The sequence below is a fragment of the Quercus robur genome, chromosome 10 (genome assembly GCF_932294415.1).
Source record: "Quercus robur chromosome 10, dhQueRobu3.1, whole genome shotgun sequence".
Classification (NCBI taxonomy): domain Eukaryota; kingdom Viridiplantae; phylum Streptophyta; class Magnoliopsida; order Fagales; family Fagaceae; genus Quercus; species Quercus robur.
In genome coordinates, this window is record NC_065543.1 from 25,839,638 (window position 1) to 25,911,726 (window position 72,089).

Here is a 72,089-nt window from a genome sequence, read left to right on the forward strand (position 1 = left end):
AACTCCCTATGAGTTATGGAAGGGAAGAAAGCCAAATGTGAAGTATTTCAGAATCTTTGGAAGTACTTGCTTCATTCTTAAGGATAGAGAGAATGTGGGAAAATTTGATTCCTGAAGCGATGAAGGGATATTCTTGGGATACTACTCTACTAGCAAGGCTTATCGGGTATACAATAAGAGAACCAAGAAGGTAATGGAAACAGTCAATGTTGTTATCAATGAAGCTTCGGAGTCTGGTTCTAAGAAAATTAGTGAGAAGATCCCCAAGGAAATTCTTCCTCCCGAGCCTAAGGGTGTTTAAGAAATTGTTGATCAAGAGCCTACATCTCCAAGTACTCCGTATAAGGTTCAGCAGACTTACCTACCTCATCTGATTCTAAATCTCATGAAGAGAAAGGACCTTCCTCAAGGATCAAGTTGAGTCATCCTCTTGAAGTTATTGTGGGAAATATGAATGAACTTACACTAAGGAAGCGTACGGTTGATAAATGTGTTGCTAACTTTGTGTCCTATTCTTGCTATTTGTTGCAAGTTGAACCCACCAAGGTTGAGGAAGCTCTCCAGGATGAAAGCTAGGTTGAGGCAATGCATGATGAACTACTTCAGTTTCAAAGGAATGATGTCTGGACCCTAGTACATAGACTGGAAGGAGAGCACATCATTGGCACAAAGTGGATATTCCGCAATAAGACTAATGAGGAGGGAAATGTAATCTGGAACAAGGCTCGTCTTGTGGCTCAAGGATACTCCCAAATGGAAGGAGTAGACTATGATGAGACATTTGCTCCTGTAGCTCGTATGGAATCCATCAAGACTCTCCTAGCCCTAGCATGTCACTTGAAGTTCAAGCTTTACCAAATGGATGTACAGACTACATTCTTGAATGGGTTCCTTGAAGAAGATGTATGCATGGCTCAACCTAAAGGATTCATTGATCCACAATTTCCGGATCATGTGTTGTACCTCAAGAAGGCACTCTATGGATTAAAGCAAGCACCCAAAGCTTGGTATGATCGCCTTAAACAATACCTAGTCTCACACGGTTTCACAAGAGGAAAAGCTGATCAAATACTTTTCATCAAAAGGGAAGATGGCGAGTTGACAGTTGCTCAAGTATATGTTGATGATATCATCTTTAGGTCTACATAGGATGAACTTGCTCATAATTTCTCCAAACTCATCCAAGCCGAGGTCGAGATGAGCATGATTGGAGTGTTAAATCACTTTCTTGGGTTGCAGATTCGTCAGCAAGAGTCAGGTATATTCCTATCGCAATCTAAATATGCTAAAAATCTTGTGAAAATTTTTGGTTTGGAATCTACTAGTTCTATTAGAACCCCCATGAGTGCAAATGTTAAACTCATTATTGATTTGTTGGGAAAAAATGATCCTTCTCTCTATAGAAGCATGATAGGTATTCTTCTTTACCTTACTGCTAGTAGACCTGACATTAGTTATAGTGTGGGAATGTGTGCTAGATATTAGGCTAATCCCAAAGAGTCTCATATGATTGCTTTGAAAAGAATTATAAAGTATGTCAAAACCACTGCCGATTTCGGTGTGTGGCATAGCAAGGACACTAATGATGTCTTAGCTGGGTATTCTAATGTAGACTAGGCTGGAAATACTAATGATAGAAAGAGTACTTCGAGGGGTTGTTTTTATGTGGGTAATAATCTTGTCTCCTGGATGAGCAAAAAGTAGAATTCCATCTTATTATCCACAGTAGAGGTTGAATACATCATTGTCAGTAGCTACTACACCCAACTTTTGTGGATGCAAAAACTCCTCCTTGATTATGGTATTCGTCAAGAACATCTTACCATCTATTGTGACAATACCAGTGACAATAACATCTCTGTGAATCTTGTTCAACATTCTTGAACAAAACATATAGAGATTCGACACCACTTCATTCGAGAGCTTGTCCTCCAGCCCATTCCACTCTATCCACCTCCGCTTCTTCTTTTTCTTTCGTGGGTGGTGTGACGCTGAGGTGATCTTGGCATAGCTTCAGCGCGTGGATGCTCGCCTTGACACTCTCACTGATAAGATGAGTCAGTGACCACCCGTGTGGGTCATATTGCACGACATCATGCTCGCCTTGGTGGCTTCGTTGCTTCTCCCTTTCCATCTCCACAGGCTTCAGATGACGAGGATGATGACAATAGCTCCTATGATGATGATGATGATAAGGATGAGGATGCTAGCTCTTCCAATGATGAGGAGATGATTACTTATCAGTGATTTGCCCTTTGTCATTCGTGACAAAAAGCGGAATTAGTTTTGGGTATGAGAGTAGTCATGTACTTAGGGGGAGAGTAAGTACAGGACTTTTTGTTAGGGGGAGTGTTTATATCTTTTGACGGATGTAGTAAGGACTTATGTATCTTTTCTTTTCTTTCTTTTTAGATACATTATCTTTTTGTACATCAGTCCTGTGACCACTTAGTGATAGCAAACATTGTATTTATCCTTGATATATATATTTGATGATGTTGTTATCACATTTCACCCATCTCTACATGTGTTGTTTCTGTTCTCTCTTTATACACAAGTTTCTTATTTATTGTATGCAATCTTTTATTTATGTTTCACACTAAGATGCCTTGATGAGTTTTGTTTAAAATGTTTCAGAAATACAGGTTGTCAAAATCTATCATGCCGTGAACTCTATTCTTGCAAAGTTTTTCAAGAGTTTGTGTTAGGATTAGATTTTATTGTATTCAACAAGCGATTCTGAGTTGAGTGATTTATGACTTCTCTCATATTTCATTTGTTTGTTGTGGTTTTGTCATGGATTGCCAAAGGGGGAGATTGTTAGAATATATGTGGAACTTGTTATGAACATATGTCATTTAGAATTGGCTAATCCTTTGACAAAGCAAGGCTCGATGGTCCAAAGGCCTACCGTCTTGCCCGGCATCCCTGGTCAGATAGTAGAAGTTGGATTATCTTCAGGAGATAGGATAGCATTCACGGAGAACTCTTTAGGATAGAGTCAAATAATGCAAGCCAGATCAGGGTCTTAATCTTCCAATCCCTTGAAAGGTTCTGGCATAATAACTTTGGCTAGAGCCGGAAAAGTGGTTCTAATATGGGGAATAGACATCCTTGAAGTGTCACACTCCTCTTCTTGCCTCTAGAAGCTTGAAATAGTTCTTCATGAATGGGTTCATACCCCAAATTGAATTTTCCTTTGTTGTCTAAGAGTTCAACAAGAGTAGGGCTCCCATGCCTTATGGCTTCGAGGCCTTGGCCTAATTTGTAGCCAAACTTAAGCATCTCCTTTGCGGCCATTAGAACTACTGTAGGCCGGACTCAAGCTCTAAGGAATTGTGAATCATGGAAACTAGCTCCAAGCTATGGAAAGATGCTTTAGGAAGGCATTAGCATTGATGTAAGGGATAGATGTCACTTGGAATATAGTCATGGGCTCTTCAGCCATAATGGTGATCAACTGATTCTCAGAGATGAACTTGAGTCTCCTGTGGAGGGTAGACGTGACTGCAACTGCTGTATGCAACCAAGGTCTCCCTAAAAGCCTATTGTATGGAAAGTCAACCTTAATCACTTGTAAGTTAACCATGAAGGATGTTGGGCCGATCTCAATCATTATCTCGATCTCACCTTGCACTTCTCGACGTATGCTATCAAAGGCTATGATGATCATAGTGCTAGGCTTAATAAAAGACATATCCACCTTTAGGCATTGAAGAGTAGCCATTGGGCAGATATTCAAGGCTGATCCATTATTGATTAGCACCTTTGCGACAATCATGTCTTCACACTTAACTACGATGTGCAGGGCCAAGGTGTGATCTCTACCTTCTGGAGGCAATTCATCATCTAAAAATGAGACTTGGTTGGTGGCCAACAACAATGATACCATAACCTTAAAGGAGGAGTCCGTAATACTAGTAGGAACATGCGTTTCCTTCAACACCTTCAATAAAGCTTCATGACGGACCTCAGAAGATAGCAACAAGGCTGAGATTGAAATCTGAATTGGAGATTTGTTCAACTGCTGAATCACACTGTAATCAGCCTTTTGGATGGTTTTCAAGAATTCCTCTTCTTCTTCAGTGGTGACCCTATTCCTGACTGGTTCAACTGTGCTATTGCCAATCTCTTTCCTCCTCTTTTCTAGTTCTTTAGAAGTATAACATCGACCACTCCTGGTGAGTCTAACTAGGCCTGAAGAGATATTGGAGCAAACCTCTTCCTTTCCAGTTCAGGTGGAAATCAAAGTCACATCATACTTCCATGGAACACACCTTCTTAAGTTTGCAAATTTGGTGCTAGGGAGAACATTTTTGGACCGATGATGATTGGGCTGGGCAGAGCAGCTTCTAAAGCTTTTGGGCTAGGAGCCCTAGAGATTCCTTGGATTGGCTTTGGCAGAATTAGAGGATTGAAACCACGAATAGTAGGGATGATAGAGGTTCCTTTTTGGATAAATCCTAGAGATGGCTTTGCGACTGCAGGTAATGCCAAGACTAGAGGAGTAAAGCCTTCGATGGCCGGCATGGCTTATCCTTTCTTTGGAGATGGCATCTCTGAATCCACAGGTGATTTTGTAATCTCTTTGATAACGACTAAAGCTCAAGGAGCTGTAGGAATCCTACATAAGCGCTCTTGCAAGTATTCATCCTAATCTTTCCTTGATCCTATTGATATAGCATTGTGTCTAGTTCTTGCTTGGGTATTTGGAGGGCATAGGCTGGCTGCCATGCAATCGCTCCTTAGCATAGATTCTCTTTTGATCTAGATGATACCATGTTCAACTAGACTGTAACTTGTGCTCAGAGCACTTTACATTCAAATAGGGCATGTTGGTCCCCACTGTTATAGAATGAGCAGACTCCCAAGTCAAAACCTAGTGGTTCTATGTTCTCGACAACAATGTGACTTTTCTAGGCTAAGGCTCGTAGCATGGCTTTCTAAGGGAATGAAGGGGATGAGAAATCAGGGATTCTCTCCTGCTCTATTGAGATAGCATTCACGTTCCTTTCCTGGTGAGGAGGTAAGGGGTTAGTGATGACATTTGGCCTGGCCATGTCGTCGAACTGTACTAACTTGTTGTCAATGAGATCCTGGATTTGGTGTCTCAAATGTGCACACTCTTCTAGGGTATGTTCCTTGGCTCCAAAATGGTGTTCACATTTCATGGATGGGCCAAAACCGGGTAAAGGAGGACCATCTTTAGATTTCATGAAAATTGGAGTTACTAGCTTTTTCTCCAAGGGTGACGGAGTGAATTTCCGTGGTTCTGCCTTGGGATATTGTGGTGGATCAAGCCTTCCACCCCGATATCGGATTGAATGCTCGGTAAGGTGCCTGGGCTAGCTAAACCTGTTGTGGATAAGGTCGGGCATTTGGGGCTGCATAAGCAAAAGTAACACCCTAGGCCCTTTAGGCACTTTGTCAATCACATGAACATCGAATTTCTTCCCCTTGTATCTGGTTTCCTTTTTCACCTGTTATTCTATCAGAGTTTTAGGATCGACTATCTTCTTGCTCCTAATACCCTCGTCAATGCGCTCCCCAATAGGAATTAGGCTTGCGAAGTGAGTGACATGGGCATTGATCATCTTCTTGTAGTAAGGAGGCTTAAGGTTATCAATGAACCACTTGATCATCTCATCTTCCATCATAAGAGGAAGCACTTGGGCGGCTAGCTCTTCTTTTCTGTCCTTTCAAGAACTGTGCTATCGGACACTATCTCAGTATTGAACCGGTAGTATTCCAAGAATTCATTGGCCATCTCTCTCCAGCTGGAGGTCTTTTCTAATCTTACATACTAGGTGGCTACAGGGCCGATCAAGCTATCAAAGAAAATCTGGCAAAGCAAAGGATGATTATCTCCATAGGGTGCCATCTTCCTACAAAACATGCGTAGATGGGCGCAAGGATCTCCAGTGCCATCATACTTAACAAACTCGGGTGCCTTGAACTTAGGAGGCATAACGACCTAAGGGAAATTGGTCAGACTGTCTAGATCGACACTTCCTCGGGTGCTGGAGCCCTCTATGATAAGGATTTTCTCAGTTAGGGTCTCCACTTGAATTTTGACCTGACCATAACCAAGCTCTGAGATCTTATCCTTAGAAGGATCCACTTCTTGCTTATTCCCTTGTGGGGTGAATGGTGGTGTGGTTTGGTCCTGATTTGGCTCTGGCGATGGCCGATTCTCATTTTTCAAAATGGGGTGCAAAGCCTTCTAAAGTGGGACCAGATGATCCTTGGTTCCCTCCTACAACCAATTGTTGCATCATGCATCATTTCTACCATCTGCTTTTTCAAAAAAGCAATTTCATAAGTGTTTTCCATGATAGGGGAAGGACCACTAGTACACATCTCTTTAGCATGAGACCTAGTGATGATAGGATCATAGTGTGATGGTAACTTGAACCGTTTCCTTTGAGCAATTTTTGCTTTTTAGAAACCTTAAAAGGAAAAGAATGGGATGGGAGAGAAATAGGGTACATTTTAAAATTTGATAGTGTGGAAACACAAAACAAGCCAGAAGTTAGTTCATGTTCTTGCTCATTTAAAATGCACCTATCTTTTTCAAAATATTGGCTTGAACTCTTGATCTAGTATTTATCATGGTGAGTCTCTATATTGATGTAGAATTAATTCACAAGCTTGGAAAGTAACTAGAACTTCCATATCATGCTTGAAATTGTGGGATGGACCCTTCTCTTTTGATTACATGGAAAAGTAATGCTTTTACAAAATTTGACTTTTTACAATGCCCCAAGATCATGGGCTATAGACAATGGCTCCAACAGTGGGCCTTTTACAATACAAGGAAATTCAAATTTACAATGAAAAACTTCATTCTTGATAGTTTGGCTTCCTCAGAGAAAATCTTGAACTCTGGGCAATGTCCTCCCTGGTATGGAGTTTTGGTTACTTGGCACAAATTTTATCTGTACACATTTACATGACAGGGCCATTAATGTATGCATGCATGCCCTTGTAGGGTTGGAAACCCTTAGGTACTGGGTATGATTTAATGTGTGAGCAACAGGGTTGCTTTTCCCTAGGGGTAATCATAGATGCTGTGCAAATTGGATAGATAGAACCTAGAGTAGAGCATGACTCTTTTGATGCAAGCAAAAAGGGCAAACCTGCAAACATAAATTGGACACTTTCCCCTTGACTCATTTTGAAAACAATCTTATGAAGGATATCCTATCCTAGGCTGGGATGTTCACTCAGATTTGGGTCTACCTAGTTCTCACGGGTTTGACGTAGTTTAGGCCAATTATTTGAGACACAGCTTAACTGGTAAATTGGTCCTCTTCTTAGGGGGGACCTCGATCATCTAATCCTTCCCTTCATAGAAGTTGTGGGATTGAGCAAATCAAGGGGGCCTTTTCAACATAATCATGTCCACCTATGCACCCAGGAAAAGCCTACAATTCAGCATCCAGTAACAATCTAAGGTTAACGCATCCAGCATTAGCCTTCAATGCTGAGCCTAGGTTTGACTCAATATGAGGAGTGATGTCATGCATTTTGAAATGAATGGGTAAGACTTTCCAAGCACAACAAATATAAGCACTGATAAAGGTTTAGCAGAAATTAAGTCTTACTACCCTAGATTCGCACATATGAAGGAAAGCTTTAAAGCATGCTTTAGGAAAGTAGAAAAGCTTCACGCATACAAAAATACCTCAAAGCCGGTTTTTGGAAAACCATTTTGAAAACAATTTTGGAAAATATTTTTGAGTTTTGAAAATAGTTTACTAGCATATAGTAAAAGAAATTTTCAAAAAGAAAGCCCTGGAGGCTAATGCCAATATCAATGTTTTTGAAAGCCAATGTCCAAAGATTAGGATTTTATCAAAAGCTCTAAAGGCTAAACTATCTGAGTATCCCTAATGGAGTCGCCAATCTATCAACACTGACCTCACGGCTTTCATGTTGACCACCCATCGCGGCGATGCTCGCAAGCATATGTGGAGGAGGTGTGTTGTACCTCGGGTGTGTGACTGGAATGAGTCAATTTTAAGGAAATTACCAAGGGTAAGTGAAGTCACCACCAATCATTAGGCTTTTTAGAAGGTGTGATTGGTCACCTAACTCTATTTAATTTTATTACCGATCCTAAGTTAAGAAAAAGGTTGTTTTCCCTAATTTAATGTGGATGGGCAAAAAATCTTGATTCTTGAGTTTGGAAGTCTAGTTACGTGTGGGAAAGGTGTCAAGCACCCCACAATGCCTGTCCAAAGACAATCCTTTGTTTTGGTAAAATCATAATTTTCGAACATTAGTAGTTGAAAACAAGCTATTGGCATTAGTTTTCGGGACTTTAATTGTGTTGGGCTTTAAGGTTTGGTTTTGGAATGGGTGTGGTCCTGATCGATGCCTTCCAAGTATGTTTGAAGTCGCTACCAAATTTCCATGGCAAAAATTCGGCAGCATTTCGCCTTATTTTCGTGGCGAAAATCCGATAGTGCTTTGCCTAAAATGCATTATAGCATGCCAAACACTATTCTCACCAAGCTTTCAATGTGAGAATATGATAATGGAGATTCCCCATTTTCACAGAGAAAATCCAATAGAGTTTCACGTTTGGTGCGCTATGACGCATCGGCAGGGTTTCGCGATTGTGTATATGGCACGTATCGACATGCTTGCACCATGGTGAGTTGAAGCCATCCAAAGTGTTAGAACATGTTGATACATGTCGCATACATGAGGAAACGAATGTGACTTGGTGACATGGATTAAAAAAATCACATTGCAATAGTCATGCACACAATATAGCATGAATATGCACCTATGGCAATTGCCTTGAGTGCATACCCATACTACAAGGTCAAGAGCTCTTAAGACTAGAGATGATCACTCATGTAGCCACGAGAGTCCATTATACAAAGTGCACAACCACCCACACACACTCAAGTAGATATATATATATATATATAGATATAGATATAGATATAGATATTTATGACATCACATAGAGTGAGAAAATAAACCAAACATTGCCAATCCAAGGGTATGGCCTAGCAAGGTACAGGAAATGTAAAACAGACATTGTCATACCTAAGGAACGTAGCCCAAGCAAAGAGTAGGAAAAGAAAAGGGCATACATGGATGGGGACCCTAATACATGCTCTAGAGAAGAGGCTTAAAGAGAGGGAAAGAGAAGAGCACTCTAAAGGAGCTAGGCCCCCTAATCTACTGATTATTGCCTTTTGTGGGCTTGCATCCTTTTCTTTGCATCCTTGCCCTTTTTGCTTGTGCCTAGGAGGTTGCACCCTTGCTCCAAGTATCCTTGCTCCATGTGTGTACATGCAAAGTAAAAAGAAACAAGCCAACAGACAATCAAAGAAACAAACAAAAGAGATAGCATGCTAAAGACAAGCTAGGAAAAGATGCCAAATGGGGGCAACAAACATGTGAAGCACATGAAAGAGCAAACAAACATATTATCAAACAAAAGGGCGGCCTAGGATAAATGTAGGTTTGCATCAAATTTCCATAGCTTCATTGGATTGAAGTATGGATGAAACACAGACTTATGCATGAACATGTAGGCAAGCATACAAAAAAAGCATAGAAGCAAAGAAAGCTAAACGGGTGGCACAAAGCAAGCAAGACAAGCATATCAGCATCGTGCGGGATGGAGAAAGGTGTGAATCTGGCACACCAACACCACAGAGGTGTATCTCACAGGTCGTCACATCCAAACAAACCCTAGGAGGGATGGGTGTAACCACCTAAGCATAAACCCATGGAGGGCACAAAGCACATAGCAAAGCCTAGATCTAGAGAGGCTAACTGTTAGGATTAGTGCCCTAAAATCCTATTGTATGCTATGTATAACATTATGTTCTATGTAATAAACTTGTTTTATTATTATCTAAAATAATGGTAGCATGAATGGTGATTTATGTGATTTGGTCATAGAAGATATAAATCACAAGTTCTTTATAAACTCAAAGTCTTAGTTCGTAGTCAATGATGAAATTGGACATTTCATCTACGAAGACTATAACATGTCAATTAAGATTATTTGTCTTGATCATGGATGCGGAGACTTCTAGTTGATATGTTAATATGTTTTAAGTATATAAAACATATTGAACTGGACTGCTGTGAGATTTATTATTCTATCAACAACTATCAAATGAATAATAAATCTCACGACTTCTCATTTACATAAACTCTCAATCCTGATGGAATAGTGAACCTGATCATGAAATGTAGATTACTTTAATATATCAGGAGTGAGATCTAGACAAATGGTCAAAATCTTAGTATGTTGGGCAACCGCAAGTAATGTTGAAGGAACACATATTCTCAATATGAAATTCATAGTCTCTTTATAGAGATATAAATTGTTCCCTTGAAATAAGTTTAATGGGTTTGGTTATTCAGAGTGTTAGGCCTAACCACTTTAGTAAAGAGTTACTAAAATTTATATTTTATGAAATTAGCTTTCATTAAATATATATGAATAACTTAAAGGATTAAATCGGGTACTCATAGACCAAGAGGTAGTAATTTTCAAAGTGACAGTTACACTTTATGACTTTGTATTACTACGAAAATTTTCATAAAGGGGTTAAATGTTTAATACAGTCTTGGGATATAATTTATTAATAAGGCTTAGAGTGCAATTATATTTATATAATGGTATTAAATATAATTAATGGTAACTTTGGACTTGTCAAGAGTTGACAAATAAGTCTAAAGCCCATTAGAGTTAGAGCTTTATTTGTCCCTTTTGGTCCCATTTCAAGCCACACACTAAAGCCCAATTGGCTGGCCCAAAAGGATAACCCAATTAAATAATCAGTTATAACTAAAAAATGCAGAAGTATATGTATGATTGAAAAGGAGAAAAAATTTAGAGTTCTTCTTAAGGGAGACACTTAAGAAGAAAATTTATTCTCTTTAAAGATTACGTATAGAACTGATTAAAAGACCACACATCTTGGGCACATTATGGAATTGGAGTGAAGATTGAAAGGCTTCTCAAGTCCAATCTTCATTTGTTTTGAATTTAACTGCATCAAGGTATGCTTTCTTGTCCTTTGTTTGTAAAACTTAGACATTACATGCTATCTTACATGAATGAAGTAGATCCATTTATATTCCACAGTGTGTTTTTGTATGAGATACAAAATTGTATTCTCCATGTGTTTTTCCAACACTAACATGGAGATAAAGCATAGAAGCAAGCAAGCAAACATGGATATGCATAAAGGAAATGATCCAAACCCTTTAATATAGGCCTAGGTGTGTGAATTTAGGCCTAGACCACAAGATCTAGGTCTACACCCCACCGGAAGGGCCAAAAAGCAAGAAAGAGAGATAACATGAGACAAAAGGACTAAATTAGCACATAGCATAGCAACCAGCGTAGATTTGAGCACAAAAGCATGGCACGGAGCACATAAACACATAGATCTAGGCATAAGGATGTAGATCTAAGCACAAACATCTAAGCATAAAGATGTGAATCTAAGCACATGAACATAGATCTAAGCATAAACATAGAAATGAGCCTAAACAACACACGGATCTAAGCACAAACATGAAAAGTAGACATATCTTAGCCCAAGAAGGCTAGGCTGGCACAAACATGTAGATCTAAGCACATGAACATAGATCTAAGTATAAACATAGAAAGGATCCTAAACCACATGTGGATCTAAGCACAAACATGAAAAGTAGACATATCTTAGCCCAAGAAGGCTTGGCCAACAACATCAAAGTGATAAATCATCGTAAAAAGCAAGTAGACATGCTAGGAAAGCTATAAAACATGCGAGGAGACTAAAAGATGCTAGGAAAAGCAAATAAAGCATTTTATTTAAGAAAAAGGAGCAAGGAAAAGAAAGAAAGAAAAAGGGGTGTGGATTGTAGCTGAAAATCTACATCCACACCCCTAAACCTCAAATCCAAGGTATGGAACAAAGGAGGGGAAGATTGGGTGCAAGAACGCTACCTTGAAGCTTGTAGAGAAAAAGTGAGAATTTTTGGTGTTCTAAGGTGTTATGATGTGTTTCGATATGTTTGGGTGTGTTTGAAAAAGTGACCCTTCAGCTGTCGGCGCACCTTCAAGGGCCGCCAACCACCTTGCTGATGTCAGCAATTCTAGACTTTTCTTGGTTCGACTTTGGACACATATTTGAAGGCCTACCCGGACTCAGATTGAGCTAATCTTGGTGTCCCTGGGAAACTCTAGATGTCTAGTTTCCAAAACAATAAAGTAATTGAAAATCCAATGGTAGGATCAAAGTTATAATCTCAGGAAGTGTACTAACGTGCTTTTTATGATTTTCTGGATATCTCAACCGTTTTAACTCCGATTTCGACCCATGAATAGTCATTGGAAAGAGAATTTAATAAGTTTCATAATGGCTCTAGTCCCAACCAATTCTGATGGTCAGATCAAAATTAGGGTTTCTAGTGCCCCCGGGAGTCAACCTTAGGTCAAACTTTGTCAAAATTGACGAAAATCACCGTATAGCTCGAGTTTGATGTAGAAACATGATAAATGTTGTTTTGGGCTGATTTTGATCCAACTTTGACTTTTAGACAACCCAGGGTTGACTAGGGACATTTTGGTCAAGTTGACCAAAGGAAAGTAAAACTAACATTGCCAACGTCCCAAGGATATGTCCCATCAAGGTATAGGAAATGTAAAATAGAAATTTCCATACCCAGAGAATGCGGCCCAAGCAAGGTGAAGGAAAGATAAAGGGTACATGGAGAAGAAACCCTAATACAATGCTCTAGAGAAGAGACTAAGAGAGAAGGAGAAAGATGTAACCACTAGGGGAGGCTAGGCCTCCTAATCTACTAAACATTGCCCTTTTTGGGCTTGGGTCTTCTTGCTTGTATCCTTGCCTTTGTTGCTTGCACCTAGGAGTTCGTGCCCTCACTCCAAGTGTCCTTGCTCTATGCATGTATATGAAACAAACAAAGAAAGTAGCCAGCAGACAAGCAAAGAATGATAGCAATTGCAAGGCTAATGGAAAAAGGGTATACACAAAAAGAAGGTACTAATTATGAAGAAACTTTTTCAACAGTAACAATGCTTAAATCTATCAGAATTCTCTTATCCATTGCTGCTCATTATGATTATGAGATTTGGCAAATGGATGTCAAGACTACAAAACTGAGAAGGATTTTGGCTGCAAAGTTCTTCAGTTCATCCACACGATGAAGATCAAGAAGCTCATTGGTTACAAAACCCTTGGTCGTAGACGAGCTTTAATAAACAACCCTTCATCACTTGTTTCTTGGTCAGACTTGCATGGCTTCAATACTAAACTTGTACACTTGTTTCTTGAAGTACTAAACCCATATTAGATCTACTCAATTACAAGTAAAGTGCATTTTGTCAAAAGATTAGCCAATTTACATAACATATGTCTCTAACAATTCTCATATATGTCCTAACAATCTCCCCCTTTGGTAATCTGTGACAAAACCACAACAAACAAATGAATCATGAGAGAAGTCTTAAATTACTAAACTCATAAGAACTTGTTGGAATACAAAAGAAAAATATAACCCTAACACAGACTCTTGAAAAACTTTGCAAGAAAAGAGTCTATGGCATGATAGATTTTCACAACCTATCTTTCTGAAACACTTTAAAGAAAACTCATCAAGGCATCTTAGTATGAAACAAAAATAAAGATTGTATGTTAGGACATATGTGGAACTTGTTATGAGCATATGTCATTTAGAATTGGTTAATCTTTTGACAAAATGCACTTTACTTGTAATTGGGTAGATCTAGAATGTGTTTAATACTTCAAGGAACAAGAGTTCAAGTTCAAGTATTGAAGCCGTGCAACTTTGTCCAAGAATCAAGTGAAGAAGTGTCGCTCATTAAAGCTCGATAGAGATCTCGACAGATGTATCTATCGAGATTTAATATTCGAAGCTCAACAGATAGCTCGACAGCTGTATCTATTAAGAATTACGAAATTCAAATTTCCATATCTGTTTTTCACACATATCCAAGTTACTTGTGTAAGGTTTCTTTTCTTACAACCTTAGACATATATAAGGATTATTTTAAGGGTCATTTCACTCGATGCAAAGGTTGTAGCAATTGTTGTTGCAATCACATTGTGACCGAAGACAAAAATTGCCCTAGTTCATCTTTCTCTTAAAGAAGCTGTTGCATCTACGACCAAGGGTTTTATATACTTCTAGCCCTTGTGAAGTAGTTTTGCCACTGTTTTCGACAGACTCTTGGTGATTGAGAAGAAGAAATCTCCTAGTAGCAATCCTACTTGGAAGGTCGTTAGGATGACTTAATCTTCCACTTCGTCCACCTGTAGCAACTCTTTATTGAAGTGCATCACATATTGCCTCAGCGATTCTCCCTCTGCTTAGAGTATGTTGAGAAAATGCCCAGTTGGCTTCTTGTGTCATTGTCCTCCAATGAAATGATGAGCAAAACATTTGCTGAGTTGCTTGAAGTTCACAATAGTGCCTAAGGGTAGCTTGCCAAACCACTCCATGGCTACATCCTTCAGCATTGTTCAAAAGGCCCTGCACATTACTTCGTTTGGGGTCATCTGCAAAAGTATCAAAGTTTTGAACGACTCAATGTGATCCAAGGGATCTCTTGAGCCGTCAAATGACTCCAACTGGGGAAGGTGGAACTTTGGTGGGAGAGGATGATTCAACACTTTTGTGGTGAATGGTGAATTCGTCCTTCAAATCATTCCATCCAAGTTTTCTATTGCTCTGTCTTTTACTGCATTCCTAAGCTCATCCATCTCCCTCTTCATGTTACGAAGCTCACTCTCCATTCTGGACGAATTTTCTTCTAATGCCTTCATCCTCCTGTTAACCTGACTATTAGATTCTTCTTCATTATGGTCTCCTTCGATCAGTGGCGACTCCAGGAATATTTTTCAGGGTGTTCCTGGATGGGCTTGCTCTATTACAATTTTTTCTTTTTTAGATTTTAGTTCAATTTTTTTTTTTAGCTTTTTCTTTTTGCTTGAAAGCAATGTTATGAATACTGTTTTGGACACTATTTCGATTTGTTTAGTAGAACAGAATATTTCGGTACTGATCTATTTTGACGTACCATTTCAGGGTATTTCGGGGTTTCTAAAAAAAATTAAAAATAATATATATTTATATTTATATTTTCTTATACAACATAAAATTATTGATCCAAATAAGTAAACCTCAAATAAAACAAATCATTTAGTTTTTCTTTTTTGACACTCAGATCATTTAGTTATTACATAACAATTACTGTTTTATAATATTAAAACATAAATATGTAATTAAATAATAAAAAACAACAACCAAAAATAGTACAATAAGAAGAAGAAGAAAAGGAAGAAGAAGAAGTAGGGGCGACCTTTGCGATGGCTGGATTTGTTTTTTAGGCATTCGACGCAGGTAAATGACATGCTGTGCTGACGAGTTTGTCCATTTAGGGATTTTTCTTTTTTTCTTCTAAAAACTGGTACTGGCCAAAATGTAACAAATAATCCACCAAAATTTAATTTTGAGAAATGATACGTCCATGGCATTTTCACAACATTTTTACAACAAATCCTAAGTGGTAGGTTGTTACTGGTTATTATTGTTGTCATAAAAAAGTAATCTTAGTGCTAGGTTCAAATTTGAACTAATAATAACTAACCACCTGTGATTTGTTATGAAAATATTGTAAAAATATTTTGGACATAGCATCTCTCTTTAATTTTATTGGCATAAAAAAATTTTGAGGGTGTTCCTAATTTTTTTGAGGGTGTTCCTATTATTTTTTTAAGGGTAGATAAATAAAAAAATTTAATTATTACATATAAAATTTTTTTTTTTCAGGTCAGGGTGGTCCTGGGACCACCCTGACCTCTATGTGGCGCCGCCACTACCTTCGATCCTCCGGCGTTCTTCTTCATTCTGGTTCTCAATAGTCCTCTACCATTCTTAGTTCAGAGATTCGGCAGCTCTCCTTATTACTTCATTCTGGCGAGTCAATTCCTCCACGCTAGCTATCAGGGCTTGAATCTATTGTGCGACTTGTTCAGCATCCATCTTGTGATTCTCTTTTGTCACTTAGGGAAGGTGGCTTGAATGATTAGCGTCCCCAAAGACGGCGCTAAACTAATGATGTGAAAAATCAGTAGTTGAGATCCTCGTCTCAGTGGATGGATGATCCTGTGATTGGTCGTGTCTCCTATGTCAGCCTGCAAGAAAGCTTTGGAAATAAATGGAAGGCACCAGTGTGGCGTTTGCCAAAAACACTCTGATGCTTAAGTCAGAAAGAGAGAGAGTTTGTTTAGAGAAAAAAATAACTTGGAGTGATTTTTGGATGAGTATTTGTGTGTACCTTTGGATTCTATTTCTTATTTCTTTTATAGTTGTTCCTTGCCTTAATGGACAATGAATGTCTATATTTATGTTCAAAGGCTAGTACGTCATCAATGGGAGCTCTAAAGTGCACAACTCACTTGTTACCATTGCTCCGTCTGTTACGCTTCATCATCAATGCGTGCAATAAATGTGTAACGCTTACTTTGATCGTCATTAATGGGAATGACGATCCCATGTTATTTTTTGACTTATCACTACTGTTGCAAATGAGTTGAGATACCATGTGAGCCTATTTTGTGTTAACAACCTCCTTAGGCTTTGGTATGAATGATGGAAGGTTAGGCACCCAAGGGTTCTCCTAGATTCTAATGTTTGTTTGGAGGGATTTTAGGGCGGATGAAAAATTTTAGAATAGAAGAGTAGAGAAAAAGAAGTTTTAGTGGGTTTTTGGTTGAGAGGGGGAGAGGAAACAAATGTGGTAAGGCCCGAGCATTTACTACCTAGTCCCACCAAAAAATTCTCTCTCCAAAATTGGGGGGAGGGGGTGGGGAGTCTGATTTGCTTGATTGACAAAAATGCCCATGTGTACTTGCACATGGATTTCATCCAATTGCCTTTTTTTTTCGTCCCGTTCCAATTTTAGTGTTTTTTTAAAAAAAAAAAATTTAAGTGTCCATGCACAATTTTTTTTAATAAAAAAATGTGTTACTTGTCTTATTAAATGGAGACATAATTGTAAATTTATACCAACTTCATTTTTCATCCTCTTATTTTTTCTGTCAACCAAACAAATAAATTTTTCATCTCTCCACTTTCCTATCCACCCAACCAAACACAAATAAGAGAAAATTAAATCTATTCTATCCTCCCAATTTTGACTTTTCTATCTCCTCCTCATTTTCTATCCTCCCACTTTTCCACTCCTCCAACCAAATGGACCCTTAGCAATGAGGTGCTTAGTTCCTTCAATGCTTTTTCAAACCGGGGAAGCATTTCCATTAAATAAGTGACAAAGCCAATTGCCTTGAACCTTGTATTTTGCAATAAGGAGCTTAATACATGGATAATATTTGCTGGTTAAAATCCACCAGGTTAATTTGGATAGGAGGGCTTGGTTAAAATCCCAAAAGGTTCTAAAACCCAGCCACCACCCTTTTGGGGCCAACAAATAGTTGTACGAGTTATCTTCACAAGTATGTTGGCAACCTCCCCTTTCAAATTTTATGAAAATAAACTGAGGGGGTGGGTGTTTCCTAAGGAGAATAAGGTTGGGATTGGAGTGGTCATTAGGAATAATCAGGGCTTAGTCATTGCGTTGTGCTCTAAAAAACTGCCTCAAGCTTACAGTGGAGATGAAATAGAAGCATTGGCAGCGGCAGTGGCTCTTTCTTTTGCTTCGGAAATTGGTGTTTCAAGTGCAGTTTTGGAGGGAGATTTGCTGGTGTTAATAAAAGCTTTGATGGATGAAGAAGCTTCTATGGCTTCATTTGGTTTGTTGGTCGAAGATGTGAAGGGTAAGTCACAAAGTTTTGATCAATTACTTTACTCTCATACTAAGAAAGAAGGTAACTTATTAGTTGCTCACAATCTAGTAAGATATGTTATTGATATTCCAGATTTTTTTGTGTGAATGGAGTATATTCCACAACAGTTCTCTTCTGTATTACAGGTTGATTTAAACAGCTTACATTAATAAAAGTTCCTAGTTTTCTTCCTAAAGGAAGAAAAAAAAAAGTTATGTCTATATGATATTTAGGAGAAGAAGATACACTTATTTTCATAAGTTTTCAAGTTTATTGTTTCACTGTGAAACCAAGAAGGGTTATTCTTCTATCAAACCCATTAGCTTTTACTTATGCTAACATGTTTATATGTATTACCGTCTCCCTCTTTATTGCTCAACTATATTAATTTGTGATGATGTCGAAAAAATCACCAATAAGTCACACAATACTCGCGCACTTGAAGTAGCACCTGCACAACAAAAAGAGATGACCTAACAAAGAGCACCGGTATGGTGCCGGCCAAATACCCTCCAAAGGTCAAGTTAAAACTATTCTCATAACTCTAGAGTACTAAAAGAGGGTAAGTTATGCGTACCTCGATTTGTGAAAGCATTGGGGCTTTTATAGCGGTAGAAGGTTGGCACCTCTTCCTTGGCATTGAAGTCTTTTCCTTATAGGACTCTACTTGAATAGTTCCAAATGTGGTGAGCAAGACCTTTCCTTGTAGAGAAGATCTTCCTTTGGCGCGCGTATCTTCTGGAATTCCTTTTGCGCTAGGATTCCTATTTTCTTTGGAATTCTAGGATGATTCAAGCGTGGGTAGCAAGTACTCTTCATCCAGGGTTTTTGCTGTATCTATCCACGATGGGCCTTGGCGCAAGTTGGGCTAACTCTCCGTCGGCCCACGGACCAGGATCCGTCAGGCCCATTTAACAAGGCCCGTCAGGCCATATTTTATCCCCTTCAATTTGCTTCATTTTTTTTTTTTTTTTTTTTGTACAAATAAATTGACGACTTGTATGTTTAATACAACCTCGCTTCTGTTGAGTAAAATAGTAAGTAGTAAATAGTAAGAAGGGTTATAAGATACACTTATTTTCATAAGTTTTCAAGTTTATTGTTTCACTGTGAAACCAAGAAGGGTTATTCTTCTATCAAACCCATTAGCTTTTACTTATGCTAACATGTTTATATGTATTACCTTCACACTCTTTATTGCTCAACTATATTAATTTGCTTTTTTTTTTTTTTTTTGGTACAAATAAATTGACGACTTGTATGTTTAATACAACCTCGCTTCTGTTGAGTATAATAGTAAGTGGTAAATAGTAAGAAGGGTTATTCTTCTATCAAACCCATTAGCTTTTACTCACGATAACATTTTTATAATTATATGTATTGCCTTCGCCCTCTGTATTGCACAACTATATTACTTTACTAATGTTTTTGTTATACAAATAAATTGATGACTTGTATGTTTAATACAACCTATGTTTTGTTGAGTAAAATAGTAAGCGGTAAATAAAGACTTTGCTCAAGGGTTCACTGCCTGTAAAGAAAGAATTAAAAGCCAAAAAAATAAACATATTTAATTTCATTATTATATTATAGAATCCAATTCATAAGCAATATGTTATAAAAATAACATGATGCATATAAATAAAAACATTAAATTCACAAATTCCTGTAAAGCTAAATTCTTTTAAATGTAAATTTTTTATTTTTTATTATTGAGATATAGATCCACGCACACAATATGCGTACAAGAGATACTTATAAAAAAATTGCATAAACAGGTAATCAATTAATATCAATCAATCAATATCTATATATATATATATATATATATATAATAGAATTCAATTAGAGTCTAATTTTGTACCACGTGTCTCATCTAATTTAAGTTTTTAAATTTTTGTGCCAAGTGAATTAATTCAATGTAAAAATTGGATTTTAATTAGAATTTAACTTTGTGACATGTGTCCCATCTAATTTAAGTTTTTTTTTTTTAAGTTTTTGTACCAAATGAGTTAATTTAGTTTAAAAAAAAAAACGAGGAGTCCAATATATGTAAACTATTAAAAAACATGATTTTTGAATGATTTTTATATTTATGAGCCTTTTTTTTAGAACTAAAAACAATTCAAGTTTATAAGTCATCTATATAAATATATATATATATATATTTTTATATATTTATATATATATATATATATATATATAAAGCTAAAAGAAAATCCAATTATATTCCAAATTGAAATTCAATTAGAGTCTAATTTTGTACCACGTGTTCCATCTAATCAAAAAATTTTAAATTTTTGTACCAAGTTAGTTAGTTCAATGTAAAAATTGAATTTTAATTAAAATTTAATTTTACAACACGTGTTCCATCTAATCAAAATTTTTTTAATTTTTGTGTCAAATGAGTTAATTTAGAATAGAAAATGAGGAAGAGAGAATTTAAATGATTTTATATTTAAGAGCCCTTTTTTTATAACTAAAAACAATTCAAATTTATAAGTCCTCTCTCTCTCTCTCTCTCTCTCTCTCTCTCTCTCTCTCTCTCTCTCTCTATATATATATATATATATATATAGCTTAGAGAAAATCTAATTAGATTCTACAATTGAAGTCTAATTTTGCGTCATATGTCCTAATTTATTTATTTTTAGAAAGAGTTTTGTTTCTTAATTTTTGAATCAAATGTGGGACCATATTATAAATATCTATTCAAGTGAGTTATTGTGTACAAAAACCAATGAATTTAGAATTAATGAACATAAAAATATTTAAAAAAATTGACAATTTACATTTTCTACCTAATAACATTCTTACAAAACTTTTTAAAGAGTTAAAAAAATATATATAAGAATGACTATCAATAATATTTAAATTATATATGTAAGAATTATACTATGCATCTTAATGTGTATCTTTTAAGTATATCCATGCATATGCATGGGGTTACAAGTTAGTATATATAAAAGTAGAGACTTCATACAAGAGAACATGAGATTCTGCCATGTGGCACACTCTATGAAGAGAATTGAAATACTCTTAAACCACATCAGAGATAAGAACAAATTTAAAAATATAGACTCTTTATTTCCTTTGGTTTAATGTTTCAAGACCACTTTTTGTTACATTTTTTATTCAATGTTTTAAAACTACTATTTGTTTCAATTAGTTCAATGTTCCAAGACTTTTCCTCTCTCTCATATACAAAAAACTTTTTGCATTTCTATTCACACTTTTCACTTCTACTCCTTTATATACACATGCTTACAGTCTTTCATGTCATCCCATCTTAAATACACTCAAACAAAAAACGATGTCATTTACCTTCAATCTTCCAACAACACCTACATAACTCCAACATTACAGTACTATTTGTATCTATCCCGTATGAGTAGGCTATGACTTAGGAAGGGGGCTTGCATTTTTTATTTAGTGATGGTAGCTTACAGTTTTGATATTAAAGTCAGACGTTGTAGATTTTATGAATGTTGTGATTTGCTTTGAGTCTTTGGGTGTTTGAGATTTTGGTTTGCGAAATATGTATTTTGTTTTAGAATTAAAGAAAAAGAAACATTTTAATTGATTATTTATAAAGTTAGCTATTTTTTATATATTTGTGTTAGAACTCATACTTTGTAAGTTTATTTGTACGTTTTTTACTATTATTTTGTGCAGTATGAGCCATATTGATAAAAATAAAAATCGATGATAATTTCAAAGTATTTTCACTTTAAAATATATATATATATATATATATATATATATATATACGGAAGTCCAACTAAAGACAATTAAATTTTGATAAATGGATGTGTTTTTAGCCAATTTCTCTTTGTGTAATTACGTTCTCTTTATGTTGATACTTACAAATGATTTCCTTAATTTCATTGAGATAATGAATTAGGTATTTGTGATTGAGGTATCCATATTTGGTTGTGAAAATAGAGTGGTTGAGGAAGTGTTTAAGAAGTCACTTAAATTTATGAAATTTTAGGGTATAAAAGTATTTTAAGCTTTAAATTCTTATTTGTAGATTTTAAAATCATTTAATCAGTTTAAAAAATAAAATCTACTTTTAACAATAAATATCATAATATGTTACAGTCTTATAGTGTTATATAATTTTTTTTTTTAATATATATATATAAAATATGAATTAAGAAAATCAAGTTTCAACTTTCAAAGTATTCAACAATATTGTGGGCAAACATGAATATTATACAATAAAATAAGTATTATATATACAGGTCTTAATATATATATAAATAATTTCAAATGAAATTATAAAGTAGTCCACGCATCGCGTGAGACATCATCTAGTTATATATAATTTGGAAAGAAACCTATAGAGTTTGTGTCAATTGTGCCCATGGTTTAGTATCACTTGAGAAACGATCTCAATAATCTAAATTTCATATGAATAACAACCAGCTCTACATGGACATTGTTTACTCTTAAAAAATGCGAGAAGTTGGCCTTAACTAGGTTTGGTGAAAAGCCAGCAAGGAATTGAGGTTTTGAGGTTAGAAATTTCTATCTTTCTTTCTACCCTCCTACTCTTTCCTTCCCTTGGAGGTTGGTGTTGCAATCGAAGGTTTCTCTAAGGGTAACTTTCTTTTCATGGTCAGCTTTCTTAAGTAAGAATCTTACAACCGTTAACATTCACAAGAGGCATATTATTGTTCTTGATTGGTGCTACATGTGTAAGAAACGTGGGGAGTCAAAGGAGCATCTTCTACTTCATTGCCCCCTAGTTGTTGAGCTATGGTCCTTGGTGTTTTGTTTGATTGGACTTCATTGGGTTATTTTACATTAGGTTATTGAGATGTTTGAGTCTTGGCAAGGTAAATTTGGACGACATTGCAATATAGATTTGTGGAGACTTGTGCCACATTGCCTGATGTTGTTTGTTTGGAGTGAAAGAAATGCTAGATGTTTTGAGGGATGTAAGCATTCCTTGCTAAAGATTAAGTATTTCTTCTTACATACTCTCCTCGCTTGGAATGTGGCTCTGTCGCATTTTTCTTGCTTTTCCCTTCATGTTTTTCTAGACCATTGTAATTTTGGTTCTTAATTTCTACACCCATAGTACATTCCCAACGTACTCGGGTTGACTATTTTTTAAATTAATAAAAACTTTCATTACCTATCAAAAAAAGAAAAAGAAAAACAGCACTACACATTATTCATCTGCCTCCATAGAAAACCACATCAAGCGAAGAGGATAATGCTTCCCCAAACTGACTTCTTCAAACAATAAGTACATCTAAAAAATAAAAGGCTTAAACTTAAAAAATTTAGGTCCATCTTGGGCTCAAGAGTTTGGCACAAGCTCGATAACAGAGTAAACAAACTAAGCTCGACCACTTGAGTGCTTGACTTGATCCAACTATTGTACCAAGCATTGGGCGGCCAGTAAGGATTTCAATCCACAGACATTTCCATGGGCATATAACATCATTGAAGCTCATTTTACTACCATTTATTGATAGAGAAAAAACTCTTTAAGGACCACTGACATTATCATGTGAAACTGTAAGTTGTACCATGCCAAACAATCACATTTTTCATGTAAATAAGTTTCTCAACCATACAATCAACAAAAAAGTTTAAATAGATGAGCTAAAAAGGCATTACAAAATCTCCAAAAGTGGGGTCAAGAACATTAAGAGCCTCAAATACTAACTGCAAACTCTAACAAAGATATAGTTTTCTCTCTCTTTAACACTACCTTTTAAGACTCATATGCTCTAAGAGTTTTCATCTACCATGCTGTCCTGCAGAGAGAGAATGAAAAAGACTCACCACCTATTATTAGGAGGTTTAACTTTGTAAATACGAACAATCCAGTTAGATGTTGTAAAGGCCTCTTCCAAATATTCCAGTTTGATATCCTTGTTTCCAATTTCAACCCCCCTGGCACGATCATACCTGCCATTCCAAAAAAGGCATTACAAAATACAGCATGCACACTTTGGCACACATTAAAAAAAACAGAAGGCCTCTACTGCCACTAATTCAGAAGAGTGAAGGTATCACCAAGCAGAAAACAGAATATTAAAATTCCATATAAAAAATGAAGCCAATAGTATTTAAGGAACACCGGAAACAATTATCAGGAGTTTAGGACCCAGCTACACAAGAACAAATCAAAGCATTTCTTCAAACTTCAATCTCCCATATGGTCCTCAAATGCAAGTCACCCATGTCCAGGGATTATGTGCAAGAAAGCCTTAATTAAAGCAAACCTGATTGACTGGCACTTGTTGCTTTTACCAAACCTCTCTGGTGTAAATGATTAATGCATCCAATTAAGTTAACATAAGGTCAAAAAAATTTATTCAAAGTGACAAATATCATCATTCCAATCATTCTATTCTGTAGTGTATCCATCAATAATGTATACACTTGATGATTTGCATCTATTTCATGTTTTGATTTGGGCTTCTTTTTTTTTTTTTTTTTTTTTTTTTTTTTTTTTCTTGCAAATGAGCTCTAGCTCTTATGGCACACTTCCTCCCTCCATAAGAATGGGTGCATGGTAAGGTCATGGGTTCAAAACCCACTGTGTGTGTATAACCAATAAATAAAACTCTGAGGAAGTGAAAAGGTACAGACTAGAGGTCCAAATCCTACTTGGGGAGACTTCAGAGAGAATTTTTCTGTTCCCCACCCCCCCCCCAAAAAAAAAAATTTTTGTCTCTGCCTGCATGCCTACACTAAAACATGCTCATTCATGAACTTGCTATAACTTTTACTGACATTTTCCTTGTTTCACATGCATGTGACATGCAATACCCTAGTATTTGTCTACCCACAAGTGTATCTGTGATTACAAACACAAATTAGTACAATACCTTTTATTTTACTAAGTAGTACAATCCCTTTTAAAGACAAAATGGAAGATAAACCTTAAACTTACCCAGGAGGTTTTCCATATTCTGTCGTCAGCTCTCCAAATCGATAATAAGACAGCTTGTACCTGATCACCAAAAAAGATTTAAAGAAATAAACAAAACATAAACATCAATTTTTTACCAAGGGTGGTGTGGTGTATTCATGAGTGAGAGAGAGAGAGAGAGAGAGAGGATCTGGAATGACAGTTGGTATACATAAATAATTCATTGAAATTTCTCAGCTGAAATTAAGATCCTCGCTAAGAAGCAAGAATACAAGACACAATTTGGGGAGGAATAAGATACGAACATAACCCATCAAGCTTACACTTTTGACAAGAATATAAAATTCTTAATAATAATTCAATAGAGGAAGACTATACAGATAGAATTGAGAAGGAAAAATGAGATTTTTTTTGGTTTGTGGTGGGAGAGGGGAGGGGTTGGTATAATCCCAAATAATCAAAAATAAAGTGAGCATGGAATGTAAGTTTAGTGAGAGTAGAAATAAAGATGAAGGGGTTGTAAGGCTTAATAGTAAAAAAATACTAAAGAGTGTGTGCTTTGGAATTTGGATATCTTGGATCAAGAATTCATAAAGATGAAGAGATTAAAGAGGATGTGAATCTTAACATCCAGTGTTGGTAAAAGCGAGTGGCACACTTAAGTGCAGAGACCTCTTGGGGCCTAGGCGCAAAGCGCAAAGCGCAAGCGCGCGCCTGATTGAAGTGAAGCGCACATTTAAAAAAAATAATTTAATAAATTTAAAAATAATTATTAATTTTTTTTTTTTGATAAGTAAAAAAATCAAATTATCAAATTATCATAGAAATTGAAATAAAAAATTTTATATAATTCATATAACATTTAGATAAGCCCTACTTTTGCAATTTTAACACAAAAATTGCAAATCAAGTCATTTTATTTTTTTGGATAAGCTAGATATGAGTACTTCCATGTAATATCCTTTCTTAAATCTCCAATATCCATAATGCTCTATGACTAATTAGTAATATTAGTTAATAATTTAATCACTTGTAACTCTATAGGAATTAGTCTGCTATGTTCAACATCAACCACTAAAGTAACTAAAAAATTACCACAAATATGTTATTTCGTACATTTTTTTTTTTCCATGAATGAGCTAAGAATATGAGGACATAGCAACATGGTAATTGGTACCAAGCAGATATCCAAAAGGGAAAAAATAGAATAAGAAGAAGAAGCTGGGTGGGTTATTGTTTCAAGGAGAAAAATCAAGAAAAAATAAAAATAAAAATAAAAATAGGGAAGAACTGGGAGGTTGTGGGTTGGGTTTTAGCCTTTTAGGACAAGTTACACTCAAAATATCTTTTTTTGATAAGTAAGTTACACTAAAAACATGTCAAATTAATGGTTTATATCAATGATGTCAAGATCCTAAAGTTTTATTTCAGTTTTGATTTATTTTTTTGAAAAATATAAAAAAACGCGCTTTGAGCTTTTTGAAAGAGCGCAAAAAAGCGTGCCTAAAGCGCACTTCTTTGAATGAGCCTAGCTTTTGAGGCAAAAAGCGCTAGAGCCTTGGGGCTTCGAGCTTTGAGCTTAAGCACGCTTAAAGCGCACTTTTAACAACACTGGAATGAAGTGGAGAAACCCACCAGGAGTACTATGTGATTGTAGAATACCTATTAAGTTAAATGAAAAATTCTATTATAGGACCAGCTATGCTCTATTATACTGAATGTCGGGCTACAAAAACACAACATCTTCATTAAATGAGTATCAGTTATATGAGAAAGTAAAGACGGATAAGTGGAAAAACAAGATAAGATAGGGATAGGTATGGGAAAATTTGCTTGAAGGTAAGTGGCCCTTATTTATGAAAAGATGGAGAGTCGTTTGAGATGATTTGTTCACATGTAGAGGAGAGTAATTAATCCACCATTAAAGAAGGGTGAGTTAATTCAAGTCGAGGGAATGAGAAAATGTAGAGGAAGACTTAAAAAACATTAGTGGAAGTAGTAAAAAAGGGCATTGATTAAGGAGGTGATAGAGAATATGATAAGACAGTGAAAAAGAATACACGCGGCCGACCCTAATTTATTTTTGTAAGATCTATAGCAGACCCAAAAGTTTTGAGACTAAGGCTTGGCTGTTGTTGTTGGAGTGAGCATATTGAAGACAACACGCACACACTCATTCAAAAATAAAACTTGAAAATCCCTTTCACAGATGAATTGCTAGTAATAGAAAAGCTTACAAAACAGCATAAAAATCGTAACATGTAAACAAAACATAATAAAATGCAATAGTTTGTTGATTTTTTTTTTTTTTTTTTTTTTTTTGCACCTAAATATTTTTGTTCATGTGGCGGAGAAGGAGGCAAATTGAAACAATTTAGAAAGTAGAGGTTTGCGTTGAAACTTTTCAAAAATTAGGGAATAATTGGGAAACACCTCCAAATTACCACACAAATACACATATCAGTGCTAAATACTTACATTAGACAATTCAACATCTTGGGAGCTGCTCCTTTGTCAACGCGGTACTCGCCATTAACAAGATAATCAGGTTCCTTTATTATAGGAAAAACTCCACCTCCAATTCTCACCATCCACAAAAATCTAGAATAGATAAATTTTGAATTAGTAATGATGGAAGAGCAGTAGCAGTAAACTTATACAGATAGGGTCCATCAATTTGAATAAAAAATGCAAATGCCTGAAGATATTAATGACATTTAATTAGTACATCACACACCCGATGGGGTTTTGAACCCATGACCTCACAATCCATCTTGCTTTTACAAAGAGAAGAGATACCAAAAGATATGTATGATAGAATCAATATAAGCATAAGTTTATTAAAGTAGTATCATTTGTAGTCCCTACAGAATCACTTAACAGGACAGAGTTCCAGTATCTGATTAATTACCAACCAAGATTGGTCTGGGTATTCACCAAAGATGCAAATTTACAATCCACATGTTTGCCAAAATTATGCCTTTTGTGATGGGACAATTGTTGATGATATCAACAGTCAAACAGACCAAGTAGCCTTTAAGATTAACTCATTATTCTTTGCCAGCTTATTTATCAAAATTATTCTTTGTCAGCTTGATCAAATTTGTCACGATTGTTTGATAAATGACCCACATATATTATGACCTTTCTTCAAACGTAAAGCCACTTCCTAGCCTCAAAAACCACAGAAAAATGGGGGCAATGGGTGCAAGTGTGAACATAATATATTAGAAATATTTTACTCAGATTACACCCAAATCATTGTATTTGTTATGATCAAAGTCAAATTTAAAAGAACCAAAAATAAATAAATAATTAAAATCATAAGCTTCAAGAAATCCTTCATATAGTGCAAGACATTTCCAAATAATTTAAAATGTAATTTCACATGCCCTTACTTGTTAATATCATCAGAAGAATAGCCAGTAACACCTCCAAAGACAACTAATACATAATCCACATCAAGCGACCTCATAATTTCATATGCCTCATCTTCATAAGATGACATTGCACGTCCAACAGTAGCTATGTGCGTATTGTTCCAGGTGTTATTATCAACTATAACAGTTCTGTTTCCCATTGCAGTGATCTGGTACCCATAATCCCACCATGACATCACCTTAGCATCTGGAGGAGTATTCTGTCGAAGCCAAAAGTATGCCTCACGATAATCATCAAAGATGACCCTTTGGCCATGAGCACCTCTTGCAGCCAAGACAATTGAGGGAGATGAGTAAGCCTCTGATGTGACCCAGGTACAGTGAGTGGCATACTTACTGAGCAAGTAAAATGCACCAAGAAGTAACGCAATAGCACCATTTCTCTGGAAAGGCTGGGATTGATCAAGTGAAGCCTGTTTGTGCAGGAGAAGTAACATACTTTTTGATATATAGCCACCATAATCAAATGGAGAATAAACTACGTTCCACTAACTATTCTCTAAGTTAGGTTTAATAACAAAGACCTCCTAATCTATGGACCTTTACACTTGTTGAGTAATTTAGAAAAACATATAAGTGTTCACAAAAGGAAATGTGTTATGCTTCATGTTCTTTCAATAAGGAATCCAGCCCAACTAAACACTCAAATGGCCAAACTAATTCCACATGTTCAACCAAAAGTACTCCCAATACTAGACAACATTTTTTCTTCATCTTCATATTAATTTGTGGGTGATAAGGTCAAATCAACAACATTTACATACTAGCATGTGCCTGACAAGTGACTAGAATCTAAAATCAGTATATTTATAGCTGATGCACATGAAATACGTACAAGTTGAGCTAAGGCTCAAGAGCACATAGCCACATACACCTTTGATCATACTTGTTTTAACTAATGATAACACACAGAAGAAACAGAAGAAGAAAAAAATTCTTAATCATGTAACCATATTTCATCCACACCTTGGACAATGATTAGAAAGGTCATTCACAACAGATGCAATGCAATAGGAATTTGACTAACAACAAACAACTTAGACGAGCACATGAGAGATAAATGCACTACTACTTTCTATAACCAAAACAGAATAATAAACAAGTATTTAGAAGAATAGTGATGACCTGATCTCATTCTCACCTTAGAAGAAGCCTTGGAACTGCTAGCGCTTCCTTTGAGAGAACCAGAGTGGGCAACCTTATTGTTATCCTTGGCCCTTGCTACGAGAGTCAAATTCTTTATAGTTGCAGAAACAGCAATGGCACTAATAAGACATACAGCAGGCGTGGCAACAAGAATTAAACGAACCATAACACCAGCAAAATACATGCTTGTAAGACCATACATGACAATGAAGATGGTGGCATCGGACAATCGCTTGAAGCAGAAATAGAGACCCGCAGGGAAAAGGAAGAGCAGAATATGGAAATCAAACATGAAAGACGACCAAGCAGTCGGTTGATGCTCAGAGACAGATGCAATAATGGGAATGTGATCTTTTGCATAAGTTGGATCAAGTAAAGAGTAAAATCGGCCAGTCCATGGGGAGATATACCCAGATGCTGTGCCTAGTCCTAGAGCTATAACACCCACAGAGAGTGCAGTGGTGACAGTGATCCTCAAAAAGGCTTGGAACAATTTGGCATCGCCCAGCAAGTACTTAACCCAATCCAACATATAGAAAACCTGCATCAAAAAGAAGACACCCATTGCGGCCATATGCTCCCCAGACTGGACATGTTGAAAGCCCACAAAGCGAATCTGCATAGCCAATAACATCCCCACTACATACATAGAATTATAGGCAACATATAACCTCATGGAATACCGTCCGGTGACCAAAAGCACGAGCACGTAAAGCGGGATTAAATTGATAATGAACACATATCCTCCCCAAGCAGAGACCATATAAAAGTAACCAAAAGCAGAGGCTAATGCCCAGGCCAAGGAACCCGTATTCACGGCCTTAACAAACAAATAAAAGGTGAACAACAAAGCGAAAATGGCGACCCCTTCGTTATCATAAGACCCGGCTACCGATCTGGAAATATATCCAGGGCAAATGGCGATCAAGGCGGCAGCAACAAGGCCGGCACCGGAATCCCAAATCTCTTTACCAAAGAAATAGGCAACAATGGTTGTATTGGAAGCGAAAAAGGGAGCGGTTAAGACACAAACCTCACGGATATGGACGGCAAAGCTGAGGAGGCGGAGGAGCCAGTAGATGATGGCGGCGGTGACCATAAGACCAGGGTAGAGGGTACCGCCGATGATACGGCCTAAAGGGTACCAGCTATCGGAGTCGAACCAGTTCCAGAACTCGTAGAAACCATTCTCGGTGAGATAAAGGGTGGTTCGGTAATTGAAGTAAGGGTCGAATTCATGGATCATGGATTCGTAGCGGAGAACGCTGAAGAGGCGCGTGATGAAAGCCAGCACATAGACGAGGCATAGAATGCTGACTCGGAGCAGAAGCTCTTGCTGTTTTGTTTTCAATTTCAGTTTCAATTTCAGCATCAGCATCGTCGATGATCCAGATCCCGATTTCACCACCTCCGGACTAGTTTTTTTAGCTCCGGCTCCGGCTCCGACCATCTCTTTTCTTTTTGGGAGAATATTAAAACTGGAAATTAGGAGGACTTTAATAAATTTCTACACTCTGAACGTGAGCTACATAAAATGAAATGCGCTCATGATAATAGACAAGATTTGATTTGAGAATTAGGGTTCTTTTTTAATATTTATATCATCCAATCAAATAAATATCAGTTTGTTTGTAAGTCGACACTCGACACTCAGGAAGCAAACAACGGAAGATTGACTTGACTGACAGACTTCACACTTCTACTTTGGGCTTTTTTTTTTTTTTTTTTCACACGTTATCAATTCTTCATTTGGGGGCCCAACAACTGGCCTTTTTACCGTAGTAGTAGTATTGTCATGCCCAACCCAACCACAACATCTACTTTCTCTCTCTCTCTCTCTCTCTCTTTTTAACAACACTCGTACCAACAAGCTCAAAACTCTCCCCTCCAAAAAAAAAAAAAAAAAAAAAAAAAAACCTCAACACTCATAGGAATGCAATGCGTAGGCAATATACTTTTCATTTCATTTACCATTTTTCAGCGCAATAAATTTTAAAAGAGTTCATTATCATTTTAGACCCAAGCATTTGTATTATTGTCAAAATGTTCTTTAATATTTTAAATGTGTTAGTTTAGTTCCAATGTTTTTAATATTGGGTCGAAATAGTCTCTACAATTAAGTGCTTAATGGAAAAAGTTGACATGGTTAACAATAAAATTTATATATATGCCACTTGTGGTGTCCTTAATTTTTTTTTTTTAATTCCTCAAGTGATCAAAATAAGAAAGAAGACACAATTTAGGTGTAAATCATGTTTAAGCAATTTTGAAATTTTTTGGGGAAGTAGATTGAGATTTTAGCTTAAATGAACTGTCTGATTAGAAATAAAAGATCAAGTTGGCATAGGGTTTGATGAGTTTCAACCATTGTTGTTGAGGTGATACACAAGGAGCATTTGATTGGATTGGTGTGTTGAGCTTAAAGAAAAAATCAAACAAAATAAGAGCATGGGGTTTAAAGCCTAAGCTATTTTACTTCAAGCAAAAATAGCACTCACATTGCTAATTTCTCATATCTTGACATCCTACTGTTTTTTTTTTTTCTTTTTCTTTTTTTTTGGTGAATTGGTAGGTTACACACACATTCAGTGTTTCTTGAACCCATTACTCACCATCTATCCCATTGTTATGGGAGGGTGAAGAACCGGTTAAACTATAGCTCATTGGTACACTGATAAGACTACTTCTCCCCAGAATAATCTCATAAAACTTTAGCTATAATAAGAAAGGCAAGAAGTTACAAAGAACCAATACTCCTTTCATGAGATCACACAGCAATCAATATTGACTACATTTAACATGATTCATTAAAACCATATTAGATCTTCTTCTTCTTTTTTTCCTTTCTTTTTATCTGTAAGCAGAAAAAACATGTTAGATCTTTTATATAAAAAAATCAAAGACAATTTTTTCCTTTCTTTTTATCAGTAAGCAGAAAAAACATGTTAGATCTTTTATATAAAAAAATCAAAGACAATTAAGCGCATCATAGCTTCAATATACCATACCATAATGATTATTCTCATGATTAATTTTCAATTCACGCCAAGTTCACGACCAAACTAAACATTTTTGTTTAAGCTATCTTTGTAGTGTTTTGAAAAAGCATCAAGCTCATTTTAGCTCCAAAGCTATCTTTGGAGTGTTTTTGGCATGAAAACTTGCACCAAGATCGTTTCAAACCAAAATAAACCAAAAACGAGCTTAGTGCAACTCATTTAGCCAAAAACACATAGTTTGTTGCCTTCTGTATGAAAATAAGTTGGGCTTATACGGTGTGAAAACAAGCTTGGTGCCAGTTTTCGTACCGAAAACACTACAAGGTAGCTTTCTTCCAAAAATAAGTTGGGCTTATTTTTTGTGCAAACATACACAAAAAAATTTAAGAGGTTAAAGTTTTGGTGCAAAAATGAGCTTAGTGCAAGTTTTCATGCTGAAAACACTTTGGGTTTTCAGCTTTAACCAGCATGTATAAGTCCCCTATTCAAGGACGGAGCTATGCTTGGACTATGGGGAGCAATGGCCCCTCTCCCATTTTTTTTTTTTAAATATTTGTATATATAGGTATAAATTTTAACAATTATGTTCTATAAAATTGCACTTTGCCCCCCTTAACAATATCATTGATACTTTTAAAAGTAATGCTATAACCACTAACTTTTCTATAAACATTTTTACAAATTGTTAAGATAACAAACTCTTATTGGTTCACATCTAGGTCCACCACTTACATCACTTTTTTACTTACTAATAATCACTTACAATATTACAAATTTATTAAAAAAAAATTGGCAACTCTAACATTTTTCTTCTTTTAAAGGCGATAAAAAAATTTATAGATCTAAAATTTAAAACAAAATATACGAGTCCAAAAAAATTAGCACAATAACAAAAATTACCAATAGCAAAATTAAAAACAAAAAATCAAACCCAACTTACAAATTTTACCCAAAACAAACAACCCAACCCTTTAAAAAATTTTAAACAAAATAATTTTGTCCTTACCAAATAGCAGACACACATCAGAGACAAAAAAAAAAAAAAAAAACCTTTCAACGACAACCAACAACAGAGCCGCTCTTCTTAAGTCCAAGTCCTGGCTCTATACCTACCCCTATTGAATCTTAATTTTAAGAACTAGTGGAAGGAACACTCCCATTCATTTTCCACTAGATCACCTAATTTTCTTCCATGTTGCACTCCTCTTTATCAAGGGAGTTAATACCGTACCGGAGACTATTTCGGTTTGGGTAGGGGAATTAAATATTTTCGTACAGGTAGATAGCGGTGTACCGTTTCGAAATTACCGCTATTTTTAAACAAAAAATTATATAATTATAATATTAATGAATCTAATAGTATATATATTATTTGAATTTTTATAAATTAAATTTTTGGTAAAAGTCCATATAATATGTTATGCATCTTTATAAATGATAATAGTTCTAGTTAGTTTATATTCAGCAAAAAAAAAAAAAAAAAAAAAAAAAAAAAAAAAAAAAAAACTAGTTTGTTCATATCTAACCCAATGAGCTTATAAGTTATATATATATATATATATATATATATATATATATATATAGATAAATAAAAAGTGAAAGAAAAGACCATGAGACAAGACAAGACAACATTAAAAAAGAAATGGTAAATGATACATTCAGACGGACACGTTAGGGAGTAAGAAATGATTAAGGCTGTGTTTGTTTTGGCTTCAAATCACTTTCGAAATTTTTTTTTCATAAATGCGAGTGTTTGGTTGCGCATGGAAAATAAATTTTCCAGAAAATATTGTCAGTTGACCGTGTGTTTTAATGGCTTTGACCAGGAAATTGGTTTCAGTCAAAATTTTCACTTCAAACCATTTCCGAACTCACATGCAAAGAGAGAGAGAGAAAGAGAGAGAGAGAGCTCGAGCACAAGCACGAGCACACTCACAAAACCCAGATCACGCCTCACCTTAGCCAAGCTCCAATCATGCCGACCCACTGCCCAAATCACGTGCCGGCCAAACACCCAAGACCCACAAACACCGGTCCACCTAGATCTCAGCCCACCCCTCCCTCATCACCGATCCACCTCTCCGATCGTCAGCCATGCACCGACGAACTCTGATCTTGACAACCGAGCACAAGTTGTGCTCCACCAGGCTCTCCAACACACTGGCCGCCACCACCAATCACCGATTTGGCCGCCACCGACCACCAGCCCACTCCACTCCACCCCCAAACCCACCCGATTTAACCGTCGTCGCCTCCATCCACTCCGATTCTCTCTTTCCCTCAATCTCTCGCTCTTTCTTTCCCCTCTCACTGAGTTCGTGAATAAATGATATTTTTGTTTTGATTTTTGTTTCTTGTGTTGTTTATATATTTTGATTCTATGTAAAAATATTTGTTTGGATCTTAAGAAAATGTGAGAAACATGATAAAAATGGGTTTTCTAGAGCATTTTCAGCAAAACAACCAAACACTAGAAAATATTTTCCAAAGCATTTTTTGAAATGCAACCAAACACTTGAAAATATTTTCATTTCCCGAAAATAGCATTTTCGGAAAATAAATAGAAAATATTTTACATGAACCAAACACAGCCTAAAAAATTAGAAACTTGTGGATGGAAACCCAAAAACTCAAGGCCAGCCAAGATTGTCAGCCCCATGCGTCTGATAGACTCTAAAGCAACCTAGTCTTACACCAATTTGTTTGATACACTATGATGATGGAAAAATACCTTCTGGCAAATGATTCATTGTACTCAACCTTACACATCATCTTACATATTCTCCACCCAACTATCCACATATGGAAAGAACTTGCACACCACACCCAAAAATCCTTCTACATATTCTAATCCTCCAAACATGGGAAGTTAAGTCCAAAGATTTTTGGGGCATTAACTCTATGCGCTCCCTATAAGGAAAAACTCTACCATTCACGGGAGCTTGGTCAGCTCTATGTCACTATATATAAACATCAAATCTCATTTTCTCCAAGGTATGTGAAAATTCCTAACTCTCGTATTTGAGTTATTGGAGATCATTCAATCATTAACTTAACTTTCAGAAGATCTTTAGCCGACACCCCATTAAATGTTTTTGGGTTTGATATATATATATATATATGCATTTGTATTTTATTTGCATTTTTTTGGAAGTTATTTGTTTCTTATATGCAAAACTAAATGGCATTTTTTCTTAATTTTGTTTATAGGTTCTTGGATTTATTCGGGGGAAAAAAATGAGGTTTTTAACATACTCATATTGTCAAAAGGCCTTCCAGTTTTTCTTTTGTTATATCAGAAAATGAAATTGATTCTTTGTTTACGCTGCTTCCACCATCAAACGCCATTGTCCTTTGCCCATTCGCAAAATAGATTTTTTGTAAATTTATTATTATTATTATTATTATTATTCTTTTGGTTGCTGAATGTAAATTTATTAATTGTTGCTGCAACCTGCAGATAGCAGATAGGAGAGAAAATCCTTTTAGCTCTTTTCATACTCACCATGAAAATCAATATTAGAACTCAAATCTGAAGGGGAAAATGGGCATTTGCCCCAAATTTACAAACTATGCATTAAAATGTCCATTTTTTGAAACTATTTAGCATAAAGTCCTTGTTTTTTAAACTCGATTTTGTTAAAATCGAGTTATGTGTAAAACCCGATATCCTCAAAATTGAGTTCTATGTATATTTTTAAGTAGAACTCAATACTAATAATATTGAATTACACTTACATTTTTTAAAAATTTTAATTGACAAAATATGCATAGAACTTGCCAAAATATGCATAGAATTTGAGTTCTACCTGTAACTTAATTTTGTTAAAATCGAGTTTAAAAAACATAGGCATTTTAATAGTTTCAAAACATGGGAATTTGCTGCATAATTTGTAAATTATGGGTAAATGCTAATTTTTCCCCAAATCTAAATAGGTTAGCTCTTTCAAGTTCATTCTTTGTTCTTGATTTTTAAAAAACCCACTTTTAGATCTTTTATTTATTTATTTAATGGTAAAAGTGATGAGATGAACATAAATCTAGAGAGATGATTTTAGATGGATAAAATAACACTTTTAAAACCACATGCAAATAATTTTAAAACGGATTAAACCACAAGTGAGTATAATGCAATCAAGTTAATTAATTCTTTTTAAATACAACGGCAAAGAGAAATTCATAACACACACAAATCAATGAATCATTATCAAATGGAGTTAAGTCTCTAGAAAACATCAAAAAATGCCAAGCAATTGATCTACAGAACTCTTGATATTTGAAAAGCTATTTTTAACCAGCCAGGGGGTTGATTAGAATCTGAGATCTAAAAATTAATAATACAATATACATGTGGGAAACTTTCAGTTACAAAATCACTCGAAACTTATTATATCAATTCCACCAACACCAATTTTAATCTGGTATAACATAAAAAAATAAAAATCAACAATTACAACAAATTACAAAGTTTCAAACTGCCCTTATCTGGATGTGAATTTTAACAAATACACAGTTAGAATACATTTTCTTATTGCACCATACTCACAAAATTTCAAGAAAACCAAATATCAATGGTCATATTATCAATCAAATATTTAAATTTCAAGTTTTTGTAGTTTTAATTATGCATAAAAAATACGTTTATGTATCATTTATAAATAAAGAGTAAATAACATCCGATTTAAATGAAATTTAACATACACATTAAAAAAATAAAAAATAAAAATGGAATCCAATGAGTTTGGAAAGAAACTGTCTTTTGTCAACAACTTATTACAAGGTTCCATATGAGGTAAAAATCCAAAGAGTTAAATCTGAATATTTTGCCAAAACACCCTCAGTGTAACAAAGCTACCATTAATTAAAACAAAAAACATTAAATATATTGTCGGATAAAGACCGTTGTTATTCAATGCCGTTGGCTTTGGTTCAAAAACAAAGGGAAAGAAATCTCATCTTTCCAAAAACTCTACTAACATTAGGATCAGTTCTAAAATCAAGGTGTACATTTCATGCCGTTTTGGATTTGTCCAAGAACAAAATGTATATAATATTGTAAAACAATCAACCAAACTAACTCACAAGGCCCTTCTGCTTAAAAACTTCATGCATGGTAACACCAATCTTTGCAGGAGACTCTACCACTGTAACCCCAGCTTCTCTAAGGGTCTTGATCTTATCTTGGGCCGTGCCCTTCCCACCTGACACAATAGCTGCACATGCAGAGACGAGCAAAGAAAATAACTCCAATTAAGGATACTTTTTTTCATTTCATATGCAACAATTAGATGGACATAGAACCTCTCAAAATGAGAGAGAGAGAGAGAGAGAGAGGATCCCATCAACTTAAATCAATGCATTTGTTCAATGCCTTACTAAGAATATACAAATTGGCAAATGCACATTTAACTTGAAAAGGTTTAATCTAAAGGTTAGTAACAACTCAGAGAGTTCAAACAACACAGTTAAAAGTTCAATTGTCTCTGCATCACCACTGAATCGGACCCATCAGTAGGATAAAGGGTTCCAATTCAGTGGGATGTGACTTTTTACAGGGCTTTGCAAGATTGTGAATTAGGAGTGTTGGCAGATTTCTTCTAGCTGATCTCCTCAACAAAATTAACAAGGGATGCAAAGGATGCAATTTGCTGGGTGCCAACAAAAGGAAACCTTTTTGAAGTTATATCATATTACAAAAGTGTTGAATGTAGGGCCGGCAACTCCTTTTTCCATGGAAGAGGAAAAGTGCCTACCAAAGTGGCTTTCTTTGCTTGGACTACAGCCTTGGGAAAGATCCTTACTACTGATAATTTACAAAGACAGAGGGTTCTAATTGTGAAATGGTACTCTATGAGTCTGTTGATCATTTATTGCTAGTGTATCAAATGAATACAGAGCTATGGCCCTTTGTATTTTGTTTGTTTGGGGTGCAGTGAAAGGGTGGTAGATATGCTGCCGAGTTGGAAAGGGCAGTATTCTAAGACTGGTATAGGAGGTGGTTGGAATGCTACCCCTCTTTGTATCATGTGAATGGTCATTTGGACTCTAGCTTATTGAATTTCCTTGATAGTTGTACTTTTCTTGTTCCTTGATTCACCTAAAGTATATTTCCCTTATTCCGTATGGTGTCTTTTTTCTTTTAATTAGTAAAGTTTACTAATTTATCAAAAACACAGTTAAAATATATCCTCCCACAAAAACCTAACATTAAAAGAACTCCATTATAGGCATTACTACATTCAAGACAACCATAAGTTACACACACACACACACACACACACACACACATATATATATATATATATATATATATATATATATATATATCAATTCATAAAAAATTATATGCACTGGAGTTCAGTGTATTCAAATCAAACATAACTTATTAAAGCATTGTCAAAATATTATACCTCCAGCATGACCCATACGACGGCCAGGGGGGGCAGTTAGACCAGCAATAAATGCAACAATAGGCTTCTCAGTCCCACTTTCCTGTTTGTTAAATACAAGATCAGTTTAAACACCAATATACATACCACAAGAAATGCTGCAGCAGTAAACATAATGATCCACAAAGAATTAAGTAGTATGAGCTATAAATTTTTTTTATAAATAATAATAAAACTAAAACTTGATCAAACAATAAAAAGGCGTCATGTACAAGATGTAAAATGTATACAAGGAAAAAAGCCAAGCATGATAAGTTGAATAAAAAGAAGAAAGTCACAATAAAAGGTTAAAAGCACAAGGCCAAATATTTCCATTAAGTTTTAGATGTCTCATTTTCAAGGTCATAGGAACTTAATCAACTACTTGTTTCACTTTTCCTTGACATGCTTCTTTTGTTAAGTAATAAATCTCATTAAGAAGAAATGTAGACTTCTCCTGAACACGTTAAATAAGAAATTATGTGTAGCCCAGCAAGTTCTTCAAAGGGTAAAGGTCAGCAGCAGAGAGTATTCTCTTTTGCTAGAACTAAATCTCAATACTCAACTCCTATAACGGTGTTCAACTGTCCATGGCCTTAATCCTTGTTTTACTTGTCTCTCTGGAGTAAAATGGCATTATCTTGAGTGTCCTAGGATCTACTAAAGTTGAATTTTGTTAGAACACTAGAAAATCTTTCTTTCTTTTTTTATAGCAAAATTGACAAAAAAAATGCCAAAAAACATACAATGTTCCATATAAAATAATTATGGTAAACACCTATTTAAAACAATTAAAATAAAACCCATATATCCTAAACTAATAAAATAATAAGATTGTAAGCAAAATACAAAAAAGTAACAACTATCATTGTTGGAGATGCTGTAATTATCCATTTACTTTAATGCTTTCTTCATTTTTCTTCTGTTAATCCAATTACTTGTCTTTTTCTCCTATAAAACCCATAAATTACCACTCACCAAACCCCCCCCCCCCCCCCACTTTTTTCCTTTCCAACCTTTATCATTTATCTCACAATGCCACCCACAAACCCACTCCTCCCCAAACCAAAACACCTGCACCCCCTTTCACCAATTCAATTCTATAACCTTAAAAACCCACAATTAATCCCAAACACCATATTCCATCAATTCCTCAAGCCCCAAAAGCTCAGCCCTCATCATCAAGGAGAGGAACTCTTTGTTGTGTGTGTGTGTGTGGGGGGGGGGGGGGGGGGGGTTAGGGTGTTTGGTAGAGTGGATTTTAGGGAGGACCAAGGAAAAAAAAAAGGAGAGAAAATAAAGAAGGAAAACTTTTTGGAGGGTGTTTGGTTGGGAGGGAGAGAGGAAAAAAAGATGGTGGGGCCCAGGTGTTTTCTCTTGGGGCCCACCAGAAATTTTTCTCCCCAAAATAGAGAGAAAACTAGGCAGAAAAATGGACCAGTTATTTGGACAAAAATGTCCCTGCAATGTTCTTCACTTCTTCTACTTTTTCTTTTTCATTTTTTTTTTCTTTTTTGTCTTTTTCTGCTTTGTTTTCTATTATTGTGCAATGTTCTTTTTTTTTAAGGAACTGAGCAACGTTGTATTTCCAAACAACTTGACTTGTGACTTTTCATTCTTTTTTTTCTTTTCTTTTTTTCTTTCCTGATTCCCTCAATTTTTTTAATGGTTTTTTTTTTCTTTATCTGTTTTGGGTTCTTTTTATATATATATACACACATATAGAATGTCCATCCATAATTTCATACACAATTTTTAATAAAAATAGTTTATTATTTTAGGGTGTGTTTGGTAGAGTTGATTTTAGGGAGGACGAAAAAATAAATGGAGAAAATGAGGAAGGAAAGCTTTTTGGAGGGTGTTTGGTTGGGAGGGAGAAAGGAAAAAAAGATGGTGGGGCCTAGGTGTTTTCTCCTGGGGCCCACCAGAAAGTTTTCTCCCCAAAATAGAGAAAACTAGGCAGAAAAATGGACCAGTTATTTGGACAAAAATGTCCCTGCAACATTCTTCACTTCTTCTACTTTTTTTTTTTTTTTTTTGTCTTTTTCTTCTTTGTTTTCTATTATTGTGCAGAGTTCTACTTTTTTTTTAGGAACTGTGCAACGTTGTATTTCCACCAACTTGACTTCTGACTTTTCATTCTTTTTTTTTCTTTCCTGATTCCCTCAATTTTTTTAATGGTTTTTTTTTTTTCCTTTATCTGTTTTGTGTTCTTTATATACACACACACACACACACATATAGAATGTCCATCCATAATTTCATACACAATTTTTAATAAAAATAGTTTATTACTTTAGGGGCATGTGAGTAAACCAAACACAAATGAGGGAAACTAAAATCTTTTCTATTCTCTCTATTTTCCATCCTTTCTCTATTTTTTATCCTCCCACTTTTCCATCTCTCCAACCAAACGGACTCTTACTAATGATAATAAAGTGCTTTTTTAAAGAAACCATGTGCTACAAAATTTTCAGAAATAGGGATAATCTTCTGTGGAATAGAATTTATGATACATACCCCCACCCAATCAAATTTAGAAGGTAATAGAAGAAGAATCTTTGTCATGGGTTCAAGACCCATTAAATGCATGTGTAACTTACCTATAAAAATAATAATAATTATTTTTATTATTATTATTATTATTATTATTATTATTATTAAAAAAAATCCTTGTCAGCTGACACCTAGGACTCTTCAACATTTCATAGGAAAACAATGCAAGCTATCAGTACATGTCAATTTTTTTTTTTTTTTGAGGAAGTGGGGGGATGCTACTGCCATTCTCTCACGAGCCTATAATAACTCTAATGTTGGTGGATAAGGAAAAAACATAGCAATCTAAAATATGGTGGAAGGGCTATTTCATACATACCTTTATAAGTGCAGCAGCATCCTCCTCTGCAGTCCCACCAATCTCTCCAATAAGAACGATACCTGACATGCACAAAGCATCATTATTTGATTGTCTGCACATTAATTTCCTCACTGATGTTCAATATGGTGTCAAAATTCACAACAAAATGTTAGTATTTCCCCTTGCCCCCTCTCTTATCCTCTCCACTCCCTGCAAACTTCCAATAATAATGTTAGTATTTCACAAATCTAATGGGGAATATGGTGTAAAATCATTTAAAATCACTTATGATTTCTTATTTGATGGAATGGAATTTTAAAGAGAGAGAGAGAGAGAGAGAGAGGAATTGAACCTCTTGCATGCTCTAATCAATTGCACATTCATCTCTAGAATATTGATTTCAATCAAAACAATGATTATTCAACTCATCAAAAGTTGTAGCATATCCTTCCCTCCAAACACTCCACATTAGCCAATAATGATATGGCATTTCAGACACACAACTCTGATTTCTTAAAATGACATCTCAACAAGGCCAATAACTCCACCAATTGAGGCATTACCCAAAAGGCAATCACTCCATTCATTTAGGCATTATCCAAGAAATCCCAGAAGAGGAGAATACTAGCGACCATAGCTTCCAAGCCACACCACGAAATAGAAAAAACTAAACTAAATATTCCAAAAAATAAAAAATCAATATACCTTCTGTCTGTGGATCCACTAGAAACTTTTCAATGCAATCAACAAAGTTTGTCCCATTAAAGGGATCCCCCCCTATACCAACACAAGTAGATTGTCCAAGGCCAACAGCTGTAGTTTGGAACACCTGCAAAGTAAAATAATTATAAATATCAAATAAACAATAGGGCATCAAACTTTGATGCCCAATACTTCAAGGGAGGGAGAAAATATATCATCTTATCCTTTTGTAGGTCATATAATATAGCATATGGGTATACAAAGGAATTATTTTCTTGTTGATAGAAAGGCACAATGATTCAAAACAATAAGCAAGCACAGGGCTTTTACCTGGCAATTAGAGGTAATTACAGGATAAAATACACAACATTGTAATTAACTTTTCTTTTTTGCTCTCTCTTTCTTTCTATGTACTTTCTTACTATAGTTTTATTTATACAGATTTTTCTTACTTATCAAAATAAATAAATAAATAAAATACACAACATTGTAACTGTAGAAATTCAATTTTGAACATGTCAGCTCCTCACCTTGGTCCCACAGAATATTAATCAAGTTACCAAATCACATCAATTTCTAAAATATAAATCATGAAACTACCATTACAAATGCATTATAAGAAAACTCTCCATTAGGTTAAAATTAGGACTCACAGCTTCATAGGTTAAGGTACCGGATCGCGAAACAATTCCTACACGACCAGGTTTGTGGATGTACCCTGGCATAATTCCAATTTTACATTCTCCAGGCTTGATAATTCCAGGGCAGTTTGGCCCAATCAACCGAGTTTTCGATTGCCTGTTAAGAGCAGACTTCACCCGTACCTGAAACCAAAAAACTAGCTTCAAGGCTATTTTTCAATCAACTATGGAAGGTCAAAAACAAGATGTAATAATTAGGAATGTCAACAGATCAAAAAAGAAAAAAATATTATATATATATATATACACAAACACATATCACGTAGAAATGTGACTAGTCAGTTGTAAACCAATTTTTGTTGTATAAGCTAGACAACCCCAAAAAAAGGAATTGAAATATTCACATTGGCTAACAGAATTAAAAAGATTTCCAGAGATTCAATCTCAATCATGTAGATGAAAATATTTTTATGGCTGAGATTTGTTAGAAAATTGAATAAAAAATATTTCCAGTCCATCAAAAGAATGGATATTCAGATATTCCTTGAAAAAAAAAAAAAAGTAGAAATTCATCCAAATCATGTCATACACAAGCATTCTTGAAGTCATGAAATGTAATTTGCACTGACATAGTCAACAAATTTATAGTTTCACTGCACACATCTTCTTTTTAAAAAGAATCCTTCTAACGTAATTTTATTTACCATATCATGCTGAGGGATCCCCTCTGTGATGCACACAACAAGATCCAACTCAGCTTCCATCGCCTCCAGAATAGCTGTAGCAGCAAAAGGTGGGGGAACATAAATGACAGAGGCATTGGCCTTTGTTTCAGCCTTTGCTTCTGCAACCGTGTTGAAGACAGGAAGTCCTAAGTGTTCTGTTCCGCCCTTCTTTGGCGTTACACCACCCACCTAATTCAAAAAAGTAAAAAAAAAAAATTACAATATTGATCTTAAATATTATATAAATATCATAACTAAATGATACCAGATTCAAGCTATAATTATGCACTTAAAAGAGCATACTTAAATGTTAGACCACAACTAAAGACTGGCTGCCCATTGTGGCCCTTCTATGAACCTGCAGTTAAATTTGACAAACCCCATACAAAAGAGTGTTTTCAACAGTCACAGATCTGACCAAGTCAGCTCACAAAACTGTTCTAAATATTTAACCATTATGTCCAAACCAGTGTGGTTAAAGGCTGCACAGCCATTCACCTAGGTGCCCAGGCGAGGCACCACCAAGGCACCTCTAAGGCTTTGAGGCAAAGCACCTTCAGTGAGGAACTCGCTTTTAGCGCCTGGGTGCTTCATTTTGGTGCCTCTCACCTTGGGAAATCAAAGGCATTGGCTACTTAAGGTCACCTTTCGCTTTTGATTACAATAGTCCAAACAGAGGTGGTAAAAGAAGGCAGAATGTCCACAATTTATAACCAAGGATAAACAATCAAACAGGGTATAATCAAGCCAAGTCTCACATGTGTATGAGATACAAATTGCAATGCATGACAACTCCGTGTAATGTCAAGCAATATAAAGCTTGCATTAAAGATCATAAAAACCAAGCCATTGTTACACTGCACCATTGCATTGCCCTGTAACTTGTACATTGCAGGCAGTAAAAAAATCAGTATAGCCCTTTTGCATAAATCAACATATGATGAATGACTCTAAAGGGTTTTCTAGCAAAATCCTGCTGATGGCATTGGCATGAAGCAGCGGTACAAACAGCAATTAAACTTCCTCAGCTCCAGGGTTCAATTACTGTTTCAAACCTAAATTGCTCATTTTATAAGTCCAATCCTTATACTAAGTTGTGCTTGGAAATTGATTACAAAATCATTGTTGATAAGATCTGGATGATTATGTTTTCTCATAAAATAAAAATGATGTAACTGTCATGAAGTCTGAAATCCATGTGAGCCTAACATATCATAGATTTTTTTTCCCTTATAGAAGAAAAAGGAAAGAGAAAATTGAAAATAAATAAATTTTGGACAAAGAAAGAAATCACATTGCAAATCCCAAATATCACATTAAAAAAAAAAAAAACAGTATAAAACAAACAATCACTCAACTATATATATATATATATATATATAAAAGCCAGAATATTTGGTTTGTAAAACCCTAGAAAATGTTAGCAGGGAGAGAGAAAAGAAGATACCATTTTGGTGCCATATTCGATGGCTTGTTCGGTGTGGAAGGTGCCGTTCTTTCCGGTGATGCCTTGGCAGATGACACGAGTGTTCTTGTCCACGAAAACTGCCGGCGGAGGATGCGCAGCAGCGGCGGCGTATTGCCGAGTCTGAGTCCATGAAGAAGAAGAAGAAGATGAAGAAGCTTTAGAGATCGAGCCGATCAGCTTGACGAAGGCTTGGCGACCCATCTAATTCTAATCTTTCTTCCTTTCACTTGTTTCAGCAGAGATCGATTCGTGCGTCTGGTCTAGTCTCTGCCTTGCCCTTGCCCTGCTACTGCCGGCTCTCTTTCTCTTTCTTTATAATATTTTTATTTTAATTAATACTACGAGTACGACTACACACTACTATCAAATACTAGTATTTTTAGTCCCTAGTATTTTACTTCCTAGTCACTTTTTAAGCTTAACCTACATTACCATTACATATGTAGTTGTTATGCAACCACCCCTAAAACCGTGCTTCATCATCTCGGCCCAATATGATATGGAAGCAAATAACCAAAAGAAATTAGGAAATTTTCATGTCCCAAAAATACGCAGCTTTGAATGGATTAATTTTGAAAAACATTTTGACTCCCAAACATGCCTTTTCAGCTATTTTACTCTAACCTACTATGTGACGATTGAAGCGACCATGTAGTGGGTTTCAATTAGTTCAACTGGTAAAGTCTCTAATGGTTGTATAAGAGATCTAGGGTTCAATTCCCATCTACACCAAAAATTGATTGGTGTCTTGGTCTGATGATAAAGAGCTATCATCAGGAGCGGACGCCATAGGTTAAAAAAAAAAAAAAAAAAAAAAAAAAGATTGAAGCAACCATGTACGTGTATCTCTAAACATGTTTTAACCCAAACTTTGTCCTATAATTTCCTATTTGAATAAATATTTTATTCTTATTACCTGCTAATACCCAAATTTTCACACTTTGGACTAGCCCAAAACCCAACAAGTCGAGTCTTAGAGAATTAAGAGAGAAAATCTGAGAATTAACACCCAAATCCATGACCAACTAAATTAACTAAGAGTGGCGTAAGAAAGGGTTTTACTACAGAATGCTTAGATATGAGGATAAGTGGGCCCATAAGTGACCAAGACCCTTACATTAAAGGAATGTCATGAAATAAGCCCAAAATGGCTTAACCCATTTGCATAAAGGAGTTAGAAAAAGCTGGAGAAACTTGGAATCTTTGTTGGCATTTCAATTAGAAGAGAGAACATTGCAGAACGAAGAAGACGAAAAAAGTTAATGGGTAAAGCAGAGAAAAACAAAGCATAGTGGAAAAGTGAAAGACCCAATAATGGAGACTTCCCAAGTCCTAACTACAAAAGAGAAACCAACAAATAAAGTAAGGTAAAGTTAGGTACTTTAATGAGAAAGCATAAAGGAGTAAACACATGCTGTAAAAAAATGAGAAAATTCTCAAATATTAAACATTGCGGAATATCCAATAGGTAAAACATTGCAGAACGAGGAAATTCCCAAGTTTCAAGTTGTAGAATGTGATCCAATGGGTAAAGCAAAGTGGGCAAATGGATTACCCAATCTATATCCCAAACATATAGAGGATGTTTAACCTATCATTGCTGAGATTCAAGAAAGTGTTGGTTGGCGAAGGGGAAGAAGATCCTAGTTATGGTAGTCTGCCGCAACTCTTTAGATGTTGTTTTTTATGGGAAAAGCACTCATACCAAAAGAGGAAAAAGTTGTGGATTATTACGAGGTGCATGCCATAGGGTCGGTTCACACCAAACCAAATAGCATTGATGGTCTTCCACCACTTACACTAAATAGAAACCAAGTTGTAACTGTAAACCCACCAAAAAAAACCAAAGAACTCTTTCGTGGTTGTACCCTAGAAAAGAGAGGAAAAATAGTCAGTAGAGATAGACAAAAAAGGAGGCTCGAGAAATAAATAAATAAATAAACAAAAGGGTTAAAAGACACTCAATTTCAAGTATAAAAGGAGTAGATATTGCCTTCCCAAGGGAGGATGTAACACAAGTGGAAGAGAGAAAGAGAGAAAAAGAATGAGAGAATATAATGAGAAATAAATAAAAGAAAATTTTGTTGAGAATTTGTGCCCAGTAGTGTTCTTGCACCCTTTCGCAAAAAAAAAAAAAAAAAAAAAAAAAAAAAAAAAAAAAAAAAAAAAAAATCTAGAAAGAAAGAGATTACCGCAGAATGGTATTGACATGCACCACTAGGAAAACTCTCTCATACATCTCTCTTGAGCTTCTCAATATTCATCTTAATATGGCCAATCTAATTCACATTCCAAGCCATAGTTTTGTGTCAACTCTTGGCAATAAGGCTGTGTGAATTGGAGTTGAAATCTTTTTGGCCCGATTTGTTTTGCAGAATATATTTTATACATATATGTATGAATACGTACAAGTATAATTAGATATATTTGAGAATATGTATCCTAACATGCTGTAAACTACATTTGATTGATGAATACTTTCTTTGGTTTTATTATTTTTTATGCAGACTTATAATCGTAAAGCGAAGTAATGATCAATCTAGAAAAAGTGATGAATAACCCATTCTGAAAAGAAAGTCTCATTATACAACAAAATATGTTCCTTCTACAAAAAGTGGAGAACAACCCCTTATATGGCAGTGAAAGAGGAGAATAAGTCCATTTCGCAACTCTGCTTCTTGGATTGGGCTTAATGTTCGTGCCCAAATTGGTAGCAGTAGGATTAGACCCCAAAGCTCGCTCTACGAAAGCATCATGCTCAACTTCCTTCTTAGAAAAATGCCTAGACTAGATGATATCCACTAGTATCAAGACACGTGTCTAAGGTGTTAAAATGTGAAAAAATAACCCTCAACATTACCCATACAATTCGTTCATTTTGTGAGACCCAACTTCTTATAATCAACCCAAAGCAATCATTAATTAATATTTTATTCCACTATAAAAATATAATTGCACCCTAAATTTTATTTAATTACACAAGGCATCCATTGACTTCTTAAAATTTGCATTTAAACCCTCCATTAAATCATTTTCTTCTAAAGAAAACTATTAAATCTGTTTATTTCATTCTTGAGAAAACTGGTTTACATCTAAAGAAACCTCAGAACTAATAATGAGTGGAGTTTCCTCCAACATGTTACAAAATCATCTACACTTTAGGCATACTATGCTAGTCTATGCGTTGCCTTATTCCCTTATCTTCGCATGTGCCTGACTTCAAACTGGTGTAAGAGTTATAGGTGGTGTTTGGTACCTACAATGACATTGGCAATAGTTGTTGAGACCTCTGTTTCTCCCTGAACAACTGAGCAAAAAAGAAAGTTGTCACTTTGTGAGTGCATCATCTTGCACTGCATGCATGTTTCATGCCCCCATGAGAAGTATACCTAAAGCCAAATGGACTGGAGGCGGAGATTTGGAAGTTGTCACCTAGGTTAGGTCTAGGAACTAAATTAGGCCTCTTTCACAGATCTACATACCAGATATTAGGTTTGGAGCTAGTGTATGGCTAGGAAAGGTGCTAGGCACCCAAGGCCAACCGGCTTGTGGGACAGCCTCCATTATGTGTTAATATGTCATGTTTAAATAATTAGTTTATTAAGTGAGCCCAAATCCTTAACCTAAACATACATCATGCACTAAATAAAAAGAGCATGTTAAATATCACATCACAATTGAAAATGGGACAATTAAAACACAATCAAACATATATTATTAAAAGGGAAAATATAACAATTAATTAAACACATAAGGAAAAATATCACAATAAAACCTAACATGCCAAAATTAAGTAAACAAAACATGGAAAACAAATACCTAAAATATGGTCAAACAAAATCAAACAACATGTGAGAAACAACCAAATTAATAAAAACAAGCTTTTGCCAAATTTGAGTTTGGGGTGCATACGCATACTGAACCATGCGTAAGCAAGGTCAAAACTCTACATGCACATCCACAAGGATGCGTACAAATCCTTAGCACAGGAACAATAAAAATCACATTTTCAAATTAAATCAATTACATACTTGAATTTAAATCAAAGAGAAATACAAATGAAACACCAAAACTAAATGAAAAACTGCACCATGTTCATATTAACATACATCAAATAAGTAGCTGTAATCAAAGGAAACACACGTGAAAAGTCCTACATCAATAAACCAACTTGATATTCAACTACATCATACTAAAAACGAAGCAAAATTATATCATGACCATATTAGAACACATCATACAAAAACATATTATCATCACGTCAAATATATATACCAAATCAAACAAACAAGATTATTTTATTCAAACAAAGGAAAAGTCATGAAAGAAGACTCATCTTGCTTAAAAATTATAGATTTGAAGCTTAGTTTACCGACCTTTCAGTGCCTACGATACTGAGATTAGATCAAGATTACAAGGATAAATGAAGAACATAGTAGAATTAGATAATCATAGCTCAAGAACAAAAACTTTTGAAAAGGTTTTGAAAACAAATTAAGAACAAACTTCCTTCTTACTTATAGTGCTAGAAAAATGTTTTTTAGACTTAGAAAAAAGTGCAAAGGTGTTGTGGTAGTATTTAGAAAAGATGAACTAGGGTTTTTAGAACATAGAGGTACAAAAATAAAGTCTTTCTAGCTAGGTTTTTTGCAGAAATCCAAAAGAGGGTCTTGCAATCCATAGAATCCCACATCACCTAAGGAAACACGTAAGAATGCACTTATAAGGAGTGACCTCCCTTTAATTTGTAGAGACTTTTTCCCCATTGCTATGTGTGGGCGCAACGGGGGAGAGTACACCTCAGCCAAGTGGACTAGGGTAGAGAAGAAAAATGGAGTCGCTACCTAGAATAGGTCTAGGAATCATAAATATAGCGTTTTTCATGGAAGGACTGATCTACTACCAGAGCATGTATCCGGAGTTTAGGTATAGGGATAGGAAGGTGTTACGCACCCAACCCCACCTGACTTGTGGGTCGGCTATCACTCGTTGTGTCTTACGTCTTAATCTCATCAAAGGCACATTTAACATTTGCATTCTAGACTCACACACACACTAGCATACTTTTAGCAAACAACATGGCATCATATCATCCCAAACTCTAATATACATCTATCATGCATCTCATCATACCTCAAACTCTAGCATACATCTATCATACATGGCATTATATCATATACAAGGTAGAAACGTAGACATGGCAGCAATCAAATAAGCATCCAAGGTATGTCATATAAACTTGCATATTCATGTTCATCAAAACTCACATTATATTTAAGAAGATAAGACATGATCACATCCACAACCAAATGCTTGTTGATGTGAATGAATGCCTTACCTCACCGCATCACATCACCTATGCATCAATGAAAGGATATGTTATATGCATGTTCATGACAAAACAAGATTAAAGACAAACCCTAATTATCATATGAAGGACAAACAAACAGCAAACATGGAGGCAGAGACTCATAAGCACAAAACAAGACAAGGTAGAGGTATATAAGTAAAATTAAGAAACAGAAGCAGAAGGTTTGGATTAGGGTTTCTGGACATAAGTATGAGTGCGCATACATAGGGCCTACGTGCTCAGCCCAGTTGTATGCGTACGCATACTCCGAGTATGTGTGTGCATGTCGAAAGCATGCGTACATATACACACCCTAAAACCCTAACCCAGAAACACAAGAACACAGTAGAACAAAACCTTAAAGCTAACATCCTAGCATGCTTAAAAAACGATAAAACAAGGAAAACCTAGACTAAGTAGGCATATTATAACATAAATAAACAAGAAAACAAGGAAATGAAGATCAATACAAGGAAAAGAAAAAGGAAAGGAACTAGAACATTATACCTCAAAACACAAAAGCTCCTTAGCTTGATTTTGACCGTTCCCCTCAATTAATCTATTCACAATCAAATAAAAATGATTAGTGTTGATACTGTATTTTGTCTACCCTCAATTTGCGTGTCGGACCCCAAAAATTCCAAAAATATTAACTTTTCTCCATTGGGCCACAGAGACATCTAGATTTATGTGACATAACTTGTTTGGGCATCAGAGTACTCGAGGTGTCATTTCAGATCAAATTGACCAAAATGCCCCTAGTCAACCTTGAGTTGACAAAAAGCCAAAGTTGGTCAAAATCATCCAAAAACAACATTTTTCATGTTTCTACATCAAACCCGAGCTACTCAGAAATTTTTGTCAATTTTGACCAAGTTTGACCCAAGGTTAACTCTTGGGGCACCAAAAATCCTAATTTTGATCCGTCCATCAGAATGGATTAGGGCTAGTGTCATTACAAAGAATATTGAATTCCCTTTTCAACGACTATTCATGGGTCAAAATTAGAGTTAAAATGGTTAAGATATCTCAAAAACAGTGCAAAGCGCATTAGCATGCTTCCTAAGGACATAACTTTTGATCCGACCTTCAGAATTTCAATTTCTTTAGTGTTTTGGAAACTAGACATCCAAAAATTTCCAGTGACACCAAGATCAGCTCAATCAAAGTTTGGGAAGACCTTTAAATTCGCGGTCAAAGTCAGAACTAGAAAAAGTCAAAGCTGCTGATGGCGGCAACCAACTCAGTGCACATAAAGTGGCTATTGGAGCTGGCCAGTGGTCGCCCGAAGCTGAAGGGTCACTTTTTAAAGCATTTTCTAGGTAGATTCTCTCTCTTTCTTCTCCAAATTCTCTCCCAAACACACCAAAAAACCTTTGATTTTTCTATTTTCTCAACAATCAAGAGGTAGTGTTCTTACTCCCTTTTTCCTATCCTTGGTCTTAGGAACTTGGATTTGAGGTTCAAAGGGTGTAGATGTAGCTTTTTAGCTACAATCTACACCCTTTGCTTTATCTTGCTTTATAATATGCTTTATTCCTTTCCATAGTATTTCTCTTGCCTTATCTTGTTTTCTAGCATGTCTTATAGCTTTTCTAGCATGTCTCCTTGCTTTCTAACATGTTGTATTCCTTTGATGATGTTGGCCTAGCCTTCTTGGGCTAGGATATGTCTAAATACTTTTTTTTTTTTTTTTTTTTGAGAAAGAAAACTATGCTTTCATTTTATTCAATGAACTGGAAAATCATCTGAAACATAATCAACAATGTTTGATATAACAGACTCCATCCAAACTAATAAAGAAAAATACTTTTTGCTCTCTGGGCTGAGGCATGTGCAACAATATTTCATTGCCTAACAATGTGAGAGAAACTTCGGGAGCTAACATTAGTTATGGTATCTATACGCTTTGTTTGTTTCGCTGGAAAACCTTCTGTAAAGATAGTTTTCCATATTTTCCAGTGTTTGATAACACAAAAAAAACTGGTTAACGGAAAACTATCTTTAGTCAATGGAAAATCTTAATAAAAATAAGGCTTGTTTTCTATAGGTTGTTTTCCAAAAAAAAATTTTGGAAAACAATCTCTATCTCATGGTACACTTTCTCACTCTTTCTCTCTTCCCTTTTCTTTTTCTTTCCTCACACCCTCACTATCACTACCTCTAGTCTCCCCTCTTCCATAGATCTCTCTCTCTCTCTCTCTCTCTCTCTCTCTCTCTCTCTCTCCATGTTTCTCTTCCCCTTAATAACACAGTTCTCTGATTAGATTTTTCTTTTTCCCCTCATTACTCAGTAATTATTTCATTCTTCTCTACCAAAATCCCAATTCTTTACTTTGAATTTCAAACTTGATTTTATTTTTTTCTCTAAGAAATTTTTGGTTTGATGGATTGCAGGTAGTTCTTTTTTGCACATAACAGTGCTAAAAAAATAAAAAAATAAAAAAGAAGAAGTAAGAATGAATGAAGTAAAAGACGAAAATTTTAAACATAGTGCCTATACGGCTCTAAATTGCTTTTACATAGCATAATCTTTACAGTAAATTAATAATATTGTTATACAATAAATGATAATTGTTCAGGGGAATTGTATTTATTGGAAGATACATTATACAGATACTATGCAGTGATAATATATTATGTAGATACATTATATAAATACATAATTTCGAGTAATATTAAAGACGTGGTTGACCATAGTAGACAAGTAGTGTACTAGCAAAAAGAATAGACAATTAAAAGTTATTGTTATTTGTACTTATTAAAGATGTATTCCTATGTCAATTTTATTATATAGACAAATGATTTATTTATATATATATATGTATGTATGTATGTATGTATGTATGGACAGTAACATCCATATATACATATATTTTGATTGTATTTATATGAGCAAGATGAGTGGTAGAGATCATGAAAATTTGACAACTAATTTTGATTATATCTATTGTCAAAATTTTAGTATGAAAACCAAATTCATTCTTTTTATTTTATTTTTTTATTTATATATTGATAACATTAGTTGGTTTATATAATACACATGTTTTAAATTACACAAGAAATATAAAAAATAAAAATAAAAATTTGCATACCAAATATTAGAAAATATTCTTAAGCTCATTTTCAAGGTCGTTACCAAACACTGAAAAATAATACAGTTTTCTAGAAAATGCTCTTTGGAAAATAAACCATTTTCCAGAAAACGTTTATTCTGAAACAAACAGAGCGTAAATGACCAAAAGATAAGGAAAACATAGTGCCCCTCTGTAAAGCTTTAATCACAAGTTCTGAGTCACCTTCAAAATGTGCTTGTTGTAGCCCAAGTTTTGAGAGGAAGGTTTTAAAAGCCATTTTCAGCAGTTTTAAAAGTCAGAACGTTCGGCCTTAAACTAACATCATTCTAGAAGAATACCCATCCAATGTTCTTGATCCAATTTAATTCTAAGCTATGCTCTTGCCCAGATTGGTAAATTGCTGACGTTGTTCAAGAAATCAGATCCTTAAGTTTCCATCTTTTTCTCTTCTTGACATTTATGAATTGCAAATTTCTTGGCCCACAATGTTGCAAAGTGGGTCACTCACAGTCACAGAGCCTAAGTGATATCAACATAAAGAGGTTTAAATATTCTTTTATATTGGTTTATATCTATATTTTACACGCATATTCAGAATTAATACAGAAATGTTCACATTTTAAAAAGCAAAAAAAATGTCTACATCTAAAACATAAAAGTTGATTTGAAAAATTGATGTAAAAAAGTGGATGTGAGAGAATAAAATCCACAGAAAAAATTGGATATGCTGTATTGTAAAAACTTGAACCATGGAGTCGTTATATTTTCAAAATGGGCAAAACTTACCATATTTTTGGATGGAGGGAAAGGAGAGAATTGAAAAAGAATTAGGATATGTAGGATTTAACAAACCTTATTTGGATTTTTTTTAACGGGGAGGAGGGGGAAGGGTTTGAGAGGATTTAGTGGGGAAAGATCCTCCAAACCACTCATTTTTAATCATCCAAATTGGGAGAATTCTCTTATACTTTTTTTTTTTAAAGAAAAATTTCAAATGGTTAATTTTGTCAATTTATATTAGTTTATTTAAAATTAGCAAAAGTGAATCCAAATAATGAATTTATTATACAATCATTCACCCCTCTTGATTTTTAAAACAACCAAACAAATAGGAGGGATATTAATTCATTTTTCTCCTACTTAATTTTTAAAACATCTAAATAAGAGGAGAGGTAGCCATTATCCCTCAACTCTCCTTTCCTTTCAAACTGCCAGCCACACACACATGTAGTCTACAAACTAACATATTAACAAAATTGTACAAATAACTTTGAAATGGCTATTTTATACTAATTTTAAATTCCTAACACAATAAAGGGCTACAAGTGGCTTCCCAGCTACAAACTAACAAAATTGTACAAGTAACACTGAAAGAACTTTTCAACTCCCCAACTTCATAAGCACGATTAATGCCTGGTGAAATTTTCTCTCCTCTAACTTAAACAGAAGCTTGCTCCTTACATTACATTTGGTTGGCCATAGAAATGGCCTTTTGGAGGTTAAGAAAAGCTTTCTCATACCGTATGAATCCCATAAACCAAAATTCAAAATGGTCCTCAGTAATTATTTCTATGTACTTCTGGGAAGGCTTGTTCACGTTCTCACTTTGGTTGGCTCTTTGAATCTTCTTTACTGGTATCAGAACCTGCCAATATATTAGTCGTAGCTTTGTGGATCAGTAGACATTAAAATAAATGTTCCACCTAAGATATTTAGAGTTCGTTTGATACGTGTGTTTAAATAACAATTTTCATTAGAAATATGTGTGATTGAAAAAGTGTATAAAAATACGTATAATGTTGTTTAAAAACTGAAACATGTGTTTAAATGGTTTACTAAACAAGGCCTTAGCTTCCTTTTCCATCACTCTTTTTCATTTTATAAAACTTTGGAAAATACGCACAAAAGCCCCCCAATAAAAATAAAAAATAAATAAAAGAAAACCTTGTATGGTGTTCGAAACAAATGGCCGGTAGGGGAAGGAATAGTGATGGATCTTTCACTGCAGAAGCCAATCTTTTCAGTAGAAATAAAGAGGAGTCCTGCAATGGGACCAGCTGTTGTCGATAAATAGCATTGTGAGGCTTTCAACATCTCTTCTCCTTCCCTCATTCCAAATATTTGTCTCAACATATTTTCTCTCCCACCTTGTTGAATAACTCTTGCCCCCAAACTCAGCTTTCCCTTTACAGTTTGAGACAACTTGGGACCACCCAGTTTCACTACAATTAATATTCCATATGTCAAACAAAACAAAGAGTTTCATCATTATCATCATCATAAAATTAAGATGAAATATCCTTACCATGGTCGCAAATCCTGTATGCAAAACTGCTACTTTTCCTACCAAGTTTTTTCTTCTGGCCCATCTCTGACTCTGAATCCCCCTTATCTGCACTTTTCCAAGAGTAGCCCATCACTTAATTTGTTTTATTTGGTTTTAACTTGTAATTGTAGAGGGAGAGAGAGAGAGAGAGAGAGAGAGGTGATTGCTTACTTGTTTTGAAGGAGGAAGAGCCATATGAGGAAGATGGGCTATGAATCAAGCTGACAGGTTCAGATAGAGTCGAAATTTTCCTCTCTGGAGTTTTGTCATAAGAGTTCATCAATGGACTCTCAATAAACTGAGCCGCATATTGTTCCATCTTATCCACTTTCAGAAAATTCAATCTCAAGCTCAAAGTCTCTGCCTTTACCTCACCTGTCCTTCGAGTTTCAATGCAAAATTAATAGAAGAGGGAAGAAATTATTATAGAATATAAACTAGACTAAGCAGTAAGGACTATTATGATTGAATTTTCAAAGTAGGAAAAACAAGGATTTCTAGAACATGCACACTTTCTTGGAAATTTACAAGCTAGGAAAGTTAGCTCGCTTTATATTATAAAAGTCAAAATTTCAATTTTCCAGTCAATGAAATGTGGCTATATGGATCCCTTTAAGTGTGAACATTAATATTATAATAATAACACACACAAACAAAAGGGGGGGAATAAATAATATTTTATTTTATTTTTGATATTAAAATAGATGTGCAATGATTATTTTTAATGCTCACACTATGTCATTTATTGTCTGTAGATTAGATATATTAGACTTCCCCGGCATATCAGTCGTACTGTAGAATTAAATAACTTTTTTCCGTGGTGTTTGTTTTGAAGCAAATAAGGACTTCGGAAATACGTGTGAAGTACGTGGAAATATGTATAAAGTTGTTTAAAATTGAAAATTCTTTTTTAAGTATATGTACCAAATGAGCTCTAAGCAGGGGCGGCTCAACAGTAGAAGCAACTAATGCCATTGCCTAAGGCCCCAAGTGATAGAAGGCCCCCAAAATCAAGCTCCAGGTCAACAAAATTTAAAAATATAATCTCAAATATTAGTCAATATTTATCCAATACTATATTTAAAAAACAAAGACCGGTAGAAGAAAATTTTGGATTATTAATTATCTTGAAGAGTATTAATTATGCCCCAAAATTTAGCCAATACATGAAATTTCAATCTCAATATGTGTGTATTTTGTTTGACTCTCACTTTCAAACAGTTAGAATTATTCAGAATTTTAGACTAAATTGAGTCTCCTTGACACACTAAAAAGTAAAAACATAGACCAAACTCTCTCAATCTCTCCAAAACTCCTAAACTAAAACTGAATACCTGAAGAGGTTGAAATATTCTCCCAGATAATCAAAAATTGCCGCTAGATCTTCTGTCTCTACCTAAAATGGTAGTCAGTTACAAGCAGCTCCCTTGGCAATCGACAGTCCCTTGAAGAAGTAAAACAAAGCCAATATTTTACCTTTTTGTGACATAGCTTTCTTATTTTACTTTCTCTGGGTTATTTAGAAAAGAATGGGAGAAAGAAGACAAATTTTTTTTTTGCTTTTTAAAGAACACGGTAGAGGTTCTCTGGGTTTTTGAGGCAAATGTTTGGTAAAGAGTAAAGACTCCTCTAGTGGTTGTATTACAGTGACTACACTCTTCTAGATTTATCATTTTGTTCTTTTTTATTTTTTTTAATTCATAAATTCTTATTTTAAAATATAAAGAATAGTCTAACACTAGCTACTTAATTCGTTGTTTCTTGGTCCAATTAGACGTTATTTAATCTTTATTTTTTGAAAGTATTCATTCTATTTGATTTTATTAAATAAATCTGTGAATTTGGTATAAAAAAATTTAAAAATTTTTTTAAATCAAATCTCAGGACAGATCTCTAGATTAATTTGTCACTAGCAATAAAAAAATATAACTAAAAATTCAGTTAAAAATCTTACAAATGAACAATAAATTTATAAAACAGAGTAAGAAGATAACAATGAAATAATTGCAATTATTATCAATTAAAAAGAATATTTTAAAAGAAGTTGAATACAAAAACTTAATTAATAATTTTGCATCTTAACAAGCAAGAAAAATAAAATTTAAATAAAAATATTTTATATAAAGTTAATAATATAAAGTAAATATTTAAACAGTAAAAAAAGCCCAATTTAAAAGTTTCGCTTAAGGCCCCAAAATACCTTAGGCCGGCCCTGGCTCTAAGCAATGATAATGAGACAAGGCGGAATCGAAGGATGGAGTATTCTCCAAAGCTCCATATGGTTTTTTTTTCTTCACTTTATCCATGCTTCGTCTTGCATAATAGGGCAAACTGTCTTGTTCCATCCCTAAACATGGCAAACGGTCAAGTTTAAGTCGAGTCAATTAGGTTATGGGCAAAAATTGGCCGGGTTCAAGAACGGGTCATTTTAAACCGATTAAAAACAAGTCAAATCAATCGGGTTGTGGACGGGTCAGGCCAACTTGTATTTTCACATGAAAAGAAAAAGGGAAATTACATTTTGCCTACTTGTGGTTTGCCCAAAAAACATTTTGCTTACTTGTGGTTTAAAAATTTACACTTTACCCACTTAAGCTAAGCTCTATTTGTGTCCCGTTACCCACCTCTAATAAAAACAAGGATAAATTTGTATTTTTACTACCCTTTTGTGTCTCTCTCCTCTCAAAACATAAAAAACTAAAAAATTATACGTTCAAGTTAGATTATCAAAACTATGTAAGAGAATGAGTGATGGATCTAACAGTACATTTAAGTGAAAAAGCCTAAGAAAACTAAAAATGAAAGCTTTAACACTTTAATGTCGAGAGAAATATAAAGTATAGCACGAAAGTAAAGAAGACATGGGAGATACATGGAAAACCCTTTGAAATGGATGAAAAACCATGGGTGAGCAAAGGGGGACATCCCTTACTCTCTTGAGCCCTATATTATGTAAAAATGAAGGTCTTTGTACAATGGTGATGTTCTTTCCCAAAGAATGCCTTTCCTCTGTATCTCACTTTCCAACCCAAACTTTCTAGCCTTTCTCTTAGTCTCCCTCTAGGTTCTTTCCGTAATAGTTCAGTAACATGCTCCTTTTATAGTACAAGAATGTTGCCAGGTACATAAGGACATGTGTCAAACCGTGATTCCTCCATTTGAATCCTAATACAGTTATTGTACTATGTAACGGCTAGAGGAGAGAAAAAGCATGCCAGTGTTAGGGTAATGGAACGAAGGGCGGCTCTTCTACTACGTGGGGAGCAAACCTTGGACAAGGAAAGGGACATAAGGGGTGTTCTGTAGCATCTGACCATAGGGGGTCACTATCTCCCTTTTGTGCAAGTGCTGGTTGTCCATGTCAAGTGCAAATCTCACTCTTCCCCATGGTCATGCTGTTGGCATAGGCCAAAGACCCTTTCCTTCAGCAAGCGTTCGTTTCCTTTGCTTACAGCCGCTTCACGCATAAGGTCCGAATCCAACCACGCTAGCACTCTCACGTTCCTTGGCTGGTGTAATGTACAAAAATCAATAGAAAAGAAGATCTAAAAGCTAGGTTTAACTTTTAGATATTTTTTTCTCTAACCTTTGAAGGAATTCATTGTCCCATGCTTTAAGTTTAAGAGTCTTCATGTTTCAAAGAACTTCTGAAGTGGATTTCATCCTATTGTCCTTGGTTCCCATGATCTTAGATTGGTATCTCTTCTGGACTCTTGTAAGAGGTATATTCCATCCCATAACTATTAAAGTTGCAACTAATGCAGCAAATGACCCCAAACTTAGATTTGTATGTGGAATGTAGATTGCTAAGAATATTTGTACAAGCAACATCCATATTATATTTAAGTAACTTAACAAATGAAGTATATGATTCTTTGGATATCTACACTCATATGGTTGATGATCTCTCTACTAGTACGGTTCTGGTGGGATTGACTTGACAGGAGTAAGCCTTTTTTGTATATGCGAGATATAAGAGCAACTCTAAGGCAAAGGCCTAGCAGGCATGCCCCAAAAATCCATTGCATCTGTGCGATTGTCTCAATCATTTTGGCACCTAAAAAGGCTAGGGCTAGAAGGTACCCACTCTCTAAAGTCTTGGTACCTAACAACAAAAGTGGATTGAGCGAAGATAAGGTAACAATTTGTACAAGAGTAGCTTTGCCGTATAAAGATATCCTCTTGGGGGTAACTTTATAAGTATGTCATCATGTGCTTTTCTTTTCATGCTAGGCAGCAATGGACAATAGTGAAATCAAATCATCCTCCTTTCATTTTTTCATATTACAAAAATTGTCCATTAATCCACTGATGACATACCCGAAAGCTTTACCCCCAAGAGTATCATAGATATCCACATGATGACGTACTTATAAAGTTACCCCCAAGAGTAGCTCTTTTCCATTAAGAAGTGGTTCGGTAATGCCATTAGGGACATTGAAGATGATACTTGAATTTAGCTCTGTTTGACATGATATGAATGTGAACATAAAAATAATGATTTTTTTTTTTTTGTTTGACATATTATGTTGTTTGATATATGTATCTTGTGTTTTCAGAACCTCTTTGAGGTGGGATTAGGATTGCCTTGATTTTGAGAGCTAGGTTTTCAAGATGTATCTTTAAATTTATGCTAAGGTAGAATTGATAGTAATAAGCTTTGATACTTGGTATAGGCGTTACCTGCACCCAAGTCTGAGTTCCTTCAACTTCAGGCTCTTGGTTCCTTTACTTTTAGGTAAGGGATAAGTGATATGGGCATTTGGTAAGTCATGGGGTTATTTTAAAAATATTATTATGCATTAAAAGGTTTTGAATAAAGATATTGCATACACTTATGTTTCAAACAAATATATGTTCATGATGCTCACAAAATCTAAAGTATATGATTTAAGCATATTGATTACTTATTTCACGAACATGATATTCAAAGAAAATAATGGAAATGCTATTATTATGAAATGTTATGTAAAAGTTTGAATTTCAATATGATGTATAAGTGTGGACTAATGGATTTGCCACCTAGATTAGGTCCAAGAACCATATATATAGTGCCCTTCCGTGGAATGATTAGTCTTACTACCAGAGTACAGGTTTGGAGTTTAGGTATAGGGATGGGAAGGTGTTAGGCACCCAACCCCACCCGACCTGTGGGTCAACTTCTAATTATTGTGTATTATGTCTTAATCTCATTAAAGGCTCATTCAATATTGTTATCTATACTCACACACACACTAGCATACATCTAGCAATCAACATGACATCAATTATCCCAAAAACCCTAACATACATCTATCATGGCAACTCACATCAAGCCTAACATACATCTATCATGCATATCATATCATCTCATCCAAGGTAGCAAATAACAAGATATCACAAGGGTAGAAACATAGACATGGCAACATCAAAGAAACATATGATTGCATTCTAGACATCAAGAACACATCATCCAACCAAGCATGTTCAGTTCATCATTAAATATATATCCAATGCATGTTCATGTGGATGCATGACTTTTCTTACTGCATCTCAACACCTATGTATCAATGAATGGACATGTGAATGTATGTTCATGGTATTAAAGAAAGAAAAGAAAAGAAAGCCCTAAGCTAGCATGTTAAAGGCAAACAAACAATTAAACTGAATGTTCAAATAGTGTATAAAACACCTATGAACATTTAGAACCCCAATTTACAAATTACCAACACAAGCTTATAATTAAACAATGTATGTGCGGAATATGAAAATAAGCTAAAACAGAAATGGTAAAACAATCTAAATCGAAATTAATCACAGCCACAACAGTAATTAAAAGGCAAAGATTAAGGGAAGAGAGATGAAAACACAAAGGCAACACAGCAATGTGTTATCGAAGAGGAAATCGAAGTCCTCGGCAAAAAACTTCTCCGCTGCCCTCTAAGTGGTCAATAATCCACTAGAGAATAAAGTTGGGATACATGAATAGCAGAAAACCCTCCAAGCCTAATCTACCCAGTGCACCTAAGCCCTCCAAGCTTCTTACTCTAACAGGGTTACGTCGAACCTTGTCTTCTCTAGCTTATCGGATCCCGCAATAGCCCATTGCATCAACCAAAATGAATTGGTCCCTTCTGAACAACTTCTTAAGCACCAAATAACCTCCTCATAGATATGGGTATGGTGAGTTAAGGATTTTGGCTAATGTTTCTCTCAAGGATGTATCAATGGAGAGGGTGAGAGTAGAGGAATTTTGAGAATCAAAGGATGAAGATTGTGGATGAGTCAATCTTGTTTTTCTCTAAAGTTTCTCTCTCAAAATTCTCTCTGGAGGCTCTCTACATTTCGTGGGTATAAGGGTATTTATAGTAGGGTGTGTATGGAATGCGAAGAATCAGTTACAACCAAACAGGGTGTTTTGGCGACTCGAGCTCGCGATTGGAACGAGTCGCGAGTTTGAGTCACGAGCTAACTGACTAGCCAGACTTAGAAGTTTTGTCCTATAGTACAACAGCTGGCGTGACCCTTCATCTGCCCTACATGCTTCACACATGTGCCACCTTTGACAACTTGCCAATCGTGAGCCAGTCGCGAGATCCAATCGCGAGGCCCTTCTTGAATGCACACTCTTAAGCATTTCTTCACACTCTCTCATACATTACCCTTACATGATTCTCACCTAAAAACAGGGTTTCTAAATGCTGAATTATAAGTAAATTTGGCACAGAATAAAGCCAACTAATGATTGATTAAATTCAATCTTACATAAACAACTGAATAGACACTCAAAAACATAAAAAGGAGCCAAAACAAAGGCATATAACACAAGGAAATAAAGAAAAAGAAGCAGAAAAACTCGGATTAGGGTTTTTTAGGCTGAAGTATGCGTGCACATACATAAGCCTACGTACACGGGCTAGTTGTATGTGTACACATACTTCAAGCCTGCATGCGCATACAAAATTATGTGTGCGTAGACACACCCCCAAAAACCCTAACCTAGAAACTCAAAAACACAGAAACAAAGCAGAAATGAAAACTAAGGAAACTAACAACCTAAACCAACAACAAAAATATCCAAAATAAACAAAACAAAATCTATTCCTAAACATGCATTGGATCTAACAACAAACAAGAATACACTTAACACATCAAAACATGTTCATCGAAATATCCAAACATTCAACTCTCTAATCAAAATATGGTGAGACACAACAAATAAAAATCAAACATAATCAAATCATATTTCTATATATAGAACGCACAACATATAAATCCATTAAGAACTACAAGAACAAGTTATTAAAGATCCAATTCAAGGAAATGGCATGAAGGGAGACTCACCTGGCTTATGAAAATATACTTGATTGATATTTAGTTGGCCCCTCAGTGCCTATAACATAGAGATTAAGTTGAGAGAACAAGAGAATTAAAGAATACAATAGTTTTGATAATCACAACTCAAGAACAAGATTAGTTTTGAAAAAGGTTTTAAGAAATCAAATTGGAAAAATAGTTTTTGCCTTAGAACTAACTAAAGAGAGGTTTTTGATTTGTAAAAAATGTGCAAAGGTGACATGTGTGTTTTAGAAAAGAGAAATAGGGTTTTAGAGAAAATGAAGGCTAAAAAATGACTCTCTCTAGCTAGGGTTTTGATTGGAGGCATAAGATGAGTATTTATAAGTTAAAATTAGGGTTTTCAGACTTTTTGACGATCTTTGGACGTTCTCAATGGTCCATGGGCCGGCCCACATCAAAGCATTATGTTTTGGGCCCTTAAAATGAAGTTTTAAAACCCAAAAAATCGGACTGCCCAGTTAGCCCAACTTCAAACAGTCATAACTCACTTAATATGAGTCCAAATTAGGCAAAATTTGTATTCAAATTGAAGCCCAGGATGTCTATTTTCCAATGAAATAAATACTACTCAAAAGTTCTTTGTGGATCAAAATTTATGGTCAAAACAGTGAGCAAAGTTCATTTTTCAATATTAATTTCAAAGCGATTTAAGCACTTTTAAGTTGCGATTACTTCCAAACTATTGTGAACTCTTTAATTACTCTTGGTTGACATATGTCAAGCTCATCATTGGGGTCGAGAACTGAAATTTATTAACGAGTACAAAATGCGATGTCTACAATAAGTATGAAATGTTTTCGGGTTATGTCCTCTGGTATGATCTGAACTCGGCCAGTAAGGGTTAAATTACTGGTTTTCTATGGAAAATGTTATCTGATTGGCCATCTAAAGTGGTGAAGACTTTGTTGTACCAGCCCTTGTTGGGAATAGCCAGCTTGTGGAGGATGCCAACCGACCCCCATGGTTGATGATCTGTGTTATGATATGATCCCAGGAATCCCTGACATTGTGGGGAATGCTGGATGCCTAGCACAGTGTGCTAGAAGCCTCCCAATTCTATATAGATTTATTAGATATGGATTATGGACTAACCAATATATTATTTATGAACAACTATATTATTTTATGATCATGAGAGAATGATTTCGCTGAAATGCATTATGAGCATAATGAAAAGTTATAAGCTCTCATGAAAAGAAGCTTCTGATGAAAAGTTTATGCAGTTCTTAAAGATAAAAGTTTTTAAAGTTTCTGTTGTTCTTTAAAGATAAAGTTTTTGATGAAAGTATAAGTTTATGTTAAAAGTTATCAGATATCCGTTCTTTATGAAATGTTAAGTTTTGTAACTATGAAAGTTATAATATTTTATGAGAAGAAGAAGTTTATGAAGAAAAGTTTTGTTATTCTATAAAGATGATGTTTCTGATTTAAGTCAAAGTTACAAATTATCTGATTTCAGTAATTTATGAATTTATCAAGTTTTGAGACTATGAAGGAATTGATTATTTTATAATAAGAATATATATGATTTTAAACCATTAATATTAAGTTTGGTGATTTCATAAGAATTGAAATAAATTTAGTCTAAAAAGCTTTTGTAATATTATTCTGCTAAGAAAAAGAAGAACAATTATTTTCCTATGAAAAATGTATAAGTTATTATTATAAAGAGTGTAAAATACTATGCATGAAAGATGTTCTCCTATCTAAATATTCATAAAATGAAATGCTTTGGTTTGCATGCTTTCTTATTAAATTCTCACGTAACTTACCCTTACTGAACTATGTAACTCACCCCTTCTAATCTTTCAGTCAACAGTTTTATTCTAGAGCAGAGGGAGCCCTAGTCTAGGTTTGGGAGGAGTTGGTTTTAGTTTTATAAGTAAAACCCTATTTTGGAAATTTGATGTTTAGTTCTGTAATATTATGTATTTTAGGATCTACTAATGGAAGTTGTATATTTTAGTGTAAACAGAGATGTATTATATGAAAGTGTGGAATTTGTATTACTAATGGGTTATATTTTTCCTTGAGTACAATGCAAATGCTCTGAATATTAAGTGAGAAAATTTATATCAAGAAAGTAAAGAAATAAGAATGAAAAGAAAGAGGAAAGCTTTTGTTTAAAATTTTAGTTAGTTCTTGTTAATATCTGCTTCAAGCTCAATATTAGCATGCCGGTCATGGTTACTAATCCGGGTATTGGGTTTGGGTTGTGACACCTTGGCCACTTGAGAGCCTCCTCAAACGACTCAGTTGATAACATATAACCACCCTAAAACCACTCACAACCACCAACTATCAGTCCAACTCTTCTTGGGACCTCCATTGTGATATATACCCTAAGTTTCACATAAATTAATTGGGGCCTAAGCCCAACGATTGTCACTTAATTGTGGGCTACACACCCAGAGCCCTCCCCCCAACACACACACACACACGCATATATATATATATAATTTGAAAGTTACCTCTTACAGTTGGTGCAAACACAATAATAATAAAAATAACACAAAGAGAAACTGAATAATATTTCTGAATATTATTTTTTTGAGATTAGAAAATACACAACACTATTTGGACTAAGGTGCGTCACTCTTTCTCTTTAAGAAGATTCAACCCCTTGGTTAGCTAAACTTTGTAACCAGTGCAAACCTTCTCTAACTTGTCTCCTCCAAAATACAACAGCCCAACAAATGTCGTATGGCTAGAACAACCTCTGCACAAAGTGTTCAAGCACAAAGCTCCATCAGAAGGAACACCCTACCTTGCCAAGAACCTGTCTATTTTTTTGTTGTATAAGAATGCTTGCGATTGCTGGATTTTTTGGTGTCTTAACATTGTTATATTGCTGTGACTTGGATGGGTCTAAATGAGTCTATTTATAGGCTCAATGGGACTCATGAAATTATTACCCAAATTAATCTGATTAATTAGGTCCATTATTCTAATTTAGTGGGTGTTACGAGATTAATTGATGGACATAAATCTAATGGGTTGGAGTTACACAATTAATGGATGAGATAAGGAGTTTCTGAAGAATAAATAGGCTCAGCAGTTAATCCATTAAGTGGGTGAAAAGCTCTTCATTTTCCATATTAAAAATGTCATTTACTCACCAATGAATATGGAAAAATATTCTGAATGTATCTAGCTTAATATTTGCACAATACATATCAGCCCATTAATCACCACAATTGAAAAGAATAAAAAAGTCTCTCTCATTTTCAATGCGGGATTAAATATTTCACTAACTCCTTATGTTTGATATTAACTCCCAGATTTTTATATTTATATTGTCATATAAATCCATTTTAATTAATTAATATTAAAATACTCCAACAATCCACCACTCATTTTAATATTAAATTTTATTAGTTAAAGAGAGATTACTAGGCAAAGACGGGTCCCTATGCATCATGAAGGTGTGTTCTGCATTGTACCTTCACTTAATAAAACAGCAATCTCAACTCCAGAGTCATAGTGGTCTCCAACTTGAATCAGGGTTGCTTTGGGGAAATTAAGACGTAAGTTTTTATAGTTAGCACTTTACGGCCACGTGCTGATCTCAATTTCATGAGTGTATTTGAGATTAAGTCCAAATCTCATTGGAAGCAGCCCCACCCCCACGCTCACATAGGTGAAATTTTATCAAGGATGCTCCTGTAATTCTAAAACCCCACTCATATGAGTTACAAATTTCATTAAGAGTTTTTTACTCAACCTTTCCACATTACAAGATAAATGCACTTACATCATAAGGATGAAAAATTAAAAATTATTTACAAAATAAATAATTAAAGAAATAAATAGTGCATTTCTTACAACCATCATAAGATTCATATTTCCCATGGAACCCAATTCTTAGGATCTTTGGTCCTTGTGTTGGGTATCCTCATATATGGCTCATGGATCTATGGACTTTAGTCTCATCCCCCTTAATGTAATCCAAACCCTATCTTTTGCCAAGGCCTTGGTAAATGAATCTGTAAGATTATCATTAGATTTAACACAATCTACAGTTATGATGCCACTACTCAAATAATATCGCACGGTACTGAGCTTTCTTCTTATAGGTTTGGATTTATCGTTGTAATAACAGTTTTTAACTCTACCAATTATGGCAGTGCTATCACAATGAATTACTATAGTTGGAATTGGCTTTTCCCAAAGTGGAATTTCATATAACAAATCTCTAAGCCAATTTGCCTCTTCACTAGCTAAAGCTAATACTATTAATTCAACTTCCATCGTTGAATTAGCAATTATTGTTTGTTTTTTAGATTTCCAACAAATAGCACCACTACCTAAGATAAAAGTACAACCAGTAGTGGAGAGAAAATCACCTGATAAAATATTCCAATTGGCATCACTAAAAGCTTCAATCACAGCAAGATACTTTATAAAATAAGCCATAACTTTTGGTACCAATTAAAGATCTCCTGACTTGCTCAATAGCTAGCAAATGATCTCTACTAGGTTTGCTAGTAAATCTACTAAGCACTCCTACTGCATATGCAATGTCAGATCTAGTATAATCAATAGCATAACACAAACTATCAATGATACTAGCATAATCCTTTTGATTAAAAATCTCTTTATTATTATTTACAGGAAAGAAATGAACACTAAAATCAAAAGAAGTAGCTACACTTTTGTGATCATAAAAATTATATTTTCTCAATATTTTCTTAACATAATGTGATTGATCAAGAAATATTCCATCACATGTTTTTATAATTTTCATGTCCAAAATAAAATTAGCCTCACCAAGATCTTTCATATCAAAATGGCTTTTAAGCATATTTTTTGTCTCATTTATAACATGCATATTTGAGCCAAAAATCAACATATCATCTACATAGAGGCTAATAATAACATGTAAATTATTCCATGATTTAGAATAAATACATTTATCACTTTCATTTGATTTATAAGCATTCGCAATCATGCAAGAATCAAACTTTTCTTGTCACTGTCTAGGTGCATGTTTTAAGCCATATATGGATTTAGTTAGCTTACATACCTTGCTTTCTTGTTCAGGCTCTACAAAGCCTTTAGGTTAGTCCATATAAATCTCTTCCTCTAGGTCCCCATTTAGAAAATCAGTTTTTACATCCATTTGATAATTTTCAAATAAAAAATTGCAGCTATAGCAATTAACAATCTAATAGATGTAATTCTTATTACCAGAGAAAATGTATCAAAGAAATCAAGATCAACTTTTTGTTTAAACCCTTTTGCAACAAGTCTACCTTTAAACTTATCCATCGATCCATCCAGGTTTAACTTTTTTCTTAGGACCCATTTACAACCTATGGTCTTACAACCTGGTAGAAGATCTACTAATTTCCAAATTCTATTAAAAATTAGAGATTTCATCTCATCATTTATAGCCTCTTTCCAAAATATAGCATCAGGTAATGTTAAAGCTTCTTTCAATTTTTGTGGATTTTCCTCAATGTTAAAAACATAATAATCAAGACCAAAATCCTTTTCAACTCTAGCTCTTTAACTTCTTCTAGGTTCCATTTCAAAATTTTCTTAATTTCGTAAATGAGAGGTTGTGAAAAAATATTTTCTTCACCCCCATTATTTTTCAATTTAAAAGGAAAATTTTCTTCATGAAAAATTGCAATTGCATCACCAGATTCAAAATTATTTTGTTTTCAAGGTCAAAAAAATCTATAGGCTGCACTATGAATCGCATAACCAAGAAAATCACAAATAGTAGCTCTTATACCTAATTTAGGTTTTTTAGAGTTAGTAAGCCTTACATAAGCAGGACAACCCCATACTCTCAAATATCCCAAATTTGGCTTATGTTCTTTCCACATCTCAAAAGGTGTGGTATGTGACTTTTTATGTGACACCATATTTAAAAGATGACATGCAATTAAAATAGTTTCACCCCAAATGGTTGGCCAAAAACGTATTGACCCCTTGTGATTAATTAATTGATTAATTAGCCAAGTTTATTAATTAATCAAATTAACATGCAAAGTACGTGATAGCATAAACAAATCACCAATTAACTAAAGTATGCAACAGAAATTAAATTGACATGGTGATTTGTTTATGAATGGGGAAACCTATATGGCAAAAACCCCACTGGGTGATTTTAAGGTCACCACTCCCGAAAATTTACTATTATTAAAACAAGCAGTTACAAGTAAAGGAATCTTAGTGCCTTATACCAACCTACAGTTGAACCTTTACCCCAATACCCAATTGGCATTGTTCTATAGTGACAATCTCTTCTTTTAATGCACATCTCGCAGTACGGGACTAACTAATTGCGCGAATCCCAATACGTGACCTAAATCACCAACTAGAAAAGGTTGTTGACTACAAAGTTCTTCAGATCATGAAGTTCCTTGGTCACAAAACCCTATGGTGTAAAAACACATCAACTTCTTCAAGAACTAAGGCAAACTAGGTTTCCGGTCACACTTCTTCACTCTTGTGAAATTTTCTATTGTGCAATTGTTCGTAACCTTTTTCAACCCTTAAAATAATCCTTATATATGTTTAGGGTTGTGAGAAAAGAAAGCCCAAACATACATTCACGGATTGGGTGAAAAACAGTCCTGAAAAACTGAGTTTCATAAACCTCGATAGATAGCCATCTATCGAGCTAGCTGTCGAGGCACGAGCTTCACAGCTTTTTAATCCTTGATAGATGCTAGCTGTCGAGATTTAATGAACAACACTTTCTGACTTGGTTCTTGGACAGACTTGCATGGCTTTAACACTTGAACTTGAAACCTTGTTTCTTGAAGTATTAAACACATCCTAAATCTACCCAATTACAAGTAAAGTGCTTTTTGTCAAAGAATTAGCCAATTACATAAAATAGTAACATATGTTCCTAACATTGAATCACATATTTCCTAATAATCTCCCCCTTTGGCAATCCGTGACAAAACCACAACAAACAAATGAGATATGAAAGAAGTCATAAATCACTCAAATCATATTCACTTGTTAAATACAATAAAATCTATCCTAACACAAACTCTTGAAAAACTTTGCAAGAAAAGAGTTTATGGCAAGTAGACTTTGACAACCTGTATTTTTGAAACACTTTAAACAAAACTCATCAAGGCATCTTAGTATGGAACAGAAATATAAGATTACATACAAGATATAAGAAACATGTGTATAAAGATAGAAAGAAACAACACATGTAAAGGTAAGTGAAAAACATACATCAATATATAAAGAATATAAGTACAATGTATGGAAAAACTGTCACAAGACCAATATACAAGATGTGATGTATCTGAAATAGAAAGAAAAGAAAAAAAATACACCTAATCCTCACTACATTCCTCAATGTGCACTCTCCTCCTAACAAAAATCTCCTATACTAACCCTCCCCCTAACTATGACTACTCTCATAACCAAAACTACTCCCCTTTTTGTCACGAGTGACAAAAGGTAAGAGTGTCAAGTAGACATCTCGTCAGTGCCGGAAGAGCTAGCATCACCATCCTCATCATCATCATCATCGTCGAAGTCATCATTGCCCTCGGATGCCTCAGATGCCTTGGGAGGAGGAGAGGGAGACTCCACAAAGCCACCAAGGCGAGCCTGCCATCTAGCAATACGGCTGACATAGGTGCTCACCTAATACAACTCAATAGAGAGTGTATCAAGGCAAGCATCCATGTGCTGAAGCTGCGCCATAATCACATCTAGAGTCATACCTCTCGCAGAAGTAGAGGGAGCGAAGGTGGATGGAGCTAAAGGAGTGGGAGGAGCTACCGTCTACGTCTGGGTTTGCCTCGAGCGAAGCTATGCAAAACTCTCTCTACGGTAGCAACATCAATGGCACACATAAACAAAAAGTGAGGAGACTCAGGATAGACAATGGAAAAATGGTGGAGGAGTCTCGTGATAGCGGAAGGAAAAATGAGCTTATCACGAGTCACCGTGTCCTTATACATCTATAAGGGATAGAACAAAGTGTGAGGGAAAATCAATAATGAGACCCTCAATGAGGGATAACAAAAATCGTCCCGAGGCTCTGTGATAATGTTATAGTGAGACAATGGCTAGAGAACAAATGTCATCACCATGTTTAGGAACCTCGGACCTTTAGCAAAGGGCGAGCAAGGGGTGTTTTGGCAGTCACCCTAAGAAGATGGTGTCTCACAAAATAGAGACGTGAGCTCGTCTTTGGACACAGTCCTCAGACGCTCAGAACTGGGGTAGTCCGGATGCACTACCCTAGGTACGTGTAGTACCTCGGTGACAATAGCCGTAGTGACTACCATACGCACACCTCAAACGCGAGTGATAAAGAGAGGTGTAGAGTAGTCGAATCAGTGCATGTTGGAGTAAAACTCCTGTATGATCATGAAAGGGCACGTCACTAGGGCGCCACATAGTGACTCCCAACCCCTATTGTATATGACAGTGGGTAGGTCAGTGTCAGAAAAATCTGATAGAACGACTTGGCATTCTAAATGAATGTCGTGTCATGAAAAGTTCTCAAAGAAGTCCGATTTGGCCTTCTCATCACGAAACTTGACGGAAGAGGAAGTGGGGTCAGAAGGAACAGAGGAAGAAGATGCCCCGAAACGAAGAGGGTTCCAAGATAGAGTGGACTTACGCTTAGGTGCCATGATGCAATTAACGTAAAAGGGAGAGAAAGAAAGAAAGAGAGGGAGACAATTAGAAAAGTACCAAGCAGTTGATATAACAAGATATACACAATTGAAGGTATGTATGCATGAGAATGCATGAACCTGTGACATGCAAAAATAAATTCATCATGGGCTTAGCCTAATCCAAACCTACCAGCACATAACAAAACACA

The 72,089-nt window shown here is 35.1% G+C and overlaps 3 protein-coding genes and 1 long non-coding RNA gene across 4 annotated transcripts; 1 reads left to right on the plus strand and 3 right to left on the minus strand.

The window, feature by feature from the left end:
- Window positions 1–23,404: 23,404 nt before the first annotated feature.
- Window positions 23,405–30,987, minus strand: LOC126703513 (dolichyl-diphosphooligosaccharide--protein glycosyltransferase subunit STT3B). The gene is made up of 5 exons (XM_050402470.1): window positions 29,347–30,987; window positions 28,164–28,618; window positions 27,244–27,366; window positions 24,787–24,846; window positions 23,405–23,795 (listed from the first exon to the last, which is right to left on the minus strand). The coding sequence occupies exons 1-5, from the start codon at window positions 30,799–30,801 to the stop codon at window positions 23,666–23,668; spliced, it is 2,223 nt and encodes a 740-aa protein (XP_050258427.1). The 5' UTR covers window positions 30,802–30,987; the 3' UTR covers window positions 23,405–23,665.
- A 6,239-nt stretch (window positions 30,988–37,226) lies between these two features.
- LOC126701417 (succinate--CoA ligase [ADP-forming] subunit alpha-1, mitochondrial) lies at window positions 37,227–45,498 on the minus strand. The gene is made up of 7 exons (XM_050399506.1): window positions 45,151–45,498; window positions 43,683–43,892; window positions 42,991–43,161; window positions 42,341–42,464; window positions 41,654–41,715; window positions 38,761–38,842; window positions 37,227–37,563 (listed from the first exon to the last, which is right to left on the minus strand). The coding sequence occupies exons 1-7, from the start codon at window positions 45,370–45,372 to the stop codon at window positions 37,424–37,426; spliced, it is 1,011 nt and encodes a 336-aa protein (XP_050255463.1). The 5' UTR covers window positions 45,373–45,498; the 3' UTR covers window positions 37,227–37,423.
- LOC126701418 (uncharacterized) lies at window positions 40,056–40,755 on the plus strand. The gene is made up of 2 exons (XR_007647312.1): window positions 40,056–40,145; window positions 40,683–40,755. It is a non-coding gene; the product is annotated as an uncharacterized LOC126701418 (long non-coding RNA).
- Window positions 45,499–54,640: 9,142 nt separating the features above from the next.
- LOC126703066 (putative GEM-like protein 8) lies at window positions 54,641–56,442 on the minus strand. Its single transcript, XM_050401976.1, has 4 exons — window positions 56,096–56,442; window positions 55,904–55,990; window positions 55,543–55,820; window positions 54,641–55,243 (listed from the first exon to the last, which is right to left on the minus strand). The coding sequence occupies exons 1-4, from the start codon at window positions 56,241–56,243 to the stop codon at window positions 55,061–55,063; spliced, it is 696 nt and encodes a 231-aa protein (XP_050257933.1). The 5' UTR covers window positions 56,244–56,442; the 3' UTR covers window positions 54,641–55,060.
- Window positions 56,443–72,089: the final 15,647 nt, after the last annotated feature.

Coding starts and splice junctions, on each gene's coding strand:
- LOC126703513 (XM_050402470.1), bottom strand. CDS start 30,801: ATGGTCGGAGCCGGAGCCGGAGCTAAAAAAACTAGTCCGGAGGTGGTG. Junction 28,619..29,346: donor GTTCCAAGGCTTCTTCTAAG/GTGAGAATGAGA, acceptor CTGCACAAACAG/GCTTCACTTGATCAATCCCA. Junction 24,847..27,243: donor AAGATGTTGAATTGTCTAAT/GTAAGTATTTAG, acceptor TTTGGTGATCAG/GTACAAGCTGTCTTATTATC.
- LOC126701417 (XM_050399506.1), bottom strand. CDS start 45,372: ATGGGTCGCCAAGCCTTCGTCAAGCTGATCGGCTCGATCTCTAAAGCT. Junction 43,893..45,150: donor TCGAATATGGCACCAAAATG/GTATCTTCTTTT, acceptor TTTTTGAATTAG/GTGGGTGGTGTAACGCCAAA. Junction 41,716..42,340: donor AGTGGATCCACAGACAGAAG/GTATATTGATTT, acceptor TGTGCATGTCAG/GTATCGTTCTTATTGGAGAG.
- LOC126703066 (XM_050401976.1), bottom strand. CDS start 56,243: ATGGAACAATATGCGGCTCAGTTTATTGAGAGTCCATTGATGAACTCT. Junction 55,991..56,095: donor CTCTTCCTCCTTCAAAACAA/GTAAGCAATCAC, acceptor GGAAAAGTGCAG/ATAAGGGGGATTCAGAGTCA. Junction 55,244..55,542: donor TGTTTCGAACACCATACAAG/GTTTTCTTTTAT, acceptor ATATATTGGCAG/GTTCTGATACCAGTAAAGAA.